This window comes from Elephas maximus, chromosome 5 (assembly GCF_024166365.1).
Source record: "Elephas maximus indicus isolate mEleMax1 chromosome 5, mEleMax1 primary haplotype, whole genome shotgun sequence".
Classification (NCBI taxonomy): Eukaryota; Metazoa; Chordata; class Mammalia; order Proboscidea; family Elephantidae; genus Elephas; species Elephas maximus.
In genome coordinates, this window is record NC_064823.1 from 88885743 (window position 1) to 88957831 (window position 72089).

The window sequence follows — 72089 nt, forward strand, 5'->3', positions numbered from 1 at the left end:
AAGTTGAATATAAAATTCATGCTAAAGTCAAAGCCTCTAGAATGAAAAAAGAGAACTTGGAAATGAAAAGAAAATCCGTATAGAAATTATATTACCTGATTTTAAGATTCACTAGAAAGTTATAGTAATTAAGATAGGGTGGTTTTTACATGAGGATAGATAATGCAACAAAACAGAATCCCTGGTTCAGGGAGAGATGCATAAACCAAGACATACATGGTCAATAGATTTTTGATAAATATACCAAAGTTTTTCAATGTGATAAGAGCTATCACTCCAATAATTGGTGCTAGAAAGCTAGATAACTACATGGGGAAAATCTTACCTCATACTATACACAAAAATTAACTCAAAATGATTTCTATACTAAATATAAAAATTGTGAATGTTAAAAAAGAAAATATAGGGAAAATCTTTGTGAGTTTTGAAAGGTATTTTACCATGAATTATACCCATAAAAAAGGTGAAAATGCCAAATTTTACTTTAAATGCATTTTACCACCAAAAATAAAAATAACTATCATCCTGTGGTAAGTCATTCTAGTGTTTTAATATCCTTATCAGGAAGTCTTCCTACTATCTGTCATTAAATCTCTTCTGCTATATTATGTTAATGTTTCTTTTGTCTCTGGATGAAATTTTAGTTTCTTATTTAGCTAATCCCATCATGGTGGTTAAATGTGAAGAAAAAGTATCTTTACACTTATATTGTAACCCAGCAATTTCCATGAAAAACATTTTGATAATAGCAAAAAGTAAGAGGTGATCCATACATCCACCAATAGTTGAATAGATAAACAAATTGTAGTATATTCATAAAAATGGACTATCATTCAGAAATAAAGATAAATGGACTATTGATACAAGCAACAACATGGAGGAATATCAAAGTCCTATGTTTAGTGACAGAGGCCTAACACAAAAGAAAGCAAACTATTTAATTCCACTTATAGGCATCTCAGAAAAAAGTATAAATCTGACTTATAGTGACAGAAAGTAAATCAGCCATTGTTTGAGTCTAGGAGGACAGAATAGATTTACTGGGAAAAGAAAGAACTTTTCAGGTAATAGAAATGTTTCATATCTTGACTGTGGTGGTATTTAGAAAGGACCAGGAAAGGGAGGCCTAACAGAACAAAAAATATATTTGACAAGACCCACCTTACTCCAGCTAAACATATTGAAAAACTGACCTGTCCCCTGTGATGTCATTTGGGCTGAGCATGTATAGAATGCATATGCTGAAAACTACAACATGCTGATGAAATAAATTTAAAAAAATCCAAATAAATGGATATCATTACTGAAGTCTGATGGATCTTGGCTGAAAGTAGAAAATACCAGAAAGATATTTACTTGTGTTTCATAAACTAAACAAAGCCATTCAACTGCATGGGTTGTAAGAAACTACAGATAACATTGTGAAGAATGGGAATTCCAGAGCACTTAGTTGTGCTCATGTGGAACCTGTACATAGACTAAGAGCAGACATTCAAACAGGGCAAGGGGATAATGTGTGGTTTAATATCAGGAATGGTGTGCAGCAAGGTTGTAGCCATTCACCATACTTATTCAATCTGTATGCTGAGAAACTCTGCAATTTAAAATTGATCAAGCATGCAATCAAGATGCACTGATTTTTACTGGAGATTGAAATGCGAAAGTTGGAAACAAAGAATCAGCAGTTGGAAAATATGGCATCAGTAATAGAAATGACACCAGAGATCACATGATAGAATTTTGCAAGACCAGTAACTTCTTAATTGCAAATACCTTTTTTCAACAGCATAGGTGGCAACTACATATGTGAACCTCACCAGACAGAATACACAAGAATAAAAATTGACTATATCTGTGGAAAGAGGCAATAGAGAAGCTCGATATCATCAGTCAGAAAAAAGCCAGAGGCCAACCGTAGAACAGCCCATCAATTGCTCCTATGCAAGTTTAAGTTGAAGCTGAAGATAATTAGAGCAAGTCCATGAAAGCCAAAATACAACCTTGAGTATACTCCACCTGCATTTGGAGACCATCTCAAGAATACATTTGAGGCATTGAACACTAATGACTGAAGACCACATGAGTTGTGGGACAACATTAAGGACATCATACATGAAGAAAGCAAAAGATCATTAAAAAGATAGGAAAGAAAGAAAAGACCAAAATGAATGTCAGAAAAGACTCTGAAACTTGTTCTTGAACACAGAGTAGCTAAAACAGATGGAAGTAAGTGATGAAGTAAAAGAGCTGAACAGAAGATTTCAAAGGGTGGTTGGAGAAGATAAAATAAAGTATTATAATGAAATGTACAAAGGCCTGGAGTTAGAAAACCAAAAGCAAAAAAAATACACTCAGCATTTTTCAAGCTGAAAGAACTAAAGAAAAATTTCAAGCCTCAAGTTGCAATATTGGAGGATTCTATGCGTAAAATATTGAACAACACAGGAAGCATCAAAAGAAGATGTAAAGAATACACAGTCACTGTGCCAAAAGGAATTGGTCTGTGTTTGACCATTTCAGGAGGTAGCATAGGATCAGGAGCTAATGGTATTAAAGGATGAAGTCCAAGCTATGTTGAAGCAACTGGTAAAAAACAAGCCTCTGGGATCTGAAGGAATATGAATTGAGATGTTTCAACAAACCGATGCAACACTGGAAACGCTCAATTGTTACAAGAAATATGAAAGACAGCTACCTGGTCAAGTGACTGAGAGAGATTCACGCTTGTGTGCATTCCAAAGAAAGGTGATGCAACAGAATTCATAAATTGTTGAACAATGTCATTAATATAACATTCAAGTAAAGTTTTGCTGAAGATAATTTAAAAACAGTTGCAGCAGTGCATCAGCAGGGAACTGCCAGAAATTCGAGAGACAATCAGAAGAGAAGGGGAACACAGGATATTGCTGATGTCAAATGGATCTTGGCTGAAAGGAAAGAATACCAGGAAGTTGTTTACCTGCATTTTATTGACCATGTAAAGACACCTGACCGTGTGAATGATAACAAGTTATGGATAGAATTGCAGAGAGTGGGAATTCCAGAACACTTAATTGTGCTCATGAGGAGCCTGTATATAGACCAAAAGGCAGTTGTTCAAACAGAACAAGGGCATAGTGAGTGGTTTAAAGTTGGGAAAGATGTGTGTCAGGGTCATATCCTTCCAACATGATTATTCAGTCTGAATGATGAAAAAATAATCTGAGAAGCTGGACTATAGAAGAAGAACCAGCACCAGGTTTGGAGGAAGACTCATTAACAACCTGCAATATGCACATGACACAACCTTGCTTGCTGAATGTGAAGAGGATTTGAGACACTGATGAAGATCAAAGACTCAGCCTTCAGTCTGGATTAGTCAAAACAAAAATCTTCACAACTGGATCCAAGAACAACATCGCGATAAACTGAGAAAAGATTGAAGTTGTCAAGGATTTAATTTTACTTGGACACACAGTCCATGCCCATGGAAACAGCAGTCAAGAAATCGAACAACGTATTGAATTGGGCAAATCTGCTGCAAAAAAACTGTTTAAGGGGTTAAGAGCCAGCATTTCACTTAAGGGCTAGGGTGCACCTGACCCAGGCCCTGGTATTTTCAATCGCTTCTTATGGATATGAAAGCTGGACAATGAATAAGGAAGGCTGAATTGATGTCTTTGAATTATGATGTTAGCAAAGAATATTGAGTATACAATGGACTGCCCAAAGAACAAACAAATCTGTCTTGGAAGTAGTACAGTCAGAATGCTTCTTGGAAGTGAAGATGATGAGACCTTATCTCATGTGCCTTGAACATGTTATCAGGACGGACCAGTCCTTGGAGAAGAATATCATGCTTGGTATGATAATGGGTCCACAAAAAAGAGGAAGAAGCTCAATGAAATAGATTTACACAGTGATTTCAACAATGGGCTCAAACGTAGCAACAATTGTGAGGGCTATGCAGGACCAAGCAGTGTTTTGTTCTATTGTACACAGGGTTGCTATGAGTAGGAATCAACTCTATGGCACCTAACAACAACAAACAAATAAATGGATAGACATACCAGGTTCATGGATTGAAAGTCACAACATAGTAAAGATGTAAATCCTCCACAAATTTATGTATAAGCTTAATGTAACACTTTTTTTTTTTTAATAATTTATTTTATTTTTTTTTGGTGTTCAAATTATATACAGCAAAACGTACATCAATTCAACAATTTCTACATGTACAATTCAGTGACATTGATTGTATTCAATTTGTGCAACCGTTCTCACCTTCTTTTTGCAAATTATTTCTCTACCATTGACATAAACTCACTGCCCTCTCAGCTTTCTATTTAACATTTTGAGTTGCTGCTGTCAACCTGATCCCATAGATAGTACCAAAAACAAAACAAAAGAAAAACAACAGCCTGTCAACCCTACAGGGCAGAGTAGAATTGCCCCTTAATGTTTCTAAGGAGCGACTGGTGGATTCAAACTGCTGACTGTTTGGTTAGTAGCCAAGCTCTTAATCACTGCACTACCAGGGCTCCATATAGATAGTAAAAAAAAGACACTAATTCTTTAAGTTAGGATCTCTAATGTTAGGATCAAAGAAATTTTAGAAGTTGAAGAGACTTATGAGATTACCTGTATAGACACCCTCAAACTTGAAGAAACTGAGACTCCGCTAAAACCACTCTGGTAAAAGTCTCCAGCAACCTCCTCATTATCTAATCTGGGACCCTATCTTTAATGTTTCCCTCACTGCTGTCCTTGCAGGACTGTCCACTCCCTTTTTCTCTAAATTCTCTTTCCTTGTCTTCGGCAATACTGTTCAACCTTCTCTCTTATCTTCTCAATCTGGCCCTCTCAATATTCTTTATGGTTCTTCTTTTCTGCTGATGTTCTCTAGTATCCTGTCCTTGGCTTCTTTTTTTCCTGCTTTAAATACTTCCCATGGTAGAGATTGTTCTTGAAAATGGAGTTTTCTTCCATTCATGTGGTGATGGTTTCCAAATCTTTATCTCCAGCCCAGGCCTCTCCTATGCTCCAAACTTATTGAATTCTCCTTTGGGCTATAATATAGACACCTTCACCTCAACATGTTCAGAACAGAACCCCTTTTCAATCTAATTTTGGTTGAAGTGAATACTTGTTCTAGAATGGTATTTACAGGATACGGTCATTGCTTTTAAAAGTTTATTAAAGAATCTGAATTCAACATTTTTTCAAATCTCTTAATGGAAACTATTTTTCTGAGCAAGAGAATTCCTAATGTGCATTACTCATTTATTCTTTTTTTCTAAATTTTATTAAAATACCAGTAGAAATTTTTGTAGATACAGTGAACTTAAAAAAAAAAATCATAATCAGAGAAAAAATCCTGAAAAAGCACCATTTTCATTTATTAGTAATGGAGAAGGTAACATCACTACAGATTCTATAAATATAATAAAGGAAATCAAGAATAACTTTATGCCAATATATTTCACAACTTAGGTAAAATGAAAAGAACCCTTGAAAGATACAAACTAGATCATTAAATATATATATATCCGGAAACCCTGGTGGTGTAGTGGTTAAGTGCTATGGCTGCTAACAAAAGGGTTGGCAATTCGAATCCACCAGGTGCTCCTTGGAAACTCTATGGGCAGTTCTACTCTGTTCTATAGGGTCGCTATGAGTTGGAATCGACTCGACGGCACTGGGTTTGGGTTATATATATAAACTTATGGATCAATATCTTTTGAAGAAATTTATAGTTTAAAATATTTCCATAAAGACATTGAACTTGTAGTTTAAAAGTTCTTTGTGAGGAAAACTCCAGTCCCCAGGTAGCTTCATTTGGAAATTCTACCAAACTTTGAAATACAAAATAATATTAATTCTACATAAACTCTTTCTAAAAAAGCAAAATAAAAAAATTTCCCAGCTATTAAGCCTGTATACAAAGATATATATGACAAAAAAGAAAACTAAAGATCAATATCCCATGTAAATATCGATGTAATATTTTTTAATCTAGCAAATATAATGCAAAACTATGCAACAAAGGAAACACTCACTCATTTACATCAAAAAATTTGGAAAAGAGCTACCAGGCCAACTGACAAAGAGATCCATATTTGTATCCATTCCGAAAAAGGATAATCAAATGGAATGCAGAAATTATAGAACAATATTATTAATATATTCAAGTAAAATTTTGCTGGAGATTATTCAAAAATAGCTGCAACCACACATCAACAGGGAAATGCCAGAAATTCAAGCTGAATTCAGAAGAGAACATAGAACAAGGGATATCATTGCTTATAGCAGATGGGTCTTGGCTTAAAGCAAAGAATACAAGAAGGATGTTTACCTGTGTTTATTGTGATGAGAAGGCATTCGATTATGTGGATCATAAAAAATCATTTATAATATTATGAAGAATGGAAATTTCAGAACACTTAATTGTGCTCCATGAAAAACCTGTACATAGGCCAAAAGGCAGTTATTGAAAAAGAACAAGGGACTACTGCATGGTTTAAAATTGGAAAAGGTGTGAGGCAGGGTTGTATCCTTTCACCATACTTATTCAATCTGTATACTGAGAAAATGATCTGAAAAACTGGACTATATGAAGAAGAATACAGCATCAGACTAGAAGAAGATGAATTTACAACTTGTGATATCCAGATTACACAGCCTTGCTTGAAGAAAGCAAAGAGGACTGGAAGCACTTACTGATGAAGAACAAAGACTACAACTTTCACTATAGATATCACCTGAATGTAAAGAAAACAAAAATCCTTACAACAAAACCAATAAGCAACATAGTGATAAATGGAGAGAAAACTGAAGATGTTAAGGACTCCATTCTACTTGGATCAACAATCAATGCCATGGAAGCGAGAGCCAATCAGCAAATCTATTACAAAATACCTTTTTAAAAATCTTAAAAAGCAAAGGAAGAAAGGGCCAAAATCAAAGAATTATCCCCACAATTTGAACAAACAGAAAGAGCAACAAAAGAAATCCTCAGGCACCAGAAGAACACAAATAATAAAAATTAGAGCAGAACTAAATGAAATAGAAAACAGAAAAGCCACTGAAAGAATTAACAAGACCAAAAGCTAGTTCTCCGAAAAAATTACAAAATTGATAAACCATTGGCCAAACTGACAAATGAAAAACAGAAGAGGAAGCAAATAAGCTGAATAAGAAATGAAATGGGTGATATCACAACAGACCCAATTGAAATTAAAAGAGTCATGTCCGATTACCAAGAAAATTTGTACTCTAACAAATTTGAAAACCTAGAAGAAATGGATGAATTCTTAGAAAAACACTACCTACCTAAACTAACACAAACAGAAGTAGAACAACTAAATAGACCCATAATAAGAGAAGAGATTGAAAAGGTAATCAAAAAACTCCCAACAAAGAAAAGCCCTGGCCCAGACAGCTTCACTGCAGAGTTCTACCAAACTTTCAGAGAAGAGTTAACACCACTACTACTAAAGGTATTTCAGAGCATAGAAAAGGACAGAACACTCCCAAACTCATTCTATGAAGCCACCATATCCCTGATACAAAAACCAGGCAAAAACACCACAAAAAAAGAAAATTACAGACCTATATCCCTCAAGAACACAGATGCAAAAATCCTCAACAAAATTCTAGCCAATGGAATTCCAAAACATCAAAAAAAAAAAATCATCATGACCAAGTGGGATTCATACCAGGTAAGCAGGGATGGTCCAGCATTAGAAAAACAATTAATGTAATACATCACATAAATAAAACAAAAGACAAGAATCACATGATTTTATCAATTGATGCAGAAAAGGCATTTAGCAAAGTCTAACACCAATTCATGATAAAAACTCTCAACAAAATAGGAATAGAAGGAAAATTCCTCAACATAATAAAGGGCATTCATACAAAGCCAATAGCCAACATCATCACAAATGGAGAAAGCCTGAAAGCATTACCCTTTAGATCGGGAACCAGACAGGTATGTCCTCCATCACCACTCTTTTTCAACATTGTGCTGGAGGTCCTAGCCAGAGCAATTAGGTTAGATAAAGAAATAAAGGGCATCCGGATTGGCAAGAAAGAAGTAAAAGTATCTCTATTTGCAGACGACATGATCTTATACACAGAAAGCCATAAGGAATCCTCAAGAAAACTACTGAAACCAAAAGAAGAGTTCAGCAGAGTATCGGGATGCAAGATAAACGTAAAAAATCAGTTGGATTCTTCTACACCTATAAAAAGAATATAGAAGATGAAATCACCAAATTAATATCATTTACAGTAGCCGCCAAGAAGATAAAATACTTAGGAATAAATCTTACTAGAGATATAAAAGACTTATACAAAGAAAACTACAAAACACTTTTGCAAGAAACCAAGAGACCTACCTACATAAGTGGAAAAACATACCCTGCTCATGGATAGGAAGACTTAATATTATAAAAATGTCTATTCTTCCAAAAGCGATCTATACATTTAATGCAATTTCGATCTAAATTACAATGACATTCTTTAATGATATGGAGAAACAAATCAACAACTTCAAATGGAAGGGAAAGAGGCCCCAGATAAGTAAAGCATAACTGAAAAAGAAGAACAAAGTGGGAGCCCTTACTCTACCTGATTTTAGAACCTATTATACCACCACAGTAGTCAAAACAGCTTGGTGCTGGTACAACTACAGATACATAGACCAATGGAACAGAATTGAGAACCCAGACATAAATCCATCCACGCATGAGCAGGTGATATTTGACAAAGTCCCCAAAACTGTTAAATGGGGAAAAGACAGTCTTTTTAGCAAATGGTGCTGACATACCTGGATATCCAGCTACAAAAAAATGAGACAGGAACCATATGTCACTCCATGCACAAAAAGGAACTCAAAATGGATCAAAGACTTAAATATAAAATCTAAAATTTTAAAGATCGTGGAAGAAAAAATAGGGACAACGTTAGGAGCCCTAATACATGGCATAAACAAAACACAAAATGTTACTAAAAATGCAGAAAAGAAACTAGATAACTGGGAGTTCCTAAAAATAAAACACCTATGCTCATCCAAAGACTTCACCAAAAGAGTAAAAAGATTACCTACAAACTGGGAAAAAGTTTTTAGCTATGACATTTCCAGTCAGCACCTGATCTCTAAAATCTACATGATACTACAAAAAGACAAATAATGCAATTTAAAAAATGGGCCAAAGATATGAACAGACCCTTCACCAAAGAAGACAATCAGGTAGCTAACAGATACAGTAAAAGTTGGAGAGGCTGTGGAGAGACTGGAACACTTATACACTGCTGGTGGGAAGGTAAAATGGTACAACCATATTGGAAATCGATTTGGCGCTTCATTCAAAAGCTAGAAATAGAACTACCATACAATCCAGCAATCCCACTCCTTGAAACATATCCTAGAGAAATAAGATTCTTTACACCCATGTTCATTGCAGCAGTGTTTACAATAGCAAAAAGATGGAAGCAACCAAGGTGCCTATCAACAGATGAATGGATAAATAAACTATGGTATATTCACACAGTGGAATACTTTGCATCCATAAAGAACAGTAATGAATCTGTAAAACATTTTATGACATGGAGGAACCTGGAAGGCATTATGCTGAGTGAAATTAGTTGCAAAAGGACAAATATTGTATAAGATCACTATTATAAGAACTTGAGAAATAGTTTAAACAGAGAAGAAAATATTCTTTGACGGTTATGAGAGGGGAGATGGAGGGTGGACATGGGAATTCACTAATTAGATAGTAGATAAGAACTACTTTAGGTGACGGGAAAGACAGCACACAATACAGGGGAGGTCAGCACAATTGGACTAAACCAAAAGCAAAGAAGTTTCCTGAATAAACTGAATGCTAAAATCTATTAAGAAAACATTCTGCATCCCACTTTGGAAAGTGGTGTCTGGGGTCTTAAATGCTAGCAAGTGGCCATCTAAGATGCATCAATTGATCTCAACCCACCTGAATCAAAGGAGAATGAAGAACACCAAGGACCCAAGGTAATTACGAGCCCAAGAGACAGAAAGGGCCACATAAACCTCAGACTAACTCAGCCTGAGATCAGAAGAGCTAGATGTTGCCCGTCTAAAACCGATGACTGCCCTGACAAGGAACACAACAGGGAATCCCTGAGGGAGCAGGAGAGTAGTGGGATGCAGACCCTAAATTCTTGTAAAAACACTAGAGTTAATGGTCTGACTGAGACTAGAAGGACCCCAGCGGTCATGGCCCCCAGACCTTCTGTTGGTCCAGGACAGGAACCATTCTCAAAGCCAAAGCCAACTCTTCAGACAGGATTTGGACTGGACAATGGGTTGGAGAGGGATGCTGGTGAGGAGTGAGCTTCTTGAATCAGTGGACACTTGAGACTATGATGGCATCTCCTCCCTGGAGGGGAGATGAGAGGGTCCAGAGGGTTAGAAGCTGGTGAAATGGACACAAAAAGAGAGAGTGGAGGGAGGGAGGGGAGTGGGTTGTCTCATTACAGGGAGAGCAATTGTGAGTATGTAGCAAGGTGTATATAAGTTTTTGTGTGAGAGACTGACTTGATTTATAAACTTTCACTTAAAGCACAATAAAAATTAAAAAAAAAAATCTTAAAAAGCAAAACTGTCACCTTGAGGGCTAAGGTGCACCTGACTTAAACCATGATCTTGTCAGTTGCCTCATATGCAGGAAAAAAGAAGAATGAAGAAGAAATGAAGCATTTAAATTATGGCATTGGCAAAGTATTTTGTATATACCATGGACTGACACAAGAATAAACAAAACTGTTTTGAAGGAATTACAGCCAGAATTCTCCTTAGGAGTGAGGATGGTGAGACTTAATCTCACATACTTTGGACATGTTTTCAGGAGGGACCAGTCCCTGGAGAACGACAACTTGCTTGATAAAGTAGAGGGTCATCAAAAAAAAGGAAGACACTCTATGAAATAAATTGACACAGTGCCTGCAACAATAGACTCAAATATGCCTACTATTGTGAGGATGATACAGGACTGGGCAACATTTTGCTCTGTTACACATGAAGTTGCTGTGTGTCAGACCCATCTTTTTTTTTTTTAATTTTTATTGTGCTTTAAGTGAAAGTTTACAAATCAAGTCAGTCTCTCACACAAAAACCCATATACACCTTGCTACATATTCCCAATTACTCTCCCCCTAATGAGACAGGCCGCTCCCTCCCTCCTCTCTCTCTTTTCTTGTCCTTTTCACCAGCTTCTTACCCCCTCTACCCTCTCATATCCCCTCCAGGGATGAGATGCCAATGTAGTCTCAAGCATCCGCCTGATCCAAGAGCTCATTTCTCACCAGCATCCCTCTCCAGCCCATTGTCCAGTACAATCTATGTCTGAAGAGTTGGCTTCGGGAATGGTTCCTGTCTTGGGCCAACAGAAAGTCTGGGGGCCATGACCACTGGGGTCCTTCTAGTTTCAGTCCGACCATTAAATCCAGTGTTTTTGTGAGAATTTGGGGTCTGCATCCCACTGCTCTCCTGCACCCTCAGGAGTTCTCTGTTGTGTTCCCTGTCAGAGCAGTCATCAGTTGTAGCCAGGCACCATCTAGTTCTTATGGTCCCAGGATGATGTAGTCTCTAGTTCATGTGGCCCTTTCTGTCTCTTGGGCTCGTAATTACCTTGTGCCCTTGATGTTCTTCATTCTCCTTTGCTCCAGGTGGGTTGAGACTCATCGATGCATCTTAGGTGGCTGCTTGCTAGCATTTAAGACCCCAAACGCCACTCTTCAAAGTGTGATGCAGAATGTTTTCTTAATAGATTTTATTATGCCAATTGACTTAGAAGTCCCCTGAAGCCATGGTCCCGAGACCCCTGCCCCTGCTACGCTGGCCTTCGAAGTGTTCAGTTTATTCCGGAAACTTCTTTGCTTTTGGTTTAGTCCAGTTGTGCTGACCTCCCTTGTATTGTGTGCTGTCTTTCCCTTCACCTATTGTAGTTCTTATCTATTATCTAATTAATGAATACCCCAACCCATCCTCCCTCCCACCCACCTCTTGTAACCACAAAAGAATGTTTTCTTCTCTGTTTAAACTATTTCTCAAGTTCTTATCATAGTGGTCTTATATAATATTTGTCTTTTTGCAACTGACTAATTTCACTCAGCATAATGTCTTCCAGGTGCCTCCACGTTATGAAATGTTTCACAGATTCCTTACTGTTCTTTATCAATGTGTAGTATTCCATTGCGTGAATATACCATAATTTATTTATCCATTCATCTGTTGATGGACACATTGGTTGCTTCTATCTTTTTGCTTTTGTAAACAGTGCTGCAATTGTCAGAGCCATCTTGATGACAACTAGAAACATCAACAAAATGAAAATTCAGAGAACCTAGAATAAATAACGAAAACAGCTTTGAAGGAGAACAAAGTTAAAGAAATTATACTACATAAATTCAGGCCTTATTATACATTTGAAGTAATCAAATCAGTATGATATTGGTGTCAAGGTAAAAGACCAGTGAAATAGAAGACAGTCAAGAAATAGGCTCAAGCATTTATGATCTACTAACTTTAAGAAAGTTCAAAGGCAATTCAATTGAGAAAGAATAGTATATTCAACAAATGTTACTGAAACAATTGGATATTCACATGCATAATATGGATTTTGAATCATACCTTGCAAAATGTATATAAGTTAACTCATAATGGACCATAAACATAAATGTAAAACTATAAAACTACTGGAAAAAAAGAAGAAAAAATGCTTTATGATCTTAGGTTTGGCAAAAATTTCTTGGGTTAGGCAACAGTAAGGAGATTAAAAACATTTTCTAAATTAAGCTTTTCATAGCTGACTTGAAAAAAATGATGTGACTGTGGTTCAATAGGTGGTGGGTAGAATTTGGCTCACAGTTTGCTGACTCCTGCTGTAACGGAAAATAATTTCATAACTGACTTTTACAACGCTAACCCTTAAGACTGGCTACATAATTTGTAGGGTCCAATGTGAAATTAAAATGTAGATTCTTTTGTTCAAAAATTATTAAAAATTTCAAGATAGCAACAGCAGAGCATTAAACCAAATATGAGTCCTTCGAAAGTCCAGGGCTCTTTGTGAGTGCATAGGTCACATATCCATGAAGACACCCCTTCTGAGCATTTCACGTATAAAAAGACCTTTTTAGATGCATGAAGACTTTTTCATACGTGAACAAACACTGTTTCTTTAACAATGAGGAAATTGTGAGTTTTGCCTTGATTTTACATGTGTTCTGGTTGTTCGATGACCCAGTTATTTGGAAGGTTCACTCCTTTACAAGCCAGCAAGGGAAAACAAAAACTTCACTAAAGTTGCTAAAGTTTTTGTTCTTTTTTAAAAAATAGTTTTAACGGTAAGAGAGTGCTACAAGATCTGAAGGTAAATCTTTGTCCAAGAATGCCAACCCCTCTACCTTAGTAGACTTTCTGAGAAGCTTTTCAAATAAAATAGAGTGACTGAGGTAGAATTTGAATATTAGCCATGTTTGAATGGAAAATTAATTGAGACAAAATTTGATTATTGTGTATGAACAGAAAGTAAAAGAGAAAGGAGTCTCTACAGCCAGACAATAGATGAAGGCAGGGAAAATGCAATAGGGTTAATGGAATCTATAGGGTTGGAAATGCAGAAGGCCAGCTTAGGAAATTTCAAATAAATAACAAACAAGAATAAGTAGTTTTGTAGGGTTGCTATGAGTCAAAATTGACCCCACGGCAATGGGTTTGGTTTTAGTTTGGTTATCATTTAATTTGGCACCTCTGTAGACATAAGATTTTCTTCTATAGATGGAGTCATTCTGCATATAAGGTCATCTCCCCTGAGTCTAGTGATAGCTCTTGGGAGGTTTGTGGAGATTCATTAAACACACTACACAAACTCAAGTTCATCTATTTGCTTTCCACATGTACTGATTCATCGTAATTGAATTTTATTCATTTAGAAATAAAATAGTTATATTTTAACTTGTTTTCATTGTGCTTTAGGTGAAAGGTTACAGTACAAATTAGTTTCTCATTCAAAAATGTATAAACAATTTGTTTTGTGACATTGGTTGCAATCTGCACACCATGTCAGCACTCTCCCACATTCCCTTTCCATTTGTCCAGTTTTCCTGTCCCTTCCTGCCTTCTCCTCTTTGCTTTTGGGCAGGTGTTGCCCATTTGGTCTCCTATACTTGTTTGAACTAAGAAGTATGTTCTTCATCTGAGTTATTGTTTGTTTTATAGGACTGTCTAATCTTTGACTGAAAAGTGGACTTCAGGAGTGGCTTTAGTTCTGACTCAGCAGGGTGTACAAGGGCCATTGTTTCAGGGCATATTTTAACTTCCTGATAGCCTTCTTCTTGGCTAAGTAAGAGTTCAATTTCTTTGACTTTGATCTAGAGGAGTTACATTTTAACTTCATAACTTGATTCTTCTTTGATATAAACAAGGGATATAACAGGAGGTAAGAGAAGTTTTAAGGGAGATTGCCTTTAACCATACCATCTCAGGATTGGGCTTTAGTACTCATGCTGTTACAGCTCTGTTGCTTTTTTAATACTTTATTTTATTTGTTATTGTATTATTGTTGAAAATGGACACAGCAAAATCTACCACAATTCAGAAACCAAAAGAGACTTACTTAAGTGGAAAAACATACCTTGCTCGCAAATAGGAAGAATTAACATTATAAAAATGTCTATTCTACCAAAAGCAATCTATACATTTAATGCAATTCTGATCCAAATCCCAAAGACATTCTTTAATGAGATGGGGAAACAAATCACCAACTTCATATGGAAGGGAAAGAGGCTCCAGATAAATAAGACATTACTGAAAAAGAAGAACAAAGTGGGAGACCTTACTTTACCTGATTTTAGAACTTATTATACTGCCACAATAGTCAAAACAGCCTGGTACTGGTACAACAACAGGCACATAGACCAATGGAACAGAATTGAGAATCCAGACATAATGCCATCCACACATGAGCAGTTGATATTTGACAAGGCCTCAAAATAGTTAAATGGGAAAAAGACAGACTTTTTAACAAATGGTGCTGGCATAACTGGATATCCATCTGCAAAACAATGAAACAAGACCCATACCTCACTCCATGCACAAAAACTAACTCAAAATGAATCAAAGACCTAAATATAAAATCTAAAACGATAAAGGGAATGGAAGAAAAAAATAAGGACAACATTAGGAGCCCTAATACATGGCATAAACAGTATATAAAACATTATAAAGAATGTAAGAGAAAAACTCATCCAAAGACTTCACCAAAAGAGTAAAAAGACTACCTACAGACTGGGAAAAAGTTTTTAGCTATAACATTTCTGATCAGTGCCTGATCTCTAAAATCTACATGATACTGTAAAAACTCAAGTGCAAAAAGACAAATAACCCAATTCAAAAATGGGCAAAAGATATGAATAGACACTTCACTAAACAAGACATTCAGGTAGCTAACAGATATATGAGGAAATATTCACGATCATTAGCCATTAGAGAAACGCAGATCAAAACTACAATGAGATTCCATCTCACTCCAACAAGGCTGGCATTAATCCAAAAAACGCAAAATAATAAATGTTGGAGAGGCTGAGGAGAGATTGGAACTCTTATACACGGCTGGTGGGAATGTAAAATGGTACAACCACTTTGGAAATCAATTTCGTGCTTCCTTAAAAAGCTAGAAATAGAACTACCATACGATCCAGCAATCCCACTCCTTGGAATATATCCTAGAGAAATAAGAGCCTTTACACAAACAGATATATGCACACCCATGTTTATTGCAGCACTGTTTACAATAGCAAAAAATGGAAGCAACCAAGGTGCCCATCAACGGATGAATGGATAAATAAATTATGGTATATTCACACAATGGAATACTACGCATAGATAAACAACAGTGATAAATCTGTGAAACATTTCATAACATGGAGAAACCTGGAAGGCATTATGCTGAGTGAAATTAGTCAGTTGCAAAAGGACAAATATTGTATAAGACCACTATTACAAGAACTTGCGAAATAGTATAAACTGAGAAGAAAACATTCTTTTGTGGTTACGAGAGGGTGGAGGGAGGGAGGGTGGGAGAGGGGCATCCACTAATTAGATAGTAGATAAAAACTACTTTAGGTGACGGGAAAGACAGCACACAATACAGGGGAGGTCAGCACAATTGGACTAAACCAAAAGCAAGGAACTTTCCTGAATAAACTGAATGCTTTGAAGGCCAGCATAGCAGGGGCAGGGATCTGGGAACCATGGTTTCAGGGGACATCTAAGTCAATTGGCATAATCAAATCTATTAAGAAAACATTCTGCATCCCACTTTGAAGAGTGGCGTGTGGGGTCTTAAACACTAGCAAGCAGCCATCTAAGATGCATCAGTTGGTCTCAACCCACCTGGATCAATGGAGAATGAAGAACATCAAGGACACAAGGTGATTATGAGCCCAAGAGACAGAAAGGGCCACTTGAGCCAGAGACTACATCATCCTGAGACCAGAAGAACTAGATGGTGCCCTGCTACAACCGATGACTGCCCTGACAGGGAACACAACAGAGAACCCCTAAGGGAGCAGGAGAGCAGTGGGATGCAGATCTCAAATTCTCATAAGAGCAGACTTAATGGTCTGACTGAGACTAGACAGACCCTGGTGATCATGGCCCCCAGAGCTTCTGTTGGCCCAGGACAGGAACCATTCCTGAAGCCAACTCTTCAGACATGGATTGGACTGGACAATGGATTGGAGAGGGATGCTGGTGAGGAGTGAGCTTCTTGGATCAGGTGGACAGTTGAGACTATGTTGGCATCTCCTGCCTGGAGGGGAGATGAGAGGGTGGAGGGGGTTAGAAGCTAGCCAAATGGACATGAAAAGAGAGAGTGGAGGGAGAGAGCTGGCTGTCTCATTAGGAGGAGTGTAATTGAGAGTGTGTAGCAAGGTGTATATGGGTTTTTGTGTGAGAGACTGACTTGATTTGTAAATTTTCACTTGAAGCACAGTAAAAATTATATATGTAAAAAAATCTACCACAATTCAACAATTCTTACATGTACAATTTCGATTACATTCTTCAAGTTGTGGAACCGTTCTTACCCTCTTTTTCTGAGTTTTTCCTCACCATTAACATGAACTTACTGCCCCCTATATTTCTTCTCTAACCTTTTGTTTGAGTTGGTGTTGTCAGTTTGATCCCATATAGATAGTTTTTTAAAAGAACACAATGTTCAAGGCAGACGTTCTTTGTAATTAAGCTAAACTGTTTGTTTTAAAGAAGACTTCAGGGTGAGGGAGGAACAACTCGGAAGTGGAGGATGAGAGTGGTTGCACAACTCAAAGACAGTGACAAATATTACTGAATTGTACATGTAGAAACTGTTGAAGGTTTTGCTGTGTATATTCTCAATGACAAAAACAAAATAAATATTCAAAAAAATGGGAAAAAGCAAAAGAATTAGTGAAATTAAACAATTTTATTTGTAAGAAACTAAGCACTAATGAGTAAATACTGGATTTCAAGTTTTTCCAACAGTGAAGGAGCAGAGATGGATGAAATAAAGAGGAAAATGAAATATGCTAAAGTTTTTGTTAATTTCATAAGATTTTATGAAATGCTTAATCTTAGTTGCAAAAAGAAATCCATAATTTTAAATTACATATGTTCATATTGATTGATAAAGACTAGAAGAATAAAAATACAATGTTAAATTGTATAACAGAGGAAAAAAAATACTTATCAAGTTAAAAACTCTATGAAAGAAACAAAAAGTCTCAAAGGTAAATCTCTACTTAAAAAACTTAGCAAGACAAAAATGGTTAAAATTCTCCACCTAAATAATACATACTGATAGAATTAAAAAATATATGCTTTTATACTAGCAAAAAAAAAGTAATGCAGGAAAATTGACAAGACTGGAATTCAAAGTGATATATTAGGTAAATACTAAGAAAACTAATATGAAAATATTAATATTATATAAAACAGAATTGAAGGGAAAGTATGTAAATAAATGATACAACTAAATAATGAGGTGAAATCCTCATGAACTGCCTAACAAATAAGACGACTAAACATATTCAAAACAGAAAGCGATAGAATTTTTCGTAAATCTTAAACAATCCTGCACTTGAACATAATTATATCAGATATGTGCAAAGGACACAATAAAAAAAAGTATTCAGAATGAAGATTTGTATAACCTATTGAATACACTCGGTAAACATATATACAATGTTCTACAATGAATGAACTTAGAGCATCTATTATTCTCCAAGCATCCATAGAATTTTTTTTCCAAACATCAGAAATGCATTTAGATAAAACCAAAATTTTATCAGTTCCAAAAGGAATGAAAATTTAATAAAATATCACACAGATCAAATCTGTCAACATGAGTGTTTTAGGGAAAAGATACGAGTGGTATTCTTTGTAATTTTGGAATAGGGAAGGGCTTCTGCAAGAAAACCAAAATCTAAGGTCAATAAAAAAATATTAAATTTGAATACATAACAATTAAATATTTTGGAATGGCACAAAAAAACCCTCTCTGTCACACATACACACACACGTGTACAAACAAGTCACACAAATTCAATGTATAAATTCCAGATTGACAAAAAAAATTATTTGCTTCACAAATGAAAAAGGGCAACTTTCTTTTATTTACATATGTTAATATAAGCTATACAAAAACAAACAATCCAATAAAAATAAAGTCAATAATATGAGCAGGAAACTTCCAAAAAGAAAAATACAAATGGACATGTCACACAAACACACAGTTTTAAAAATTTAAATCTAAAGAGGAAATGTATACAATTTTTTTTAATCTCAGAGGTTATTATATAAAGCTTATACATTAATCTGACCTGAGAAAATGTGAGACGGGAGAACTCTCCCAACCAATAAAAGATAAGGAAAATCACTACACCAGTCTTTGAACAACTTGGCATTAACTATGTTAAGTACACAACTTTGATTCAGAAATCAAATATAGTGCTAGTAAAATTTTTCTACAGACGTACTTAATAATATATGCAACATTTCACTTTGCTTGAACTCACAATGAATGCCCATGGAAGCAGCAGTCAAGAAATCAAACGACATATTCAGTTGGGCAAATCTGCTGCAAGATTTCTTGAAAGTGTTTAAGAGTGAGCACATCGTTTTGAGAACTAAAGAGCACCTGATCCAAGCAATGGTGTTTGCAATTGCCTCATATGCATGTGAAAGCTGGACAATGAATAAGGAAGACAGAAAAAGAACTGATGCATTTGAATTATGGTGTTGGTGAAGAGTATTGGATAGATATACATACCATGGACTGCCAAAAGAATGAACAAATCTGTCTTGTAAGTACAGCCAGAATGCTCATTTGAAGTGAGGATGGTGAGACTTTGTTTCACATACTTTGGACATGTTATTAAGAGTGACTAGTTCCTGGAGAAGGGCATCTGGCTTGGTAAGGAGAAGTGAAAAAGAGGACGATCCTCAACAAGATGGAGTGACACAGTGGCTGAAACAAGGGGTTCAAGCATAACATCGATTGTGAGAATGACCCAGGACCAGGCAGCATTTCATTCTGTTTTACATAGGGTTGCTGTGAGTCAGAACTGACTCCATGGCACCTAATAATAATAATAACAATGGCTAGTGATAACAAGCATTTCCTCATGTGTCTGTTAGCCACCTGAATGTCCTCTTTGGTAAATTATCTGTTCATATTCTTTGCTCATTTTTAATTGGATTATTTGTCCTTTTGCTGTAAAAGTGTTGGATTTGCCTGTAGATTTTAGAGATTAGAACTTTGTGAGCTATATCATAGCCAAAAAATTTTCCCCAGTCTATAGGTTCTCTTTTTATTCTTTTGATGAAGTCCTTTTATGATGCTAAGTGTTTAATTTTTAGAAGAACTAATTTATCTAGCTTATCTCTTGGTGTTCGTGTATTAATTATGGTTTGTATCCTGTTTATTCCATACATGAGGGCCTCTAGTGCTGACCCTATTTTTTTCTCCATGATCTTTATAATTCGTAGTTTTATATTTAGGTCTTTAACTCATTTTGAAGTAGTTTTTGTGTTTGGTGTGAGGTAGGGGCTCTGTTTCATGGACATCCAGTTTTGACAGCACTGTTTGTTAAAAAGACTATTTTTCCCCCATGGATTTTGGGCCCTTTGATCAGGTCACCATAGGTAGATGGACTTACATGTGGGCTCTCAGTTCTGTTCCATTGGCCAATGCATCTGTTGTTGTACTAGTAAAAGGCTGTTATGACTACCATAGCTGTATAATAGGTTCCGAAGGCAAATAATGCAAATCCTTCTACTTTGTTCTTTTTCAATACAGCCCTTTACTTATGTGGGGTCTCTTTCCTTTCCATATAAAGTTGATAATTAGTTTTTCCATCCCTTTAAAGAATGCTGTTGGTATTTGGATCTGGATTGCTTTGTATTTATAGATTGCTTTGGGTAGAATTGACATTTTCACAATGTCAAGTCCACCTATTCATGGGCATGGTATGTTTTTCCATTTATGTAGATCTGTTTTGGTTTCTTGCAGTAGTGTTTTGTCGTTTTCTTTAAACAGGTTCTTCAGGCCCCTGGTTAGATTTATTCCTAAGTATTTTATTTTTTTAAAGGCTAAGAGGAAATAGTCTCTTATAAAAAAATGTAAATGAAGTGGAACTTGAAGGATTCCTATGTTTAGACAGAGGGGAAAAAGATGAAATAATATCTGTGATCAGAAGAACAAAGAAAGGGAAATGAGATGGAGCTCATATAAATGTATAAAATATGGAGGAGGAAATAAAAAGGTCTATTTGACATAATGCTGCCCACTTATACTGTAAAGTTTCTATGAAAAAGAATTTTCTCTAAGCCTAGAGGCAGCATTTACAAAGATACTGGTATTTATTATACATACATACAAATATAAAATCATCTATCCTTTTTTTTATTCTTTTGTTTTCTAAAACCTCTCCCGTCGGCATGCAAACCACTTGAACTTTGACCTGTGGCAGTTACATTTTAACTTAATTGATTCTTTCTTGTGTATACATAAGAGCCAGATCACAAGGTAAGAGAATTTTTTAAGGAAGAATTGGATTTTACCAGGATGCTTAAAAACTGGGCTTCAGTTCTTGTGCTTATACAGCTATGTTATTATTTTAGCTGTGGGTCCTGTGGAAAGGTGCTAGTGTGGCCAATGGGATACAGTCACTGGATGAATGTAAAGGCTATACTGGACGAACTTGTTCAGAGGGGCCATGAAGTGACTGTGCTGACATCTTCAGCTGCCACCCTTGTGGATCCTAACAAATCATCTGCTATTAATTTTGAGGTTTATCTATCATCTTTTACTAAAGATGAATTAGATTCTTATTTTATGGAATGGATCACAAAATGGGCATTTGAATTACCAAGGAGTACATTGTGGGCATATGGTCCAAAGATGCAAAAAACGTATTACGAATATTCTGATACTATTCAAAAGCTCTGTGAAGATGCAATTTCAAACAAGAAACTTATAAAGAAACTGAAAGAATTAAAATTTGACGTCATTCTTGGAGATGCCATTTCTCCTTGTTGTGAGCTGCTGGCTGAGCTACTTAACCTACCTTTCATCTACACTCTTCGATTTACTACAGGCAATACATATGAAAAACTCTGCGGAGGACTTCCATACCCTCCTTCCTATGTACCTGTTGTCGTATCAGAACTTAGTGACAAAATGACATTCATGGAGAGAGTGACAAATATGTTGTATCTCCTACATTTTGACTTTTTCTTTGAGACTTTTAACAAGAAGAAGTGGGATCAGTTTTACAGCGAAGCTTTAGGTAAGTTAGTGGTTCATTTATTATATTTTCTTACCTCCAGTAGGTGGAAAGAAATTTTGCTTTTTTGTATGTTTTAGAGTAAATATGTAGGAGTATAGGCTCAAAAGAAATGCATATTTTATTTGAGGCAGTGGTGAAATGGAAATATAAAAGTTTCTTCGTCAAAATATATCAGTGATTATACAGAGCTTTTACAGGCAAAGTAAACTAGAACTCATTGACACTGGATGCTTTACTGTGGCATTGAAACACTGTATTAATATTCTTAGGGCTTTTTTACGTAAAGAGTTATATATGCACTGTGTTTATCACAAATCATAAGTGTACCAGTTATTTATTGCTGCAGTGATAGCCATCCTAAAACTCAGGGTTTACAAAAACAATCTTATTATTTGCCCACGATTCTCTGGGTCAGCAATTTGGGCTAGGATCAGTGAAATGTTTCTCCTTTGGGGCATGTCTGGGCTCACTCATTCAACTACAGCTAGCTCTCAGCTTGGTGGGACAAGAGGGCAATAGAAAACCTCATTCACATGTCTCAGGACCGGCAGATTATCAAGGCACTTTGATTCTCTCCTCCATGTTGTCTCTTCAGTGGGCAAAGATTGGGCTTTTTCATAGAGTAGCAGAATCCAAAAGAGCATGCATGAAGATCTAGGCCTAGATTCAGAGGTCATACAATCTCACATTTGCTACCTGATACTGGTAAAAGCAGGTGACAAGACTAGCCCAAATTCAAGGAGTAGAAAAATCGACTCCACCTACTAAAGAAGGAGGAGCGTCTGGGTGGTGTAAACAGGTCAGCACTCTACTACTACTTAAAAAGTTAGTAGTTTCAACTCACTGGGAGACACCATGAAAAGACAGGCTCGGTGATATGCTTCCTATAAGTCACAGACTTGAAAGCCCTGTGGAGCAGCTATCCTCTGTATGTATAGGAAAACAATGAGTTAGAATCCACATGACAGCAACTACCATGACAACTAATGAAGGAGTTGCAAAGAATGTGTGGATATTTTTAGTATACCACAATGAGATATTTCATTAACCATCCTGATAACGTTAAGTAAAAATCAGTCATGAGGAAACATACTTTCTGAAACCGGCTGTAATAAAAAATCACACGGCCATTTTATGTAACTCTGTTTACTTATCTTTAAAATTAAACATTTCTATGAGATTGTATTTAAGGTTCCTTTCAGCTTTCAAAATCAAAGTCTCTGATATTTGTCTTGCAAACTCAATTTCCTATTATTATATCTGTAGTATTTCTTTTATGTTACCATCTAATATCTCTTTTAAGAAGGGAATTACATAGTTCTGGATGACTATTCTCTGTGCATTATCTAAACAATCTGTTAAATAAACTTAAAACATTGAGGATTAATATTAGAATGACCAGTCTCTGGTGTCTGATTCTATATGCCTGCTTACCATCTGTTAGAAAAATGAAGCAAAATGTCCTGGTCTAGTGCATTTTCATATATGAATGATTTCTAATTAAGATTCTGTAAACAATTTATTCAATAACATGTATTTATTGAGCTCCTCCTATGTTCCTTGTTTTGAGTGGGGCACAAGAAAATTAGTAAACATTAAGAGCTTACTGTCTTCCAGACACTCTTCTAAGTCTTTTATATGTGTTAACTCAGGGAAGACACACAAAAACTCTTTTTATAGGCATTATTATTCCCCAAATTTTACAGATGTGGAAACTGAAGTAAAGAAAGTATATGTAAGTCACTCGAGGTCTCGTGGGAAGGAAGTGATGGAGATGGAGATTGAGGCACAGCAGTCTAGTAGCTGCACATAACACTTTGCATATTGCTTTAACTGAAAGAAAAGAGAGATAGTCTTTAAAACTCTACTTTCCCTTTAGAGAGACATTGTGTTAAGCACTGAGTATGCTCATAAAAGAAGTTCAGTTTAGTTTTTCTTAAGCTGGGTGTCCTTTTAACAGCTGCATGTCACATCACAGCTGACATGTGTAACTAAATTGCCCAAATTTACCTTCTCCAAGAGAAATCTTTCCTCACCACCATTTGCTAATATATGTAAAACATCCTTTTCTTTGGCTACTACTGGAAAAAAAAAATGGAACTTTAAGACAAATAGCTCTTTTAAGTGGAACTTGACCATTCTTAGCACAAATGTAATATTAACAGTGGTTAAGAAGGTATGTAACATTAACTTAATATTATTAAGAGAATAAGGATCCTAGTTATAAAAACATTAACCAATGACTATATGTGTTGTATGAAGTTATAATTGTCAGTGATAGAAAGCATGAAGCCGGAATCAAAGTCTCTAAGATAAAGCTGTTAAAAATTAATCATGAATTGTAGGTCATAGAAAATAAGCTCTTAGAACTGGATGGGATCCATAGTAAGGACATGGATGGTAAAGTGAAGGAAAACAGGGCATCATACGGCAAGTAATCAAAGGAGAAAGCAAAATGATGGATGTAGTGAGGGGGTAGGTGGGTGGTTCTGTAGAAAATAAATGACTAAACAAATAAACTAAATCCACAAAAAATTTAGGAGACCTTTAAGTAAATAAAAGAACAGATGTACAAGAGACTGATGCAAATAGACTTTTACAACCAAGTCAGCTTTCCAATCAGAACCATAAGTTTTATTTCATTCCTTGGGAAAACTCCCATAACAGCTTTGCTAATTTCAGTCTAGGGATAGAAATTGAGAAAGGAGATTCCATGGCCAAGTTATAAACTCATAAAAGGAGAAATTTACAGCTTTTTGCAGATGAATCTCCTTTTGCTTAGTAAGGCTTATCTTCATTTTTTTTGTAACATTTTTTAATTTTTCTGGAGATGGAAGGTGCAAACTTGGGCAAGAAAATATATTTGATGGATTGAAAGATAGGGTTTTTTTTTTAAAGTTCAGTTATTTTCAGATAGTTATCAGAAACCAAGCTCTTTAAATTATGTCGGAATAATCAATATATGTCAGATTATTTCAAGTTTCCTGGAAGGGAAGAAATCAATGACATGGAGGTAAAAGTGAAAGACATCATCTTCATTTAGAGTTTAATATTCATCATGTACTTTAGTGATCACGAATGTCCCAGAAGTTTGCTTCAACGATAAACTTTCTTCAGTAAAATAAACAAGAGAGAGTAAGTTTCTCAGCTATGGAAGAAAATGTTTGTTGATTCCTAATGAACTCTCCATCATTAGTGCCTAGAAGTCTCTTTACTCATGTCATCAATTAAGGAGAATACCCGGTCCACTGGGGTTCCTCTGCCTGCCTTTCCTTGTACCCTTAAAGGAAATTCATCCTTCCACTGGTAATCTGTTTGTTCTCTGGAGGTTGTACACCAGATGCAGGCTGGTGTGGACAATGCAAATTCCTCACACTGATAATCCATATTTCATGTGGAGGATTACTAAGAATTACCTCTTCTAGAAAACAATTTCATATTCAACCACTATCATGGACCTTGGGATGTTTCTTCAGTTTCATGGAGCAGAGAAGTGGCTCCTGAAATGAGGCCATGTTCCATATTAAGCTATTGGTATTACATGGGTCAGCCCTGGAGGTTGCGAATGATCAGTTAGTAAAGAAAATAAAATATGTTGAATGTGCAAGGGACTAAAGTAAAATTGTCACAAATATCATAAAAGAGTCATGCTAGTACTATGTAGACAGAAAATAAAAATGAATTGTTAGAATGTAATGGTCGTCACGTACTCAGACAACTATAGAGAAATACTGGCCTAGAAATAAAAATCTATCAGTTAGGGGGAACTCGTAATACAAGAGAATAAAAAAAAAAAAAAAGAACCTTTAATGAACGTTTGAACCTATATCGTATAACACAGAGGTGGAGTTTCAGATTAGATATATAAGTCTCTCGCTTGCATGGATTTTCTTCCTTCCTTCCTTCCTTTTTTTTTTTTTTTGGTTCGTATGTCTGTTTTAATTTTTAACACCAACATATTTTGAACATCTTGATATACAGAGACCTGAGATTTTATTCCCAGGTCTTGTAAGAAAAGTGAATATGAGTGGCAATATTTATGAATTTATAAATTTCCCTGTCCCTATTTTATTTTTCAGGAAAACCCACTACATTGTGTGAATTGATGGGGAAAGCTGATAAGTGGCTGATACGAACATATTGGGATTTTGAATTTCCTCGCCCATTCTTACCTAATTTTGAATTTGTGGGAGGACTCCACTGTAAACCTGCCAAACCTTTGCCTAAGGTAAAACTTTGGTCTCAAAAAGTGTTTTCCACTCTCAGTTCAGAAGTCTTGTGGAAAAGACACTTGAAAACGTATAAAATTTCATCACACCATTCCCTCATACATCATGTTTTTCATGTATTATTATCACCACAAGTCTGTGGGTTACATTATAATTGTGGAGAAGGTCGAGAGAAAGCTCAGATCACGTGCATATAGCCATTTTAAAAGAATTTTGCACTGCCCAACATATAAGGATAATTTGCTCAACATAGAGTATTCTGTGTCAAAGTTTAGATGCTGAATTCTCTACTCACGACTGGAGAGGGAGCAATGAAGAAGAGAGACAGAGTCCCAGCTCTCAGGAAGCTCACAGACTAGATGACAAGATAAGCCATAAATATTAAACAAGTATATGGGTTTTTACGCATTCTTATACAATAAAGCACAAATAATATTATGATAGGAAAGACTGAGGTAGTTCTCTCCTATTTTAATTGAGAAAATTGCAAAGTATTCAAAGAAACAAAGTCTAATAATATTATATCAAAAATGAAAATATGTGTCTATATTCAAAGTCCATGCTAGAGATAAAATGGGATTTGGGGCTGTAATTCATGATACTATGAGCGGCAGCACATGCAGAAAGACTCCAATTCTACCTGCCTTAGCCATCTTGTGCTGTTACAACAGAAATACCACAAGTGGATGGCTTTAACAAAGAGAAGTTTATTCTCTCACAGCCAGATGTCCAAATTCAGGGCACCAGCCCTGAGGAAGCCTTTCTCTCTCTGCCGGCTCTGGAGGAAGGTCTTTGTCATCAGTCTTCCCTGGGAGCATCTCAGCTCAGGGACCCTGGGTCTAAAGGACACACTTTGCTCCCAGCCCTGCTTTCTTGGCAGTATGAGATTTCCACTCTCTGCTAGCCTCCCTTTCATCTCTTGAGAGATAAAAGGTAGTGCAGGCTACACTTTGGGGAAACTCCCTTTACATTGGATCAGGGGTGTGATCTGGTATGGGTGTTACAATCCCACCCTAATCCTCTCTAACATAAAATTACAACCACAAAATAGAGGACAACCACACAATAGGGGGAATCACGGCCCAGCCAAACTGACACATACGTTTTTCAGGGGACATAATTCAGTCCGTGACATTACCCAAACCTGTAATACCATCTGTATAAAAATCAGTGTGCACGGGGAAAAAGACAGGCAAAATTAAAGGCAAAAAAGGTTTTATTTCATTTTATCTAAATTTGTGCCTATAGTCCAAAGTGTAGCATTTTCTACTAAAATGTAGTTTCATGTGTATCTTTGGCTCAGGCATAAGGCAGCTTTTGTTCCCCTACATGTGAACCTTACAAGAGCTTGTCATCAGAGAGCCAGGTTCTAAGATGAATGCATGTGTGCAGAGAGGAGAGCAGGATGAGGGTAAGCACTTGACACCACATAACGGCAAGGCAGGGCAAAGTGCTAGATCCTTGTGAATGGCATTTGCGGACACACTTTCTGATAAAGAGAAAGGTGCACGAATTTGGAGAAAGTAGAAAGAGAATTTCTGATCCCTCATGGTATAATCGATTAGGTAATTTGCAACATAAATACAAATATACAACTGGTTCTGTGCCACTTTCCAGCTATGTGACTGTGGACAAGTTACTTAACTTCCTATGCCTCAGCATCCTTATCTCTAAAATAAGGATGATAATAGCTCCTATCTCATTGGACTGGTGTGAGAATGAAATGGCCTACTTTGTGTAAAGCCCTTACGGAAGAACATAGTTATGCTAAACAAATATTAACTATTGTGATTACAATTTGTATTACTGCTCCCATCAACAAAAGGATTTAAAAGGATTTGTAAAGACAGTAGACTCGGAAAGATTAAAAAAGGGAAAAGAGTTAGCAAGAAATAAAGTAAGGCAAAAATAAAGGCCAGATCTGGTCATAGGTTTTACATTAAGCAAGAGATAATAAAATTTCTAGAAACAACTGACTTCTGAGGATAATCAGAGAGTTTACAAGTACTAGCAAAAAACCAAAGAATTTAAATTCTCGTAGAAGCTTTAATATCTGATCATTAATCTAGACTGGAGGGATTCCGTCTGTCATGGATTGAATTATGTCCCCCCCAAAATGTGTATATTTACTTGGTTAGGCCATGATTCCCAGTATTTTATGGTTGTCCTCCATTTTGTGATTGTAATTTTACATTAAAGAGGATTAGGCTGGGATTGCAAATACCCTTGCCAGATCACACCCCTGATCCAATATAAAGGGAGTTTCCCTGGGGTGTGACCTGCACCACCTTTTATTTCTCAAGAGATAAAAGGAAAGGGAAGTAAGCAGAAAGTAGGGAACCTCATACCACCAAGAAAGCAGTCCCAGGAGCAGAGCACGTCCTTTGGACTTGAGGTTTTCCTACACTGAGATGCTCCCAGACCAAGGGAAAACTGATGACGAAGACCTTCCTGCCGAACCAACAGAGAGAGAAGGCCTTCCCCTGGAGCTGCCACCTTGGATTCAGACTTGTAGCCTACTGGACTGTGAGAGAATAAACTCTTTGTTAAAGCCATCCACTTGTGGTATTGCTGTTACAGCATCACCAGTCATCATTAGTCAGCATTTTAGTCATCATTTGATGACTAAAATACCTTCCGATATTTTTATAAATTTGTATTAGAATATATACTGGCAAACTCATAATTTTCTTCCCCCAAGACATATCTGGGTGCACTCCAGCATTTGATCCAGTCTAATTTGACACCACAGAGTTTTACAGCATAAAACAAAGCAGAGATCATTGTAACCTGATAATACAATCTATGGGAAAAAAAGCTTCTGTTAGGAATTACTTGGAACCAGACTTAATGCTCTGACAGAGACTGGAGGAACCTCTGAAACTATGGCCCCTGGATGCTCTGTAAATCCAGAACTAAAGCCACTCCAGAAGCTCACTCCAGACAAAGATTAGACAGGACTATAAAACAAAAATAATACACGTGAGGAGTGTGCTTCTTAGTTCAATCAGATGCACGAGACCAAATAGGTGGCTCCTGTCTGAAGGTAGGATAAGAAGGCAGGAAGGGACAGGAACTGGTTGAATGGATACAAGGAACCTGGGATGGAAAGAGGGAATGTGCTGTCATATTGTGGGGATTGCAACTAATATCACAAAATAATATGCGTATAAATTTTTGTATAAGAAATTAACTTGAGCTGTAAACTTTCACCCAAAGCGCAATAAAAAAGAAAAAAAAAAAAAGAAGTTACTTGGAGTGATGCATTACAAATCACTCAGTAACACATAAATTAGAAAACATAATGTTATCTCAACCATTTAGATAACACATAAATTAGAAAACATAATGTTATCTCAAACATTTAGATAACCTAAATCACTAGCTAGGCTTGTCAGGTCAGGCAGGAAAGGACTGGTTACGTATTAACTTGTAACATAGTTGCTGAGTTAGAATATAGACAAAGATTTTTCATGACTTTGTGTTATGGGCCTCTATGAATCCATAGATAAGTTGACCAGATGTTTTACCCATTAATTCACATTCCCAAGGAGTATTATCTGCCTAATATAAATGGTTTGTAGGTAAAATTTATAACATTCATTATCAACCATTGGTTCAGATTCCTTAGAAATACCTGAGCCAGTATCAAATATACAATCAAATTTATACCCAATATTTAAGAAGGCTATATAAAAATAATATTAATATATTTCATTGAAATTTTATTAGGAATTTTAATGAAATTGGGTCAGAACAAACAGCAGCAAAGTTTGAATTGCTATTTTCTTAGTATGAGGCAAGATTAGTATAACATAGTCAACATTCTCAGTTTGTGCCAGAAAGAAAAAAGATAAAATACCTTGAAGAAAAATTATTTTCACAAATATTTGCATGTTTCAGAAAATTACTGTAATGTCCACAGAAGAAAGGTTAATAAGTCAGAGTCTTATCAGAGGCTATACTTCAGGGATCTTACTGGTATGGGAATTTGAAACACCAGGAAAGGTTGGGGTTAATAATAGAGGTTCTTACTGATGTACATACAGGTAACTTAAGAAGGGCACTTCTTTTCTCATACCAAAATGTTTATATGTACCCTCTCTTTAGCCATTGTAACCAGGAAGCCCACACACCAAAATAAAACTTCCCAGAAAGGGATCAATTTGACAGACAATAATATACAAAGTAATTCAAGGATCCTAGTTACAGACTCTCTTTTCCCTTTATTCAAGGAATCCTGTAAGGAGTTCAGAGCCTCTTGAATACTTAAGTCAACTTTCAACTCCTCAAAGACCTTAAAAAAAAAAAAAAAAAAAGCTCAATTTGTTTGACATTGCAGGAAGAGAAAAAGCTCCTTGACAGAATTTTATTACTGTTTCAGAAGGGAATTCAGAGGGAAGTATTTTCAAGCTGTTCAGGCCTGGGCTAGGTCATATTAAGAAGATCTTTGCAAAGCAGAGAACTTGGACATAGTTTAGGCCATAACAGTTTTGGATTAGTGGACACAATGAAGTGAGGTCTTAAAACTGGTCTTGATGCACAAGCTGCTAGCCTTGATAAGTAAGATATTTTAGTGGGCCACAGTCTTATCTTCCTGGAACAAATCATTAAATTATTTTTGCTAGATCTCAGTATTGTTTAGCACAGCATTATACATTTTTTAGCACTCAAAGTTATAACTGCATTGCACCATATGCCAGGTTGTTCAAAGATTTCCTTTACTGCCATCTCTTCTTGAGTACTGTTGAATAAATTATTCACTGGGTAGAAAAATGGATTTAATGTCACCAGTCTCCTTCTCAAAGTATTTAATGGTTTGTCATGTTAGAATACAAGACTACTTTAACAATTCTTGTCTACCTGGAAGTGAGTGTATGTATTTTCTTAAAACTAAAAAAAGAAAATGAACAAAATGAAACAAAGATCTCCCCGTACTATTGCTTTTTCATGTAAAAAAAAAAATTATGTATTTTCAGGAAATGGAAGAGTTTGTCCAGAGCTCTGGAGAAGATGGTGTCGTGGTTTTTAGTTTGGGGTCAATGGTCAAAAACCTTCCAGAAGAAAAGGCTAACCTGATTGCAGCAGCCCTTGCCAAGATTCCACAGAAGGTACACTAAGTTGTCTTTGTGCTGAACAATTACTTGAATGAGCCTCTTTAAAGTCTGTAAACAGGGCCCATTAAAATGGTTTCCACAAAGGGAAGAGAATGTCATAATACAATTGGATAAAGATGATCTCATATTCCCATTTTTCTTTTTTGGTTAAATCCTGAAATAGTTCGAGGGGGGCTCATTTGCTTACATCGTCCACATTGAGTTTCACATTGCTCTCAGCAACATTTATATATTAGAGGATGCGTGTGAGATTTTGAAGCTATTATGATAATATGTATGGCCAGGAAAGTAAAAATGCCCAAATCTTACCCTACAAATTAAAGCGTTTACCCAAGAGGGACTCTGGAAGTTACAAGCAGCAGCAGAGAGGCATCAAGTTACAATTAAATCAGTCACTGCACAAGAACTCAACATCAAAAATAGAATTTAATAAAAGATGAGTTGGACGTTAGAATTCAGACCCAGGTGAAATTAGAAATCTTCCTGCTCTGGACCCTACTTCTCACAAGGTAAAAATAATGTATATCTTAAAACCAGCCCTCTATGTAGAGACCCAGAAATAATCCTGGGCTCATTTCTGTGGAATCCTGGAGAGGAATAGAGAGGCAGCTGCCCGAGGGGGCCGGGCTTTGCCTCCTATGAAAGCAGGAAAGGGCTATGCTAAGGAAGGGGCACGGGCTTTTGATGTAAAGGTCTCCTTATCCCTGCCGAGTAAAATTTTGCTAAAGATAATTCAAAAGTGGTTGTAGCAATACATCAATAGGGAACTGTCAGAAATTCAAACTGGATTCAGAAGAGGATGTGGAACAAGTGATATTGTTTCTGATATCAGATGGATCATGATTGAAAGAGAATACAGGACAGATATTTACCTGTGTTTTACTGACTACGCAGAGACATTTGATGGTGTGGATCATATCAAATTATGGATAACATTGCAAACGATGGCTGTTCCAGAACACTTAATTGTGTTCATGAGAAAACTGTACATGGATCAAGAGGCTTTCTGATAGGATCAATCAAAGCTGTCTCACTGGGGGCAAACTACTTCGCACCTTCGTGCCTGATTGAAACTATTTCCAAGTAACCCACACACAATTTTTATCTCAAAGGAACTGGAATTAGGCTGAAACCAGATTGACAGATTTCATTTCATTGAGAAGAGGCAGTTGTGGCATTAGGTACTACTTTGAGCTAGGTGTATCTTCTTTGATACAGGAGACATTCCAAATTAGATTGCTCTAGGACATAAAGTAGAAACTCTGGTGGCATAGTGGTTAAGGGTTTGGCTGCTGACCAGAAGGTAGGCAGTTTGAATCCACCAGGTGCTCCTTGGAAACCCTATGAGGCAGTTCTACTCTGTCCTGTGGGGGTACTATGAGTTGGAATCAACTCAGTAGCAACGGGTTTGGTTTTTTCTTTCATTTTTCAGTCCATAAAGTACAACTAAGTAACTTAATAGCAGAAAATGTTAATTTTCTTAACTGAGGTTATTATAATGCCTTTGAATTATGGCTTTGGTGGAAAATATTGAATGTACTATGGACTGCCAAAGAACGAACAAGTCTGTCTCCGAAGAAATACAGCCAGAGTGCTCTCAGAAGCAAGGATGGCAAGATTTTGTCTCATATACTTTGCGCATGTTATCAGGAGGGACTAGTCCCTGGAGAAGGACTTTATGCTTGGTAAAATAGAAAGCAAAAAAGAGGAAAACCCTCTGTCATGGACTGAACTGTGCCCTCCCAAAATATGTGTCAACTTGATTAGGCCATGATTAGCAGTATTGTGTGGTTGCGCTCCATTTTGTGATTGCTATTTTATGTTAAAGAGCATTAGGGTCGGATTGTAACACTTTTACTAAGATCACATCCCTGATCCAGTGTAAAGGGAGTTTCCCTGGGGTGTGGCCTGCACCAAATTTTATCTCTCAAAAAGTAGGACGGAGCAAACAGACAGTGGGGGAGATCATATCACCAAGAAAGCAGTGCCAAGAGCAAAGCGGGTTCCTTGGACCCAGGGTCCCTGTGTGGAAAAACTCCTAGTCCAGCGGAAGATTGATGAGAAGGCTGACAGAGAGAGAAAAACTTCCCCTGGAGCTGACATCCTGAATTTGGAATTTTAGCCTACTTTACTGTGAAGAAATAAATTTCGCTTTGTTAAAGCCATTCTCTTGTGGTATTTCTGTTATAGCAGCACTAGATAACTAAGACACCCTCTATAAGATGGATTGACACAGTGGCTGCAACAATGGTCTCAAACAGCAACGATTGTGAGGATTGCGCAGGACCCAGAAGTGTTTCCTTCCATTGTACAATGGGTCAGTATGAGTCAGAACCAAATCAAAGTCATCTAACAATAACAATATGGTCAATAACCACCATAGATGACACAACTTTGCTTGGCAAAGATGAAAAAGCCTTGCATCACTTAGTGTTGAAGGTAAAAGACTAGAGCCTTCCCTGTGGCTTACACCTGAACACGAAGAAAACTAGACCAATAAACAACACCACAGTAAATGAAGAATAAATTGAAGTAATTAATCATTTCATTCCACTTGGATCAACAGTCAAGACCCACGGAAGCAGCAGTCAAAAAATCAAATGGCATATTGAATTGGGAGAAACCAAACAAAAACTGTTGCAGCTGAGCTGATTCCGACCAAAACCAATCCTTTAGGACAGAGCAGAACTGCCCCATAAAGTTTCCAAGGACAGGGTGATGGATTCAAACTGTTGACCTTTTGATTAGCAGCCATAGCTCTTAAGCACTGTGCCAGCAGGGCTCCTAAACTGGGAAAGCTGCTGCAAAAGAACTCTTTCAAGTTTTAAAAAGCAAAGGTGCCACTTTTATGACTAAGGTGTTCCTGACCCAAGCCATGATCTCTTCAATTGTCTCATATGTGTGTGAAAGCTAGACAATGAATAAAGAAGACTGAAGAAGAATTGATGCCTTTGAATTGCGGTGTTGGCAAAGAATACTGAATATACTGTACTGCCAAAAAAAATAAATAAATAAATTGGTCTTAGAAGAAATACAATGAGAATGCTTCTCAGAAGTGAGGATGGCAATATTTCAGCTCACTTATTTTGTACACTTCATCAGAGAAGGCTAATCACTGGCAAAGAACATTATGTTTGGTGAAGTAGAGAGTCATCAAAACCCTCAAGGAGATAGCTTGAAACAATAGCCACAACAATGAATTAAAAAAAAATAACAATGACCATGAAGATAGCGAGGTATCAGTTAATGATCCATTCTGTATTACATAAGATCACCATGAGCCAGAGCCCACTCGACAGCAACTAACAACAGAAACAATAGTCAATGACAATAATATGGCATTGTTAACTAGTTTTTATTTTAATACCCACCATATTATTGTTTCTGGAATTCCTAGCTTGTTTCATGATATGTTACCATACAATGTCAATTCCACAACTACTAATGCCTTAGGAAAAGAAAAACGGGGATTGTGCATTCAACACATTTCTGTTTAAAAGAATGAAGGTAGCAGGTTTCTTCCAGTAATTAATAAAAAATAATTAATATTCTATGCATAAGGAAAAGAAACTTTATTTGTCCCATGTAAAATAAAGTATATCATTGACAATTATTATAATATAGTATACTTTATTATGCTTTCTTCTTTGTTATAAATATATAACTCTTCATCAAAATGCTTTATGAAAAAGTAAACATAAGCAAATTCTTACCTATTTTCCTCAGAAATGCTACACCAAGCAAACTTTTTCTTATAGTAAAACCAGTGTTTGTTATATGAGATGGCCCCAGAAGATAAATCTGTGGGAATTTCAGCTAACTTTGTGTTTTAAACACTATGGCTCTGACTGATTCTTGATTGCATCTTAAGTACTATAGTTCTTCATTTACAATCTACTTAATTTCCTTCAGCTCTTTACAACAAATAATAGCATTTTATAGTAAGCCGTACAAAAAATACATGATAAATGAGTCCTTAGGTGTGTGACACTTTAATTGTTTAAACTATTGAACAGTATGGAAACCCTGGTTACCTAGTGGTTAAGGATTACGTCTGCTGACCAAAAGTTTGGCAGTTCGACTCTACCAGGCACTCCTTGGAAACTCTATGGGGCAGTTCTACTCTGTTCTATAGGGTTGCTATGAGTTGAAATCGACTCAGTGGCAGCAGGTACTGAACAGTACTCATTATTTAACATCTCTGGACAGAAGATACCCTGTCTGTTCATTAGATGAAGCAAAGAAAGACGACTTCTTAATATCCTTTAATTTGTGAAAAATAACTTCTCAATCTATTATCTTACTCATGAATAATGCATTTACTTCATCTTTAATAGGTTGTGTGGAGATTTGAAGGCAAGACACCAGATACATTGGGACCTAATACTCGGCTGTATGAGTGGATCCCCCAGAATGATCTTCTTGGTAAGACTGTGACAAGCAAGTACTAAAATTCTGAATAAGAGAATATCTGAGGAATAATAGTTCACAGCTACCAAATCCAACTTCTGCTTTGAAAACACTGGCAATCAGGCACTATCTCTGACCTCTAAATTTTCTATAACTCATGGGTCATCTTTCTTGCCTCCAGGTTTTCCTGCCTCAAATCTATCTTCCCCACTACTGTTATAGTTCTTTATCTAAGGTGTTATATGGAAATAACACCACTTTCCTTTGGACTTTCAGCAGCTTCCACTGCCTACAAACTAAAGTACAAACCTAACAGGTTACAAAATACTTTGTGATCAGCATAAATCCATCATTTCTCCTCTATTTCCAAACATACACTGAGATACTGCATATACCAGAGTCATTCTCTATGCTCTTAAGAGAAACGGTTCCTTCATGCTTCTGTGATTTTGAGCGTGGAGTTGTTTTAATCTAGGTTTCTCCCACACTTTTCTAACTGACAAATAAACTGGGTACCAAAGCTTTCTCTCATTTCCGCCTACAGTGTCCTCTGGTAATAATCTGTAGATATATATATATATGTGTGAGGAAACCCTGGTGGCGTAGTGGTTAAGTGCTACAGCTGCTAACCAAGAGGTTGGCGGTTCGAATCTGCCAGGCACTCCATGGAAACTCTGTGGTGCAGTTCTGCTCTATCCTATAGGGTCTCTATGAGTTGGAATCGACTTGAAGGCAATGGGTTATATACGTGATTCCTTGAGTGTATTAATCCTCTGCAGAAAATATTGCCTTCTGTATTGGCTTATACTATCCATTTCCATTTTTTAATTATGGGACTAAGAGCTTTTTTTTTTTTTTTAATTTCTTTCTTAGGTCACCCAAAAACCAAAGCTTTTATCACACATGGTGGAACCAATGGTGTCTATGAAGCCATTTACCATGGAGTTCCCATGGTGGGACTCCCCCTGTTTGTTGATCAACCTGATAACATGGCTCACATGAAAGCCAAGGGAGCAGCTGTCCACTTGAATTTGAACACAATGTCAAGTACAGATTTTCTCAATGCATTGAACACAGTCATTAATGACACTTCGTGAGTATAACATATGTTTTTTACTAGGCAGTTTTTATAGATAGCTTCTAGTGTCAACAAAGAGTATGAATATCAGCTCAGTTTAAAAAGGCTAATTTTTAACTAATTTGAAATTCACTTTTATTTTCAACCAGTAATTTCAAAGTTGTATTTTAATTCCACAAATTTAATTGGAAAACAATTAGTGCAACACCTCAATTTTTTTAAATTCAAATATATGCAAATTTTAAGTAGGTAATATCAAAAAGCTTAGAGAAACTCTAAAAATTAGTGTGACAGAATATATTTATTGTGAGTAGACATGATTCAAATCAGGGAGAGTCAACCCCAAGGTGTTGGAAAGGCGGCTCAAAGAGGTCACAGGGAAAGCAGGTTATATAGGTCATTGTTATGTTAATTTCCCAAGAGATAGCATCAAAATAAATGCAGGGTTCCAGGCAGCTGAAGACAGAGACTCACTAAGGGTACACCACGTGTTTTGCAGTCAGACCCTGGGGTTCCTAATTCTCCAAAAGAGCCCAATGCCTAAGGCAAAATGATCTCTGCTAAGGTGCTTACAAGGCTATTGTATGACTTCAAGGTGACTTTAGGAAAACAGTTCCTTAAAGGTCAAGGTTTAACAGGACGCTAAATGGCTTGGGTGGATCACCCCAATTCTGTGAACCCAGGAATCTGGATTCCAGGAGAATCAAAACAATTTTGTCTGTAATTGTAAGAAGTATTTTTTTTTTTTAATATGATAGAATTCACACAAGGGAAGATTTTAAACTTGAAAGACACATAATACAAAATATTTCAATAAAATCAATGCAATTTAATTATCAACATAAAAGAGAAAAATATGAACATTAAATGACTGAAGATAAAGCATTTTATAAAATTCAACATTCATTTGTGAGCCTCAGGACGTTGAAAGAAAAAGGGTTCCAGGAAAGAGACAGAGGTAAGAGAAAGCCGAAAGGTGTTGTGGTGGGAACAAGTTTGGTGTGTTCAAGAAACAACAAGAAAGCCAATGTGCCTATTGAAGTCTGTGCATGGGACAAAGTGATGGATGTTGTTGCCAAGAACCTGATCATGTAGAGTTCTGTAGTCCAGAGAACAGATTTGTGCTTTATTTTAAATGTGATGAGAAGCCAGTTGAAAGCTTTGAGTAGGTGAGTGTCATGTTCTGATGTATATTTCAAAAGATTCACACTGGCTACTAGGAGGAAAACAGACAGTTGAGGGTACAAAAGAAAGATGGAAGCAGAGAGACCATTAGGAGGCATTTTATCGAACATGACACAATTCCTAGTTAAAAACTTCAAAAGGATCATTGTCAAAACACATTTGCGCTATGTTGCTTACAGCACTTAGAATAACTCATATTATTTCAACTACTAGAAAATATTTACATTTCCCGTATTAACTTCCATTTTCACCTTTTAAAATATGTGTAAATTAGAAAACTCCAATTTATAAGCCAAACTTACTATGATGATCCAAGCAAAAACGTATTTCTCCTGCTGCAAGTCTATGGATATATTTTGAAACATTTATATTTTCAAATATCTTGTCAGAACTATTTTCAAAATGGACTTGATATCCTTAAGGAAATTAACTCCTTTCAAATCTGTTGCCTTTGTGTTTTTCGTTTAGCTATAAAGAGAATGCTATGAAATTATCAAGAATTCATCATGATCAGCCAGTGAAGCCTCTAGATCGAGCTGTCTTCTGGATTGAGTTTGTCATGCGTCACAAAGGAGCCAAACACCTTCGGGTTGCAGCCTATGACCTCACCTGGTTCCAGTACCACTCTTTGGATGTGATTGCATTCCTACTGGCCTGTGTGGCAATGGCTATATTCATCATCACAAAATGTTGTCTGCTTTGTTGTCTGAGGTTTTCTAAGACAGGAAAGAAGAAAAAAAGAGAGTAGCTGCATCTGAGGTCTGAATATTGCGTACTGATATATGGAACTCCAACAGTTTATTCCAGCAGGAATAGGCTGCAATGTCAGATTTTCCTCTTCCTGTAACAAAACAATTTTCACACTTTACCTGGTTAAGTCAAAAATTTCTTTCAGGAGATTTATTACCTGTCTAAGACTTTGAAATATTTGAAGCAAAAAAAAAAACTGGAGAAATATGAAAATAAATATACATATAAGTATATATTTTTATATATTGCTCTAATTCATGAGTTACTCCCCTCAAAATTTTGAAGCTTAACTATCACACATTGTGCTAAGATAAACGAATATTAAAAATTATATTTACAGCATCAATACTATTTTATAAAAACTCAGAATATTTTAACTTTGTGTTGGTGCAGAAATTGGTATACTTTTGTCTGTTGCTGCAGAAACTATTGAAGAATTAAAACTGTGTAAAAAGATTCATCCATCCATTTGGTTTTGGGGAGACCAGTAGTGCTGCTTAAATTTTACTATGTATCCAGCCTCAGAAGCACTTCTTACCTAAAAGACATGGTAAGTTGTTTTCCCTCTTCAAGCTTAAGTCATTTTCAAGTGGAATTTATGTAGACTTAGAAATATAATGATCCCTACATACTTCCTATTATAAAATTGAGCTATGTGGGAAAGCCTTTGGACTCACTAGTTAATCTTCTTTTCTTCATTAATCTGCCTGCTTTCACTCTCGTTTTTAGTCTTTGGTAATGGGTGTACTGTCTCAATTGTAGTTTGTAATAATACAGAGTCTGAACTCTAAAGGAACTTATTGAATTTTCATTCTATCCAAAGGCACATATGTCCACTTATGTCAAAACATGACACACTATATCACTTAGCTATTTTATAAAAATGTTGCAAAATTTAATGTGTTCTGAACACAGTTTGAAATGATGATTATTATTCTAAATAACTAAACTTTAGGTAAGCATGTTTGATTCTTTCTTGCGTTCCTCAAAAATGCATTGCCCCATTCAAAGAACTTGAACAGACATTTCACTGAAATGGATATTCAAATGAACAACACACACTTGAAAAGATGTTCAAATTCATTTGCCATTCCAAAGCAGAAGACACAAACCCATTGCCATCAAGTCGAATCTGACTTATAGCGACCCTAGGATAGAGTAGAACTGTCCCACAAGGTTGCCGAGGAGCAACTGGTAGACTCAAACTGCCAATCTTTTGGCTAGCAGCCAAGCTCTTAACCACTGTGCCACCAGGGCCTCAATTATCCATTAGGAAGATGTAAATCAAAACCACAATGAGATACCATCTCAACCCTAATAGAATGATATTGATCAAAAAGTGGGAAACATTAGGTGTTAGCAAGATCGTATAGAAACAGGAAACCTCATCCGTTGCCAGTTGGATTGTACAATGGCACAGCCACTGTGGAAAACAGCTTGGTGGTTTCTTAGAGTTGAATACAGAACTACCGTATGGCTCAGCAATTACACCTGAAAGAAGCTACACAAAGAGACACATGTATACCAATGTTCATTGTAGTACTATTCACAATAGACAAAAGGGGAAACAACTAAAATGTCCACCAAATGAAGAATGGAAAAACAAAATGCTGTATATACATTCAATGGAATATTACTGAGCCATAAAGAGGAATGAAGTTCTCATGAATGCCATGACATGGATGAACGTAGAAAACATTATGATGAGTAAAATAAGTCAGTCACAAAAGGACAAATACTGTATAATTTCACTTATATTAAATAAGCAAATAGAAAGCAAAAATTTTTAGTGGTTACCAGTGATGAAAGGGCAGGGAATAGAGGAAGTTTTTGCTTAGGGTGCGTGGAATGTATGTTAATGGAGTTAAAATAATTTGGAAAATGGTAGTGTAAAAATGGCATGGTGGCAGTGCCTGACCTCCTCTAACTTTACCAGGGGTTAGGAGAATCAAATCAACAGCACAAGGCTGATTCCTATGAGGCAAGGATAAGACATGCCTCCTCAGTCAGCCATCTTTACCAATTCTAACACCAGCCTTCCCTTCCACAGCATTCTTACTTCTCTGCTGGGTTCAATTATTCATTGCAATGACCATACAGAACTTATAGACCATACGCATGATTATGAGGCTTGTTAGGGAAGTAACAGGTTACAATTCAGGCTCAGGAATGTTCAAGGATACAATTCTTCCATCAGAACAGCCTCTTCCCAGCCATGCTTGCAGGTACACCTCTCCCTGGCCCTAAGCCTCTGCCCAAAGGCACTCAGCTTTCTCTGCCCTTTGACCAGAAAGCTCACCACACCATCTCCTGCTGCCAGGTCTCTGCTACTGGGTCTCACTGCCTTCGGTGTTACATCTCTCCCTCTCTCTGTCTCCTGATTCCGGGAACTTCTCAGCACAGGGAACCTGAATCCAAAGGATGTGCTGGCTCCTGGCTGTTCTTCCTTGGTGGTATCTTCTCTTTCTCACCTTTAGAGTGGCTCATTTCAAGCCCAGAAGAATGCCAAACCTGGCTGATACCTTTCGTGGGCTACAATTACCCAATCACGCAGTCTCAGCCACTCACTTGGGTGTGAGTTACAAGACCATGGCTAGAAAGGTGATCCAGCACGCTGCAGGTAGTGAGAATAGTTGCACAACTTGAAGAATGTAAACAATGTCACTGAATTATATGTGTAGCAATTTTGGAATTGTGTTATGTTTTGTTGTGTATATTTTCACCATAACGTAAAAAAAAAAATCTGTAGTCCCATCTCTCTTAAACCCCTAGTAAGGAAACATTGAACATTTTGGCATAGGTAAAAATAATATAATTATCATTTTCTTTTCAATGTAGGCACTGTATGAATAATCTCAATCATCTACAACACAAGGAATAACAAATTAAGTCAATTTATGGAAAATCAAACTACAAGTATTTTCAAGGCCTTCCCAAAACCTAAACTTCAGGGACACTCTTTAAGATCAAAGTGGTCCAAGTTGAGAAAAATCTAGTTGTCTTTATTGGTAAAGAAGATCATCATCCAAATATAACACCAAAAAATCTTAAATCTTTATTAAATACAAATAAAATTTTGATGTTAGAGGAATTCCAGGAAAAATTTACAACAAAACTTCCCATACAACTGATCTAGATAATTGAGGCATTTTTAAAGAAAAACAGAATATAGTGCCGTAATAGATATTGTTAAATCATGCATATAATTATAAATTTTCATCAAACTATCTTACAACACATTTTAAAAACAGAGGATTGGTATGCATTGTCTAGCAAGACCTCCCCAAATGTCAAATAAAAAGGACAAACAGTCCAATATGTAAATAGATGTGGATATGAACAGACAATTCACAAAAGTAAAAATGGCCATAATATATAAGAGATGACAAACATCACTGACATTTAGGGACATGTAAATTAAGCCAGTAAATTATTTTCCCCAGAAAATTTACAAAACGTAAGAATCTGAGAAAACTATTTTCAAGGGTGCAATGTAGAATAAACTTTTGAATCAAATTTAAACGTACAGACTGAAACCTGCAATTCTGCATCTAGGAACCTGTCATGTATCAATAATTGCACATGTGCACATAGATGTATGTAAAGGATGTTCCCTCCACCACCCAACTAGCTGTCAGAGAACACACTTCTCACCTCTAATGAAAGGGATAAAGTATGTAATCATTACAGAGAACAGGCAGATCACAGGCAGTAACGTTAAATGCTCTCATTTTACGTTGCTAAACAAAAAACAAGTTCCAGAAAAATAAAGTATGATACTCTATTCTTTGGAAATAAAGCATATGTAAACTTGTATAAACTTAGAGGAAATGTCCTAGAAGAATACACAGAATTTCCAAGCCTGGGAATTTAAAATGTTACTCTATATACTTCTGTGTTATTTGATCTTCCACAATAAGGTTTTCATGTATGGATTATGTGGCCTAAAAATTAATTACTCAGATAAACATATTGATTCAAGAGTTTGATATTGTATTATCAATTCATTAGTACCATTCAGAATGCTTGAATTAACTAGAAATAATTTTTTTTTATGGCATACCAAATATTTTATCAACTTGTGACCTTTTTTTAGGACACCTATTTGATGTTGAAAACATCTCTGGATAAATTTATTATGTTTATGAAGATCCCAGTAATTGTTGCTATTGTTAGGTGCCATCGAGTCAGTTCCAACTCATAGAAACCCTCTGTAGCACAGAATGAAACACTGCCTGGTCCTGTGTCATCCTTAATAATGGTTGCTATGTTTGAGCCCATTGTTGCAGCCACAGTGTCAATCCATCCTGTTGAGAATCTTCCTCTTTTCCACTGACACTGTACTTTACCAAGCATGATGTCCTTCTCCAGGGAGAGATCCCTCCTGACAACATGTCCAAAGTATGTAAGATGCAGTCTCGCCATCTTTGCTTCTAAGGAGCATTCGGGGTTTATTTCTTCCAAACAGATTTCTTCTTTCTTTTGGCAGTCCATGGTATATTCAATAATCTTCACAAATACCACAGTTCAAAGTCATCAATTCTTCAGTCTTCCTTATTCACTGTCCACCTTTCACACACATATGATACAATTGAAAATACCATGGCTAGGGTCAGGCACACACACCTTAGTCTTCAAGGTGACATCTTTGCTTTTCAACATTTTAAAGAGGTCCTTTACAGAAGATTTACTCAATGCAATGCATCTTTTGATTTCTCGACTGCAGCTTCCATGGGTGTTGACTGCGGATCCAGGTAAAACGAAATCCTTGACTACTTCAATCCTTTCTCTGTTTATCATGACGTTGTTTATTGGTCCAGCTGTGAAGATTTTTATGTTGAGGTATAATCCATACTGTGGTTTTTGATCTTCATCAGTAAGTGCTTCAAGTCCTCTTCACATCCAGCAAGCTAGGTTGTGTCATCTCCATAACGGAGGTTGTTAATGAGTCTTACTCCAATCTTGGGGCCCCTTTCTTCTTCATGTAGTCCAACTTCCTGCATTATTTGCTCAGCATACAGATTGAATAGGTATGGTGAAAGGATACAACCCTGAGGCACACCTTTCCCGACTTTAAACCACTCAGTATCTCCTTGTTCTGTCCGAACAGATGCCTCTTGATTTGTGTACAGGTTCCTCATGAGCACAATTAAGTGTTCTGGAATTCCCATTCTTTGCAATGTTATCCATAATGTGTTATCACCCACAGAGTTGAATGCCTTTACATAATCAATAAAACTCAGGTAAACATCCTTCTGGTATTTCCTGCCTTCAGCCAGGATCCATCTGACACCAGCAATGATATCCCTGGTTCTATGACCTCTTCTGAATGATGCCTGAATTTCTGGCAGTCCCCTGTCTATATGCTGCTGCAGTGGCTTTTGAATGATCTTCAGCAAAATTTTGCTGGTGTGTGATATTAATTATATTGTTTGATAATTTTCACATTCGTTGGATACCCTTTCTTGGGAATAGGCATAAATATGGATCTCTTCCAGTTGGTTGACCAGGTAGCTATCTTCCAAATTTCTCAGCATAGAAGAGTGAGCACTTCCAGGGCTGCATCCATTTTTTGAAATACTTCAATTGATATTCCTTCAATTCCTGGGGCCTTGTTTTTCGCCAATGCCTTCAGTGCAGCTCGGACTTCTCCCTTCAGTACCATTGGTTCCTGATCATCTACCTCTTGAAATGGTGAACATGAACTAATTCTTTTTAGTATAATGACTCTGTGTATTCCTTCCATCTTCTTTTGATGCTTTCTGCATCGTTTAGTATTTTCCTCATAGAATCCTTCTCTATTGCAACTTGAGGCTTGAATGTTTTCTTCAGTTCTTTCAGCTTGAGAAATGCCTACCGTGTTCTTCCCTTTTGGTTTTCATCTCCAGCTCTTTGCACGTGTCATTCTAATACTTTGTCTTCTCTAGCCACCCTTTGAAATCTTCTGTTCAGTTCTTTTACTTCATCGTTTCTTCCTTTTGCTTTAGCTGCTCGATGTTCCAGAGCAAGTTTGAGAGTTTTCTCTGACATCCATGTGGGTCTTTTCTTTCTTTCCTGTCTTTTCAATGACTTCTTGCTTTCTTCATGTATGATGCCCTTGATATCATTCCACAACTTTTCCGGTCTCTGGTCATTAGTGTTCAACGCATCAAATCTATTCTTGACATGGTCTCTAAATTCAGGTGGAATATACTCAAGGTTATATTTTGGCTCTCGTGGACTTGCTCTGATTTTCTTCAGTTTCAGCTTGAACTTGCATATGAGCAATTAATGGTCTGTTCCACAGCCGGCTCTTGGCCTTGTTCTGACTGATGATATTGAGCTTTTCCATTATCTCTTTCCACAGATGTAAGTTGATTTGATTCCTTTATTCCCTCTGGCAAAGTCCATGTGTGTAGTCACCATTTACGTTGATGAAAAAAAGTATTTGCGATGAAGAAGTCATTGGTCTTGCAAAATTCTATCATTCGATCTCCGGCATTGTTTCTATCACCAAGGCCATAGTTTCCAACTACCTATCCTTCTTCATTTCCAACGTTCACATTCCAATCACCAGTAATTATAAATGCAGCCTGACTGCAAGTTCGATCAATTTCAGAATGCAGAAGCTAATTAAAACCTTCAATTTCTTATCTTTGGCCTTAGTGGTTGGTGCCTAAATTTGAGTAATAGTCATATTAACTGGTCTTCCTTGTAGGCGTATGGATACTGTCCTCTCACTGACAGCGTTGTACTTCAGGATAGACCTTGAAATGTTCTTTTTGATGATGAATGCAACACCATTCCTCTTCAAGTTGTCATTCCTGGTGTGGTAGACTATATGATTGTCCGATTCAAAACGGCCAGTAACAGTCCATTTCAGCTCACTAATGCCTAGGATATCAATGTTTATGCATTCAATTTCATTTTTGACGATTTTTAATTTTCCTAGATTCATACTTTGTGAGTTCCACGTTCTGATTATTCACAGATGCTTGCAGCTGTTTCTTCTCATTTTGAGGCATCCCACATCAGAAAATAATGGTCCCAAAAGCTTTACTCCATCTATGCCATTTAGGTCAGCTGTTCTTTGAGGAGGCAGCTCTTCCCCAGTCATCTTTTGAGTGCCTTCCAACCTGAGGGGCTTATCTTCTGGCACTATACTAGACAATGATACACTGCTATTCATGTGTCTGTCAGTTTGTCATACTGTGGGGGCTTGTGCGTTGCTATAATTCTGGAAGCTATGCCACCGGTAGTCAGCTATCAGCAAGGTTATCCATGGAGGAAGGTTTCAGCTGAGCTTCCAGACTAAGACAGACTAGGAAGAAGGACCTGGGAGTCTATTTCTCAAGAGAATTAGCCTAAGAAAACCTTATGAATAGCAGCAGAACATCGTTCCAGCAATTATAATACTGTAAACTCTCTAAAGAAGACTAAGGTATGCCTGTCCCAAGCCATGGTATTTTCAATTGCACCATATGCATGTGAAAGCTGGACAATGAATAAGGAAGACCAAAGAAGAACTGATGCCTTTGAATTGTGGTGTTAGCGAAGAATATTGAACATACCATGGACTAGAATGAACAAATCTGTCTCGGAAGAAGTGTGACCAGAATGCTCCTTAGAGGTAAGGATGGCGAGACTGCGTCTTACATACTTTGGACATGTTGTCAGGAAGTATCAGTCCCTGGAGAAGGGCATCAGTGGATTGTCACAGTGGCTGCAACAATGAACTCAAGCTTAACAACCATTGTAAGGGTGGCTCAGGACCGGGCAGTGTTTCGTTCTGTTGTGCATAGCGTCGCTATGAGTTGGAACCGACTCGACGGCACCTAACAACAACAACAACAAACTCTCTAATGTTAAAAACAATGAAAATTACAGTACCTTGGCGGCCTCTGCTGGCTTACTTAAAAGGTTTATATTTGTGATAGTTTTGAGACATGACCACAAATACATTAAAACTTCTCCCATCAAGTAATGTCCTCTCCCCTTGAACATGGGCAGGCCTTTGCAGAGGCAAGGGGCTTTGGTGGCACAATGGCTGCTTACCAAAAGGTCAGCCGTTGGAACACACCAGCCACTCCACAGGAGGAAGATATGAAGATTACAGCCTTGGAAACCCTGTGAGGCAGTTCTGTTCTGTCCTATAGGGTCACTATGAGTCAGAATTGACTCAATGGCAGCAAGTTTTGTGACTGTCTCAACAAACACAGCAGAAGTGATGAAGCTTAACTTCCAAGGATCATTTAGAAAAGGGCAAGAGCTTTCACTCCAGACTTAGATTGCCTGAATTCAAGTCCCTACAAAACCACTTCAGGTTTATATTATATAGTTGAGCAAGTTTCTTAAACTTTCTGTGCCTCAACTTCGTAACCAATGAAATGAAGATGATGGTAATGATATTATCTACCTCATGGAGATATTATAATAATGAATGGATTAGTATACTGTCATGGATTGAATTGTGTCCCCAAAAAATATGTATATCAGTTTGGCTGGGTCATGATTCCCAGTACTGTGTGACTGTCCACCATTTTGTCATCTGATGTGATTTTCCTAAGTGTTTTAAATCCTAACTCTATGATGTTAATGAGATGGGATTACTGGCAGTTCTGTTAATGAGGCAAGACTAATCTACAGGATTGGATTTTGTCTTGAGCCAATCTTTTCTGACGTAAAAGAGAGAAGCAAGCAAAGAGACGGGGGACCTCATACCACCAAGAAAGCAGTGCTGGGAGCAGAGTTTGTCCTTTGGACCCAGGGTTCCTGCATGGAGAAGCTCCTAGTCCAGGGGAAGATTAATGACAAGGACCTTCCTCCAGAGCTGACAGAGGAGAAAATCTTTCCCTGGAGCTGATGCCCTGAATTTGGATTTCTAGCCTACTAGCCAGAGAAACTTCTGTTTTTTGAAGCCATCCACTTGTGGTATTTCTGTTATTGCAGCACTAGATAACTAAGACACATGGTAAAACCTTAAAAATAGTTTCTGTATATAGTTATTGTAAGTAGTAAAGCACCATTTCCATGGACTATTATCGTTATTAAGGAGCCCTGGTGGTGCAGGCTTAAAGCTTTGGGCTGCTACCTGAAAGGTTGGTGGTTCAAAACCACCAGCCACTCAGCAGGAGAAAGATGTGGTAGTCAGCTTCTGTAAATATTACAGTCTTGGAAAGCATATGGGCAGTTTTACTTTGTCCTATCGGGTCACTATGAGTTGGAATAGAACCTACAGTAAGGTAATGGGTTTTATCACTGTTAAAATGCATAGAAAGTTTCCACAATGAGTTCAGCTTTGGCCATAAATTATCTAATATAATTTTTAAATGTAACATGTTTCAGGTCTCTGGGTGGTGCAAATAGTTAGCGCTCAAACTACTAACTGAATCTTTGGCAGCCTGAATCCATCCAGTGGCACCACAGAAGAAAAGCTTAGTGTTCTATTTCTGTAAGACTACGGTCATTGAAAACCCTATAAAGTGTACTTCTACACTGATACACAAGTCAGAATCAGCTGGATGGCAATAGAAAGAAAGGAAAAAACAAGAAAGAAATACAGCATTTCCAAAAGTAAAAGATAAAAATTACAGAATTTCCCATTTCAGATAAATAGGAATTAAGTTCGTGGGATAAATAGGGTTGGGTTAACAAAATAAGATCTGTAGGCCAAATCTGGCCAGACACCTGGTTCTTATAATTGAGGTAGAATTCACAGAACAAAAAAGTCTCTGTTTTACAATTTAGTGGCATTTAATACATTCACAATGAAGCATTACTACCACCTCTGTCTAGAGCATTTTCGTCACATCAAAGGAAAACCTTGTACCATTAATTAGTCGCTTCCCATTCTCCCTACCTCAGACCCTGGCAACTACTAATCTGCTTTCTGTCTGTCTGTATGGATTTGCCTGTTCTGCACATTTCATACAAACGGAGTCATACACTAAGTGGCCTTTGTGTCTGGCTTCTTTTGTTTAGCATGTTTTCAAGTTTCTTCCATGTTTAGCATGTATCAGTTCTTTCCTTTTTATCACTGAATAGTATTCCATTGTATGATTATACCACATTTATTTATCCACTCATCAGTTGATGGACATTTGGGTTGTTTCAACTTTGGCTATTATTAATTAATAGTGCAAGTTTTTTTTGAACACTTATTTTCATATCTTTTGAGTACATACCTAGGCTGGAATTGCTGAATCATATGGTAATTCTACTTTTAACCATTTGAAAAATTGCCTCACTCTTTCCACAGTGGCTGCTCCATTCTCTATTCCCACCAGCAACATAAGAGGGTTCCAATTTCTCTACATTCTTGCCAGCATTTATTTCTTATTATTTTCAGTGCCCTTGAAAATGACAGGTGTTAATTATTCTTTAAATGTCGATGGTATTCACCGGTAAAGTTATCTGGTCATGGCCTTCCTTTTCCCTGGAAGTTTGTGATTAGTGATTCAATCTATTGTAGTAAGTATGTTCAGATTTTCTTTTTGTTCTTGAGTCAGTTTGAGTATTTGTATGTCCAGCAATTTGTACATTTAATCTCAATTACCTAATTTGTTGATGTACAATTGTTCATAGGATTCTCTTATAATCCTTTTTCTCTAAGAATGACAGTAATGTCCCCATTTTCATTTCTGATTTTTAATATTTTCCTTTCTTTTTTTAATCTACCTTGTGTTTTGTCAATTTCGTTGATGTTTTCAAAGAACCAACATTGGGTTTCATTAATTTGTTTTATTATTTTTCTCTTTATTTTGTTTATCACAGGTCTAATTGTAATCTTTAATATTTTCATTCCTCTGCTAGCTTTGGGTTTAGTTTGATCTTTTTTTCCGTTCTTTAAGGTGTAAAGTTAGATTATTGACTTAAGATCATCTTTTGAAACGTAGATATTTACAACTGTAAATTTTCTTCTAAGAACTCTTGTTGCTGCATCCATTGCCTTTGGTAGATTTTCCTTTTGTTGTTGTTGTTGTTTTAAAATGTTTTCTAATTTTTCCTTGTGATTTACTTTTTGACCCAGCTGTTATTTAAGAATGTGTCATTTAATTTCCACTTTTGTGAAATTTTCAGTTTTCCTTCTGTTATTGATTTGTAGTTTCATTCCTTGGTAATCGGAGAAGATTCTTTGTATGATTTCAATCTTTGTAAATGTATTGAGACAGTTCAACCTAATTTATGGTCTGCTCTTGGGAAAGTTAAATGTATACTTGAGTAAAATTTGTATTGCGCTTATTCTGTTGTGGTTGGGTGAAGTGTTCTATATGTGTTTATTGTTTTGTTCAAGTCCTCTAATTCATTATTGATCTTCTTTCAAGTTAGTCTATTCATTATTAAAAGTGGCATTTTGAAGTCTCCAGCCATTATTGACTTGTCTGTTTCTCCTCTTAGTTTTGTTTTATATATAGTGTAGCTCTGTTCTTAGGTATGCATATGTCTATAATTGTTTTATCTTTTTGTAGGATTGTTCTTGTTATTGGTCGATACTATTCATCAACATATAATGCCTTTCTTAGTCTCATGTGACAATTTGGACTTAAAATACATTTTTTCTAATAGTAGTATAGTCAACCTAGCTCTCTTTTAATTGCTATTGGCTTGGAATTTCTTTTCCACTCCTTAACTTTAGATCTACTTGTGCCTTCAGATCTAAAGTGTATCTCTTGTAGACAGCATATAGTTTAATATTTTTTTAAATCTATTCTGCTAATTTCTGCTACTTCATAGGAGAGATTAATCCACTAACATTTAAAGTAATTACTGAAGGGAATTATGGGAAGATATTGACATGAGCAGGCTTAGTTTCCAACTCTCCCCACACACATATATATCAAGAAATACAGAAAGATATCTGAGTTTGACCCTGGGGGATTCTCAGTCAGTGGGCAGAGGACAGCAGCAAAAATATGTACATGGACATGCATCAACAATGACTCTAATACAGTAGGAACGCTGTGTCTCTCACTGGCAGTACACTTCTACCTCTCAGGGCCATAAACTATCTGTTGCCACAGACTGCAGAAGTGACACCTGCAGAGAAGCCCACTGCCCTAGCAAGTGCACTGCCTGTCTGTGCACAGGAGAAGTCCCCAGCTCTCTCTCTGAAATCAGCAAGACCTTCCCAAAAGCCCATTTGGGGTATGGGCACCTTTCCCCATCCTAGCATGGCAGAAAGTCTGTTGCTGTCCCAGGCAATTCACCCATGGCTCATCTAAACTCTTTTAATCTTTGGTTGAGAGATAAGTGGGACCTCAGCAAGCTGAGGAGGAATCCATGAATGGGGGGATACACTCAGCACCACTGGTGGTTTATTGGATGTTACCTCTCTAACTGAAAACGTGGACACGAAAACACAGCCCACACCGGGCAGGGGAAAAAGAAAGCAAACCTTTTGCTGTCGATTTGATTTTGACTCATAGAGACCCTATAGTAAAGAGTGGAACTGCCCCGTAGAGTTTCCAAGGAGCATCTGGTGGATTCAAACTGCTGACCTTTTGGTTAGCAGTCATACCTCTTAACCACAACCTCACCAGAGCAGGTGAGGGAACAATAAAAAATTAAGAAGATTGTGCCCTCTGTTGGACAGATTGATTAGTGTGTGTTCTGTTTAGTTTGGCTATACCCCTTGATGGACTGATTAATTGGTGCATGTTCACCGTTCTATTTGGGAGACACTTAAAGGCAGAAATCTTGGTCTGTGCTTTTCAAATCCTAGTAAAAATACAGAGGTAGGGGAGGCTAACAAAGAGAGGAAGAGGGGGTGGTAAGGTGGTAAGCAAGATCTGAAGGCTTTGCTCACCTGAGTTTCTTCCAGACCAGAATGTAATCCTGTTAAAAATATCAAATACTGGGGAGAATTGAAAAGGCCCGAGTGGAACAGTGGCTAAGCACTTGGCTGCTAACCAAAAGGCCAGCCATTGGAACCCAGCAGCTGCTCCATGGGAGAAAGCTTCTGTAAAGATTAAAGCCTAGGAAACTGTATGGGGCATTTCTACCTTGTCCTATAGGATTGCTATGAGTCAGAACCAACTTGAGAGCAAGTGGTTATTAAGCAGGAGAGAATTGAGGAATCTAACAGCCTGTAAAATTCTAATTTCCCAGCTTCAACAAAAAAATCATAGGACACACAAAGAAAATGAAAATAATGGCCTATTCAAGCAAACAAGAAGGAGGGAGGGTACTGTATCTATGGAAGCCTGGATAAAAAACAGAATCTAAGAATATAATAAAAATATATATATATATAATACAACAACATTAAATAAACTCAAAGAACATAAGGAAAACACAGACAAAGAGCCAAAAGAAATCAGGAAAATCATGCATGGAGAAAACGAATTTTCTTAAAAAAGAGATAGTATGAAAAGAAACAAAAACAAAATACTAGAAATGAAAGAGGATACTTGAAATGAGAAACAAATTGGAAGGTCTTAACAACAGACTTAATGAGGTAAAAGAATCAATGAACTAGAAGAGAAAGTAGTTGAAATTATGGAGCTAAAAGCAAGAAAGAAACCCTGGTGGCATAGTGCTTAAGAGCTTGCAGCTCTTAACCAAAAGGTCAGCAGTTCAAATCCACCAGGTGTTCTTTGGGAACTCTATGGGATAGTTCTACTCTGTCCTATAGGGTCACTATCAGTCAAAATCGACTAGACAACAACAGATTTTTGGTTTTAATAGCAATAATAAAGGAGGCTTAAGGCTATTGAATACAGTTTAATGTCTTTGTGGAACAACACCAAGAAAACCAAGTTATGCGTCAGGGACAGAAGAATTCTTGAAGAAATATAATGGCAGAAAATTTCCCGAATCTGATGAAGGCGATAAGCCTACAAATCCAAGAAGCTAAAAGAATGCAAAGTAGGGTAAAATCAAAGAAGTCTACACTGAGATATAATCAGGCTTTCAAAAATTAAAGATAAAGAATCCTGAAAGCAGTGAGAGAAAAGATAACAGTCACATATATAGGATTACCAATAAATTTTTCCTCAGGAACCTTAGCGGCCTGAAGGAAATGGAATGGTATGTTAAATATGTTGACAGAAAGGAGCTGTGAACCAAAAATACTATACCCAGAAAAACTGCCTTTGAAGAATGAGGCTGAAATTAAAACATTAGGAGATAAACAAAAGCAAAGAGAGTTTCTATTCCCAAAGCTGGCACTACAAAAAATGCTGAAGAGAGTTATTCAGCTGGAAAAGAAAGTATGTTAGAAAGTAACTCGAACTTAGATATAGAAGGATCTTGATTAAAGATAATTGCATGGGCAAGACTGAGGGTAAGTTTTAAGATATGTTTGCTTGATAATCTTAATTGTTATGTCCCTCATGCTTTACAATAACAAATGTATAGAAACAAAAAAAATTATGTTACAGGGCAAAAGATGTATAGAGATAATTGGTGATAACGACATAAAAAGTGGATAGGAATGGTATAGGTATAGAGTTGTATGTTACTGAAGTTAAGTTGGTATCAATTTAATCCAGGTTGTTATAAATGTACGATGTTAAATGTAAAATACTTATAAAAGAGAAGAAGGGAAACAAAATAACTTAACACACAAAAAAGCAATGTGACACAACGTAAGAGTTGGCAGTGTTAAAGAAAATAAGGGACAAAGAAGGTATAAAACACACACCAAAAAATAGTAAGTCTTCTTATAGGTAATTTTAGTAAATATAAATGGACTAAATGCTCCAATTAAAAGACAGAGAGTGGCAGAATGGATAAGAAAACATGATCCACCTATGTACTATGTATGAGAGACTTATCTTAGGCCCAAGGACACAAATATGTTGAAAGTGAAAGGATTAAAAAAAAAAATATGACATGCAAACAAAAATCAAAAGAGAGTTGTGGTAGTGATTTTAATATCAGACAAAAAGACTTGAAGTCAAAATTTGTAAAAGGGATAACAAAACACATTATATAATCATAAAAGGGTCAATTCATCAAGAAGATATGACAATTACAAATATACATGCATTAGATACCCTAAATGTATAAGGCAAAACTGACAGAACTGAAGGGAGAAATAGCTCCACAATTATAGTTGGAGAATTCAATACAACACTTTCAGTAATGGACAAAACGTCTAGGCAGATCAATAAGGAAATACGGGACCTGAATGACACTATAAATCATCCAGAACCAATATACGTACATAGAACACTCTATCAACAATAAAGCAATATACATTCTTCTCAAATGTATGTGGATCATTCTTCAGGATTAAACACATGTTAGGTCATAAAGCCAGAATCGACAAATTTTAAAATACTGAAATTATGCAAAGTATTTTCTCTGACTACAGTGGAGTGAAATTAGAAATTAATAACAGAAAGGAAACTGAAAAATACACAAATACATAGAAAATAGATAACACACTTTTAAACAATTAATATGCTTACCTATTCTAGATATTTCATATAAGTGGAATCATATAATATTTCTCCAACATCACCACATCCCCTCCAACAACTGTTGTTTTCCATTGTTTTAATCATACACACTTTAATGAGTGTGAAATCGTATCTCATTGTGATTTTGATTTGCATTTTCCTAATGACAAATGATATCAAGCATCTTTTTATGTACTTATCAGACATTTGCATTTCATCTTTGGTGAAATATCTACCCATGTCACTTACCCATTTTTTGCTTGAGTCATTTGTATTTTTGTTGTTAAGTCATAGGAGTTCTTCATATAATCTGGATATCAAACCCTTAACTGATAGTTTCCAAAATTTTTCTCTGAATCTGTAGGTTGTCTCTTCATTTTCTTAACAAAGTACTCTGATGAACAAAAAAGTTTGTAATTTTTATGAGGTATAATTCACCCATTTTGTTTTTTGTTGCTTGTGCATTTGGTGTCATAGCTAAGAATCCACTTAAAAACAAGGTGCCAAAGCATTACTTCTGTTTTCACCTAAAAGTTTTATGGTTTCTGTTCTCACAATTAAATCTTCCATCTATTTTGAATAAATTTTTGTATATGGTATAAGGTATGGGTCCAGGCTCATTCTTTTCTTTGTAGAAATTCAGATGTCTCAGCACAGTTTATTAGACTATTCCTCCCCCCTCACTGGGTGGACTTTGCACCTTTGTCAAAAATCAATTGACAACAGATGTATAGTTTTATTTATGGACTCTCAATTCTATTCCATTGTTCCATATACTATTACAGCAGTGGTAGACTGTTTTAATTGCTAAAACTGTGTTTTGAGATCAGAAAGTGTGCATCCTCATACTTTGTTCTTCTTTATGAAGATTGCTTTGGCTATTCAGTGCCCCTTGCAGTTCCATATAAATCTAGAATTGGATATTCCATTTTGCAAGGAAGAGCATTTTTTAAGAGTATTTCACTGGATCTATAGATTGCTTTAGATAGTACTGACATCTTAACAATATTAAATTTTCCAATCCATGAGCATGAAACATCCTTCCATTTATTTAGATCTTCTTTAATTTCTTTCAGTAATATCTTATTGCTTTCAGTATACAAGTCTTTGACTTTTTTGGTTAAATTTATTCTCATGTTTTTTATTCTTTTACATGCAATTGTAAATAGAATTGCTTCCTTAATTTCCTTTTCAGATTGTTCATTGCTCATGTACTGAAAACCAAATTGATTTTTGTGTGTTGACCTGCCACTTTGTTGAATTCATTTATTACATCTGGTGGTTTATTTGGATCCTTAAGAGTCTTCTGTATATAGAATAATGTCATCTGTGAAAAGGGATAGTTTTACTTCTTCCTTCCCAAATTGGATACTTCTTATTTCTTTTTTCTTGACTAATTGCTCTATCTAAAATTTCCAGGACAAGACTGAATAGCAGTGTTGAGAGCTGGCATCCTTGTCTTGTTCTTGATCTTAAGAGGAAAGCTCTAGACTTTCTCTATTGAATATGATGTTAGTTGCAAGCCTTTCATAAATACACTTTAGCCTATTGAGGAATATCCCTTTTACTTCTAGCTTGTTGAGTGTTTTTATCATGAAAGAGTGTTGGATTTTGTCAAATGTCTTCTCTACATCAATTGAAATGATCATATAGTTCTTTGACTTTATTCTACTAATGTGGTGTATTTCTTTGATTAATTTTCTAATATTTAACTATTCTACATTCCTGGGATGAATCCCACTTGAACATGATGTATAATCCTTTTATTAAGCTTTTGGGATAAAATTGCTAATATTTTCTTCAGTATTTTTGCATCTATATTCATAAGGGAGTCTTTCAATTTGTTGTATTGCAGTTGCTTGCATGTTGCTGTGGTGCTGAAAGCTATGTACCACTATTTCAAATATCAGTGGGGTCATTCATGGTGGACAGGTTTCAGTGGAGCTTTAAAACTAAGACGGACTAGGAAAAAGGACCTGGCAGTCTACTTCTGAAAAAATATGACAGTGAAAACCTTATGAAAAGCAATGGCACAGTATCTGATAGTGGAAAATGAGCACCTCAGGTTGGAAGGCACTCAAAATATGACTGGGAAAGAGGTCTTCTCAAAGTAGAGTCAGCCTTAATGACATACATGGAGTAAAGATTTTGAGACCATCATTTGCTGATATGGCATGACTCAACAAGAAAAGAAACAGCTGAAAACATCCATTAATAATCGGAACACAGAATGTACGAAGTATGGCTCTAGGAAAATTGGGAGCCGTCAAAAATGAAATGAAGGAGGTGGGGCCAAGATGGCAGAACAGCCAGATGCTTCCTGTAGTCCCTCTTACAATAAAGACCTGAAAAAACAAGTGAATTGATTATATATGACAATCTAGGAATCCTGATCATTAAAGACAAAGTTAAGGAGTCAGACTGAGCAGCAGGAGGATGGACAGACAATTCAGAAGCAGTGAATGAATTCCAGTCTTGAGGTAACCGGCACCCTGTGGGCTAGGTTGGTCTGCACAAGCAGGCTGAGTGGAGCAGTAGTGCTCAGGATGCATTTTACCACATTGGAAAAGACTGGGTTGCAGAGAGTCTACACAAGCCTCCGGAGCCAGGGGGAAACAACACTGGATCTGTGAAAGTTAAGTGCAAGCATCTAAACTACCACCGGAGATCAAAATAACCCCTTCCCCTCCAGGACTTCTACAACAGAGAAGTGCCACTTTCCCCTCACCCACCCCCTCCCTGCTTCACTCTGACACCAGTTGGCAGTATTCAACAATTACCATGCCCTTTAAGCCTGGACTAGGGTTATGGCCCCAAAATGAGCCTCGCAGCTTTTGGAGGGGGGGGACCTGCCAAGTCCCGAACACAGAAACTCAGGGAAGAACTGCCCCTTTGCCTAGGCACTGGCCAAAGCTGTCTACAGACTTGTAAAGACCTTTATCCCTACCTAGACCTGTATGGGCTGATTCAACACCACAGACACTCATTAATGACAAGCCCCCTAAGCCAGAAACTCAGGACTATCTGCAACCAAATTAGACTCACGGTTTTAAAAAAATCACCATGTGCCCTAAGCTGAAAACTCAGGGCAGGCACTGCTCCTTTGCCTAGGCACTGGCATAAGTGGTCCACAGACTTCTAATGCCCATCACCTATGCCTAGGCCTGTGTGGGCCAATTCAACAGAGAAGACCCTCAATAACATAGAATAACAGGTTATGTACCAAAAGCCTATTTTTCAACTGCAGCAGCCAAGGGGGAGTGGGGTGGCAGATTCCTGACATTTGACACTGCCCTGCCTGTTAAGAAGGATCCTCAACCACCCACATCCGGGACCTGAGGTCTGATGGTTTCATCCACTCCACCTAGCTACCCACAAGAGGGGTCCAAGAACAAGTGGTGATTCCAGTCCTTACAGCCAACAGCACTGGATGTCCAAAGTCTGGCTGCAAATCTCACCCACCTAAGTGATTTAGGGGACAGATATGCTTTCCACCCAGGCACTCAGAGACAGCCATCAGCCCCCTGCCTTACTCAGCACATACTACCCTACAGCAGCCAGATACCTGTACCTGCTCCAATCACCTCTACACAGCTCTACCAGTATAGCACTGTAGGTGAGAGACTGTACCACAACCTCGGTGACTGATGACCTAGACACCTGAACTAAATCCACACAAGAAAAGTGGACACCTGGGCTCAAACACTTAGTAGCAGCTCTAACCACCTGAAGACAGGACTTGAGAGCTTCAAAGATACTAATAACCAAAGTAGCTTACATGTCTAGTCTACTTGGGCATATCAAGATGAAACAAACAATAATAATTAAAAAAGCTAATACACAGTAAGCAAACACACAATAAATAAATATAATAAATTATTGATCTTTCAGAGACATCAATACCTAATCACATAAAGAAACAGGTCAAAATGGCTTCGGTGAACAACCAAAACAAAGAACCAGGAAACACTCCAGAAGAAGATAAATTCTTAGAATAACCAGAGTTAAAATTCAAAAAGATTAATGTACAGAGCTCTTCAAGAGATCAGGCAAAACGCAGACCAAGTAAGGGAACATGCAGACAAAGCAATAGAGGAATTCAGGAAACCAATACAAGAACAGAATAAGAAATTTATCAGGCTGCAAGACACCATAGGGAGACAGCAAATGGAAATCCGAAAGATTAACAACAAAGTTTCAGAATTAGACAACTCAATAGAGGCTCATAGGAGCAGAACTGAGGTGATGGAAGTCAGAATTAGTGAGATTGAAGATAAATCCCTTGACAGCAATATTTTTGAGAAAAATCAGATAAAAGAATTTAAAAACACACACTCCCCAAAAAACTCTAAGAATTATGTGGGGCAATATCAAGAGGAAAAAATCTATAAGTGATTGGAGTACTAGAACAGTGAGGGGAATAACAGAAACTACTAAGAGAATTACTGATTTGCTGGCAGAAAACTTCCCTGATATCATGAAAGACAAGAAGATATCTGTCCAAGAAGCTCAATGAACCCCACACAGGGTAGATCCCAAAAGAAAGTCACATTACAATCAAACTTGCCAAAACCAAAGATAAAGATAGAATTTTAAGAGCATTGAAGGATAAATTAAAAGCCACCTACAACAGAGAGTCAATAAGATTAAATTCTGACTCCTCAGCAGAAACTATGCAGACAAAAAGGCAATGGGATGACATATATAAAGCCTTGAAGAAGAAAAAAAAATGCCAGCCAAGAATTATATATCCAGCAAAACTGCCTCTCAAATATGATGGCAAAATTAGGGCATTTCCAGATAAATGGAAGTTAAAAACCAAGCCCTAATTATAAGAAATACTAAAGGAAGCCCTTCAGCTAGAGAACCAACAATATCAGACAACAACTCAAGACTAGAACACAGGGCAAAACAACCAGATATCAACTCAGATAGGGAAGTCACAAAAATAAGTCAAAGCTAAAAGCCTGAATAAAAGACTGAAAATAGGGAAACAGAGACATCAATATGTAAACCATGACAACATAAAAACAAAAAAGAGGGACTAAATAGTATAGTCATAGAACTTTCATATGGAGAAGAAGTTAAGTTGATATCGAGCAATAAAAGATTGGTTTAAACTTAGAAAAATAGAGGTAAATTTTAAGGTAAACACAAAGGAAACTAAGAAATCTACCCATTAAAAATAAAAAAGAAGAAAAGCATAAAGATTCAGCAAACACAAAATCAATAATGCAAAAGATGAAAACAAAATATATGATGAAAAATGACTCAGCACAGAAAATTAAGTGAAACAAAGAAACTGGCAATACCACCACAACAACAAAAAAATAAAAATGACAGCAGTAAACTCTTACCTGTCAATAATTACACTGAATGTAAATGGATTAACGCACCAATAAAGAGATAGAGAGTGGCAGAATGGGCTAAGTAAAAGAAAAAAAAAATATGCTTCCTACAAGAGACACACCTTGGGCTCAAAGACACAAACAAACTAAAACTCAAAGGATGGAAAAAATATATATGAAGCAAACAACAACCAAAATAGAGCAGGAGTGACAATATTAATATCTGACAAAATAGACTTTAAATCAAAATCCACCACAAAGGATACAGAAGGACACTATATAGTGATTAAAGGGAAAATACAGCAGGAAGACATAACCATAATAAATATGCAAGCACTCAACGAAAGAAGTCAAAAATACGTAAACTCTAACAGCATTGAAAAGAGAAAAAGAGAAGCCCATGACAATAACAAGAGACTTAAACACACCGCTTTCAGTGAAAGACAGAACATCTAGAAAGAAACTCGATAAAGTCACAAAAGATTTAAATGCCACAGTCAATCAACTTGACCTCATAGACATAGAGAACACTCCATCAAACAGCAGCCAAATATACCTTCTGTTCCAACACACATGCAACATTCTCCAGAATAGACCATATGTTACGCCACAAAGCAAGGCTGAACAGAATCCAAAACATCAAAATATTACTAAACATCTTTTCTAGCTATAAAGCCAGAAAAGTAGAAATCAATAACAGAAACAGCAAGATAAAAAAGTCAAATACATGGAAATTGAACAGCACCTTGCACAAAAACTACTGGATTACAGAAGAAATCAAGGACAAAATAAATTCATGGAATCAAATAAGAATGAAAATTCATCTGTCATGGATTGGAATTATGACCCCTCTCCCCCCAAAAAATGTGTGTATCAGTTTGGCTGGGCCATGATTCCTGGTATTGTGTGATTTTCCTATATATTGTAAATCCTGCCTCTATGATGTCAGTGAGGGAGGACAGAAGGCAGTTGTGTTAGTGAGGCAGGACTAACCTACAAGATTGGGTTGTGTCTTGAGGCAATCACTTGAGACACAACAGAGACAAGCAAGAGGAATCTCATACCATAAGAAAGCAGTGCTAGGAACAGAGCTCGTCCCTTGGAACCAGGGTCCCCAGCAGGGAAGCTACTAGTGCAGAGAACATTGATGAGCAGGCTGACAGAGAAAGAAAGCCTTCCCCTGGCGCAGACACCCTGAATTTGGACTTTTAGCCTACTCTTCTGGGAAGAAATAAATTTATCTTTGTTAAAGCCATCCACTTGTGGTATTTCTGTTACAGCACACTAGATAACTAAGACAGAATTTGGTACTGAGAGAGTGGGGTGTTGCTCTAACAGATACCTAAAATGTGAAGGTGGTTTTGAAACTGTGAATGGATAGAGGAGTGACAGCGGCAGAGGACCAGCGCAGCAAAGAACCTGAAGCACCGAGAAGTGGTAGCAGCAGAGAACTGGCAGCAGCAGAACCAGGATACCAGTGCCAGACAGCACTGGAGCTGACCTACCAAGCAAGAGAGCTGAGTGCCTGTGTGCAGGAGGCTTCCTGGAGAAGTGGGGTGCCCCTGGGCACTTATCAGTGGAGCTACTGAGCTTTGGAACACTTGCCCCAGCAGGGCAAATGTGAACGTGAGGCCCAGAGCTGAGAGGCCAAGAAACCGGGAAACAGAGCTAAAGAGACAAGGAACACAAGAAGCAGAGCTGTCTCAGTCTCAAAATGTATGTCCATGACCTCAGGGGTTTCAAAGGGTGGAGCCATGACTTCTGGTGTTTCTAAGGGTGGAGTTGCCACTGAAATGGACAAGGAGAATGGTGTGAGTGCCTAAAGCTGAGGGAGCAGGTTTGCTTTCCCAGTGGGCCTGGAATGTGGAGCTGAAGCCCAGAGCTGAAGGTCCCCCACTCAGAATCTGGACAGTGTGGCCAACACCTAGAGTCTGGAGGGCAGGGTCATTATGTAAATCGTCTCAGAGAAAAGAGGATTATTTTCAAAGCTTTGAGGGCTAAAGTAATGTGTTCTGCTGACTTGGTGCCTGTTATGCCTTCTTTTCTTCCCATTTCTCCCATTTGTAATGAAAACGCCTAGCTTGTGCCTGTTCTGCCATTGTACTCTTGGAAGCAGGTAACTTGTATGCTAGATTTCACAGATGAAGAGGAATTTTTGGATTTTGGACTTGGAGTTAAGAGTTTTGCTATGCCACGATGGGGTGAATGTGTTTTAAATGTTGCAAGAATATGATTTTGGGGTGCCAAAGGTTTGAATTATGTCCACCCAAAAATGTGTATATCAATTGGGCTGGGCCATGATTTCCATTATTGTGTGATTTTCTTATATGTTGTAAATCCTGCCTCTATTATGTTAATAAGGGAGGTTGGGAAGTAGTTGTGTTAGCGAGGCAGAGAAACAGACAGACCTCATATTACCAAAAAAGCAGTGCCAGGAGCAGAGCATGTCCTTTGATCCCTGCACAAAGGAACTCTTAGTCCAGGGAACATTGATGAAAAAGCTGACAGAGAGGGAAAGCCTTCCCCTGGAGGTGACACCCTGAATTTGGACTTTTAGCCTACTTTACTGTAAAGAAATAAATTTCTCTCTGTTAAGGCCAGAGAGTGGTATTTCTGTTATAGCAGCACTAGATAACTAAGACAACATCTTATCAGAACTTTTTGGACACAGCAAAAACAGTGTTCACTGGTCAATTTATAGCAATAAACGCACACAACCAAAGAGAAGAAAGGGCCAAAATGAAAATATTAACCCTAGAACTGGAACAAATAGCAGCAAAAGGAGCTCATGGGACATGGGAAAAAGGAAATAAAGATTAGAGCATAAATAAATGCAATAGAGACTAGAAAAACAATTGAAAGAGTCAACAAGACCAAAAGTCGGTTCTTTGAAAAGATTGACAAAATCAATAAACCATTTGCCAAAATGACAAAAGAAAAACAGGAGAGGAAGCAAATAATCCTAATAAGAAAAGAGATAGGCAATATCACAACAAACCCAACTAAAATAAAAGGGATCATAACAAAGTACTATGACAAACTATACTCCAACAAATTTGAAAACCTAGAGGAGGTGAACAAATTTCTGGAAACATACTACCTAGCCATATTAACACAAACCAAGGTAGAAAAGCCAAGACCTGTAACAAAAGAAGAGATTGAAGAAGTAATAAAAAGAACTGCAAACAAACAAAAAATAAATGACCTGGCCCTGATGACTTTACTGAAAAATTCTACCAACTTTCAGAGAAGAGTTAACTCCAGGACTATTAAAGTTATTTCAGAGTGTAGAAAAGGAAGAAATACTCCAGAACTCAGCCTATGAAGCGAGCCTAACCCTGATGCCAAAAACAAAAAAAGCCAGGTAAAATACCACAAAAAAAGAAAATTACAGCCCAAATATCTCATGAACACAGGCGCAAAAATCCTTAAAAAAATTCTAGCCTATAGAATTCAACAACATATCAAAAATAATTCATCATGACCAAGTGGGATTCATACTAGGTACACAGGGTTGATTGAACATTAGAAAAACTATCAATGTAATCCATCACATAAAAAAACAAAAGAACCACATGATCTTACCAATTGATGCAGAAAAGGCATTTAACAAAGTCCAACAACCATTCCTGATTAAAAACTCTCAGCAAAATAGGAATAGGAGGGAAATTCCTCAACATAATAAAGGGTATTTACACAAAGCCAGCAGCTAACATTATCTTAAAGAGAGCCCGAAAGCATTCCCCTAGAGAACAGGACCCAGACAAGGATGTCATTTATCACCACTCTTATTTGACATTGTGTTGGAGGTACTAGCCAGAAAAATAAGGCAAGAAAAAGAAATAAAAGGCATCCAAATTGGTAAGGAAGAAGTAAAAGCATCCCTAATCTCAGATGATATGGTCTTACACACAGAAAACCCCAAAGAATCCATAAGAAAACTACTAGAACTAATAGAAGAGTTCATCAAAGCATCAGGATGTAAGATAAGTAATCAGCTGGATTCCTCTAAATCAACAAAGGGAACCTCAGAAAGGAAATCATCAAATAAATACCATTTACAATAGCCCCCAAGAAGATAAAATACTTAGAAATTAACCTGGATAATGTCTTAGTTATCTAGTGCTGCTATAACAGAAATACCACAAGTGGATGGCTTTAACAAAGAGAAGTTTATTTTTTCACACTTTAGTGGGCTAAAAGTCCAAATTCAGGGTATCAGCTCCAGAGGGAGTCTTTCTTTTTCTGTCAGCCTTCTCAACAATCTTCCCCCAGAGTAGGAGCTTCTCTGTGCAGAGACTCTAAGTCCAAAGCACACGCTCTGCTCCTGGCACTGCTTTCAGGTCCCCCTGTCTCTCTGCTTGCTTCTCTCTTTTATATGTCAAGAGATTGCCTCAAGACACAATTCAATCTTGTAGTTTGAGCCCTGCCTTACTAACACAACTGCCTTCCATCCTCCCTCATTAACATCATAGAGGCAGGATTTACAATACATAGGAAAATCACACACTACCAGGAACCATGAACCAGCCAAATTGATACACACATTTTGGGGGGACATAATTTGATCCATGACAGGTAGGAAGTCCCAAAATTTTGAAAATTACACTTCTACTCAAAGTGATCTACAGATACAAAGCAATCCTGATACAAATTCCAACAGTATTTTTTAACGAGATGGAGAAAAAAATCATCAACTTCATATGGAAAGGGAAGAGGCCCCAGATAAGTAAAGCATTACTGAAGAAGAAAAACAAAGCGGGAGGTCTCACACTACCTGATTTTAGAAACTATTATACCACCATGGTAGTCAAAACGGCCTGGTACTGATACCTTAAGAGGTACATAGACCAATGGGACACCATTGAGAACCCACACGTAAATTCATCCACCTATGTGCAGCTGATATTTAACAAAAGCCCAAAATCCATTAAATGGGGAAAAGACAGTCTCTTTAACAAACAGTGCTGGCATAACTGGATATCCATTTGCAAAAAAATGAAAGAAGACCCATGCCTCTCACCATGTACAAACACAAACTCAAAATGGATCTAAGACCTAAATATAAAATCTAAAACTATAAAGATCACAGAAAAAAATAGGGATAACACTAGTAGCCCTAATATATGGCATAAATAGTATAGAAACTATTAGTAACAATGCACAAACACCAGAAGAGAAACTAGACAACTGGGAGCTCCTAAAAATCAAACACGTAAGTTCATTAAAAGACTTCAAAAGAGTAAGAGAACCTACAGACTGGGAGAAAAAAATGTTGGCTGCGACATATCTGCTAAGGGTCTAATCTCTAAAATCTACAAGATACGGCAACACCGAAACAACAAAAAGACAACTAACCCAATTAGAAAATGGGCAAAGGATAAGAACAGACACTTCACAAAAAGACGTTCAGGCAGCTAAGACATACATGAGGAAATTCTCACATTCATTAGCCATTAGAGAAATGCAAATTAAAACTACAACAAGGCTGGCACTAATCCAAAAACACAAAATAATAAATGTTGGATAGGTTGTGGAGAGACTGGAACATTTATGCACTGTTGGTGGAAATTCTGGTGGTGCAGTGTATAAGTGCTATGGCTGGTAACCAAAAGGTCAGCAGTTCGAATCCACCAGGTGCTCCTCGGAAACTCTGTGGGGCAGTTCTCTGTCCTATAGGGTTACTATGAGTCAGAAACGACTTTATGGCAGTGGGTTTGTTTTTTTGGGGGAGTGCGAGGGGGTTGAAATGTAAAATGGTAAAACCACTTTGGAAAATGATTTGGTGCTTCCTTAAAAATCTGTATATAGAAGTACCTTACGATCCAGCAATACCATTCCTTGGACTATATCCTAGAGAAATAAGAGCCCTGAATAGATATATACACACCCATGTTCATTGCAGCTCTGCTCACAATACCAAAAAGATGGAAGCAACCTAGATGTCCCATCAACAGATGAATGGATAAACAAATTATGGTACATACACACAATGGAATACTATGTATGCAACGCTAAAGAACAATGATAAACCTGCAAAACACCTCACAACATGGATGAACCTGGAGGGCATTTTGCTCAGTCGCAAAAGAACAAATATTGTAAGAGACTACGATTATAAGAACTCAAGAAAAGGTTTAAATATAGAAGAAAGTATTCTTTGATAGCTAAGAGGCTGGGGAGGGAAGGGGAGAGAATTTCACTAACCAGAGTGTAGACAAGAATCTTCTTAGGTTTAGAGATGGACAAGAAATTACACAGGGGAAGTCAGCACAACTGGACCAAAGCAAAAACTAAGAAGTTTCCTGACCACAACCAAAAATTTTGAGGGACTGAGTAGCTGAGGCTGGGGCCTGAGGACCATAGTTTCAGGTGACATCTAGGTCAATTGGCATAACAAAGTTTATTGAGAAAATGTCCTGCATCTAACTTTGGTGAGTGGCATCTGGGGTCTTAAAAGCCTGCGAACGACCATCTAAGATGCATCAACTGGTCCCAACCCACTTGGAGCAAAGGAGAATGAAAAACACCAAAGACAAGGAAATTATTAGCCCAAGAGACAAAAGGTCCACATTAACTCGAGACTCCATTAGCCTGAGACCAGAAGAACCAGATGGTGCCTGGCTACCACCAATGACCACCCTGTCAGGGAACACGACAGAGAGTCCAGGATGGAGAGAGAGAAAAGTACTGAGCAGAAGTCAAATTCACTTAAAAAGACCAGACTGCATGGTTGGCCTGAAGCCATGGCCCCCAGTGTCTATGTTAACCGAGAACTAAAACTGTTCCAGAAGCCCACTATTCGGAAAAAGATTAGACTGGATTATAAAACAAAAAATAATACACGTGATGAGTGTTCCTCCTAGTTCAATCAGATATATGAGACCAAATGGGCAGCTCCTGTCTGGAGGCAAAATGAGGGCAGGAAGGGACAGCAACTGGTTGAATGGACACAAGAAACCTGAGGTGGAAAGGGGAAATGCTGTCACATTGCAAGGGGTGCAACTGATGTCACATAACAATATGTGTATAAGTTTTTGTATGAGAAATTAACTAGAACTGTAAATTTTCACCTAAAGTACAATAAAAAAAAATGAAATGGAACATATGAAGATTGATATCCTAAGCATTAGCGAGCTGAAATGGACTGGTATTGGACATTTTGAATCAAATAATCATATGGTCTACTATGCCAGGAATGATGAATGGAAAAGGGATGTCATCACATTTATCATCAAAAAGAATATTTCAAGATCCATCCTGAAGCACAACGCTGTTGGTGATGGGATAATATCCTTATGCTTATAAGGAAGACCAGTTAATACGACTATTATTCAAATTTACACACCAACCACTAAAGCCAAAGGTAAAGAAATTGATGATTTTTACCAACTTCTGCAGTCTGAAAATGTTGCAATCAAGATGTATTTGTAATTACTGGTGATTGGAGTGTGAAAGTTGGAAACAAAGAAGAATGATCAGTATGTGGAAAATATGCCCTTAGTGATAGAAATGACGCTGGAGATCGCATGACCGGGTTTTGCAAGAACAACTTCTTTATTGCAAATACATCTTTTCAACAACCTAAATGGTGACTATACACATGGCCTTCACCAGATGGAATACACAGTAATCAAACTTACTACATCTAAGGAAAGAGATGATGGAGAAGCTAAATATCATCAGTCAGAACAAGACCAGGGGCCAACTGCAGAACAGACTATCAATTCCTCATGTGCAAATTCAAGTTGACTGAAGAAAATTAGAACAACTATACAAGAGCCAAAATATGACCTTGAGTATCTCCCACCCAAATTTAGAGACCATCTCAAGAATAGATTTGACACAGTAAACACTAATGACTGAAGACCAGACAAGTTGTGGGATGACAACAAGGACATCAAACAATAAGAAAGCAAAAAGTCATTAGAGAAAGGAAAGGAAGAAAAGGCCAAAATGGATATCAGAAGGGACTGTGAAACATGCTCTCGAAAGTAGAGTAGCTAAAGCAAACTGAGGAATTGATGACATAAAAGAGCTGAAGAGGAGATTCCAAAAGGCAGCTCGAAAAGACAAAGCATTATAATGATATGTGCAAACATCTGGAGTTAGAAAACCAAAAAGGAAAAACATGCTCTGTGCTTCTCAAGCTGAAAGAACTGAGGAAAAAATTCAAGACTTGAGTTCCAATTTTGAAGGATTTTGTGGGCAAGGGTTTTGGGTTATGGGCAAATTACTAAATGACGCCGGAAGTACCAAAATAAGATGGAAGGAACACACAGAGTCACTGTATCAAAAATAATTGTTTGATGCTCAATCATTTCAGGAGGTAACATATCATGAAGAACTGATAGTACTGGAGGAAGAAGTCCAAGCAGCACTGAAGGCATTGGCAAAAAATAAGGGTCTAGGAGCTGACAAAGTACCAATTGAGATGTTGCAGCAAATGGATGCAGCACTGGAGGTGCTCATTTGTCTATGTCAAGAAATTTGGAAGACAGCTACCTGGTCATCTGACTGGAAGGGATCCAATTTGTGCCCATTCCAGAGAAAGGCGATCCAGCAGAATGTGGAAATTATCAAACAATACTATCAGTATTACACACAAATAAAATGATGCTGAAAGTCATTCAAAAGTGGTTGCAGCAGTACATTGATAGGGAACTGCCAGAAATTCAAGCTGGAATCAGAAAAGGAATACGGAATATCATTGCTGTTGTCAGGTGGATCTTGGCTGAAAGCAGAGAATACCAGAAAGATGCTTACCTGTGTTTTATTGACTATGCAAAGGTGTTCGACTGTGTGGATCATAACAAATTATGGATAACATTGTCAAGAATGAGCAGTCCAGAACCCTTAGTTGTGCTCATGAGGAAACCGCGCATAGACTGAGAGGCCATCGTTTGAACAGAACAAGAGAATACTGTATGATTAAAGTTAGGATGGTGTACATCATGGCAGTATCCTTTCACAATACTTTTCAATCTGTATGTTGAGCAAATAATCCAAGAACCTGGACTATATGAAGAAGAATGCGGCATCAGTAATGGAGAAAAACTCATTAACAACCTTCTATATGCAGACACAATCTTGCTTGCTGAAAGTGAAGAGGACTTGAAGTACTTACTGATGTAAATCAAAAACCGTAGCCTTCAGTATGGATTGCACCTCAACACTAAAAAAAAAAAAGGAGCTGAGATTCTCACATCTGGACCAATAAGCAACATCATGATAAACAGAGAAAATACTGAAGTTGTCAAGGATTTCGTTTTACTTGAGTCCACAGTCAACACATGTGGAAGCAGAAATCAAGAAGTCAAATAGCATATTGCTTTGGGCAAATCTGCTGCAAAAAAAAAATCTCTTAAAAGTGTTAAAAAGCAAAGATGTCACTTTGAGGACTTAGGTGCTCCTGATCTGCTGCAAAAAAAATCTCTTTAAGGTGTTAAAAAGCAAAGATGTCACTTTGAGGACTTAGGTGCTTCTGATCCAAACAATGGTATTTTCAATTACCTCATATACATGCGAAAGTTGGAGAGTGAATAAGCAAGACGAAAGAAGAATCGATGCGTTTCAATTACGGTGTTGTTGAAGAAGACTATTGAATATACCATGGACTGCCAGAAGAACAAGTAGATCTATCTTGGAAGAAGTACTGCCAGAATGCTCCTTAGAAGCAAGGATGATGAGACCTCATCTCATGTACCTTGGACAAGTTATCAGGTGGGACCAGTCCTTGGAGAAGGACATCATGCTTGGTTAAATAGAGGGTCTATAAAAAAGAGGAAGACACTCAATGAGGCAGATTTACACAGTGGCTTCAACAATGGGCTTGAGCATAACAATGATTGTGAGAATGGTGTAGAACCAGGCAGTGTCTTGTTCTGTTGTACACAGGGTTGTTACGAGTCAGAGCCAACTCAGTGGAACCTAACAGCAACAACAATTCATAAGGGATATCGTTCTGTAATTTTCTCGTACTGTCTTTATCCGGCTTTAGGACGTTTTCTTTCTTCTGTTTTTTGGAAAAGTTTAATAAGAATTGAGGTTAGTTTTATAAATGTTTGGTAGAATTTTTGAGTGAGGCCATCTAGCCCAAGGTTACCTGTGCTAGTTTTTAACTTGAGTGTTTTTGATTAGTCATTCACTTTAACTTGTTATGGACCCGTTCTGATCTTTTGTTTCTTCTTGAGTTATGTAAGAAGTGTGTATATTGGTCCATTTCATCTAGATTACCTAATTTGTTAGCATATAATTGTTCATAGTCTTCATTTATGATCATTTTTTATTTCTGTAGGGTGGGTTGTAATGTTGCCACTTTCTGATTTTAGATAATTATAAATTGTCTTTTTTTTTGTTATTCTAGCTAAAGATTTTTCAATTTTATAGATCTTTTCATTTTCATTGATCCTATTGTTTTTATACTGTCTATTTCATTTATCTTGCCCTTAACATTGTTATCTCTTTCCTTTGGATGGCTTTGTGTTTTGTTTCCTCTTCATTTTCTAGTTCCTTAAGTTGTTACACTAGGTAGGTAATTCCTTATCTTTCTTCTTTTTTAATGTAGGCATTTACCACTATAAGTTTTCATCTGAGCAATGATTTCACTGTGTTCCATAACTTTTGATATGTTCTGTTTTCATTTTCATTTGGCTTTAAGGATTTTCTAATTTATCTTTGATTTCTTCCTTGACCCGTTAGTTATTTAATAGTGTATATATTTGTGTATTGTTCAGTTTTCTTTCTGTTATTAATTTCTGATTTTACTCCACTGTGGTCAGGGAAAATACTTTGTGTAATTTCAATATTTTTAAATTTGTTGGGACTTGCTTTAAACCTAACATGGTCTATCCTGAAGAATGTTCCGTATGCCCTGGAGAAGAATGTATATTGTGCTGTTTTGGGTGGAGTGTTCTATATAGGTCAGGTTGGTATAGTTGGTTTTTAGTGTCATTCATATCCTCTGTTTTCTTATTGATCTTTTTTCTAGATGGGCTGTCCATTATTGAAAGTTGTACATTGAAGTCGCCACCTATTTTTATAGAGCTGTTTCTTCCTTCATTTCTGTCAGTGTTTGCTTTATACATTTAGAGGGCTGATTTAAGTGCATATCTATTTAAAATTGGTATATTGTCATGATCAATTTACCCTTTTATTATTATTTAATATCCTTTATCTCTTTTAACAGATTTTCAATTGCAGTCTGTTTGATATTAAAATCAGCACCCAGTTCTATTTGCCTAAAAAAAAAAAAAAAAAAAAATTTCCATTCTTTTATTTTCAACTTATTTGTGTTCCTGAGCCTAAGATGTGTCTCCTATAGACAGAGTATATATTAGTCATTTTTTTGTTGTCGTTGTTTTGTTTTATCCATTCTGCCACTCTATGCCTTTTTATTGGTGCATTTTGTCTATTTACATTCACTGTAATTATTGACAACTAATGACTTTTTTTTTTAATGACTTATTTCTGCTATTTTGTGATTTTTTTTTATGCTACTGCCAACTTTTCTGTTTTGCTCTTTTTTAGTAGTAAGCCATTTTGCTTCATTTCTTCTTTCCTTCTGTGTATACTTTTTAGATATTTTCTTTATATTTTCCTTGAATAATACATTTAATATCCTACAGTTATAAAAACCCAGACGAAATTGATACCAACTTAACTTCAGTAAGATACAAATACTCCATACCTATCCCATGCCTCGCCTTCCCCTCATTATATTATCACCAATTATATCTTCATACATCATTCACTCTATAACATAAATTTATACTTAATTTTTATGCTTTTGTTACTATAAAGCATGAAAACAAACAAAACCCAAACACATTGTTGTTGATTCGATTCCAACTCCTAGCGACCCTATAGGACACTGTAGAGTCACCCCATAGGGTTCCCAAGGCTGTAATCTTTAAGAGAACAGTCCTCCAAATCTTTCTCCTGTGGAGTGGCTGGTGGGCTCTTTTGGTTAGCAAATAAGCAATTAACCACTGCACCACCAGGGCTCCTTATAAAGTATGAAGGACATAAAAATTAGACTTATCAAGCAAAAATACCTTAAAGCTTACTGTTATGTACTGAATTATGTCTTCTCAAAATGAGTTGGAAACATAACCCCTATATTTGTAAATACAATCCCATTTGAGAATAGTGTTTTCTTTGTTAATTAAGCCAAAAAGTATCCTTTTTTTTTTTTAAGGTGCCCAAATGAGACTAAGACAATTTTCAGTTTCCTTAAGACCTCTTCATAATAAACCCCAGTGATCATCCTGTGTCCTTCAAGAAAATCGATTGAGATTACCCCTTGTGAATCCCCAAAAAACAGTCACCATAACCTTCTGAGTGGTCTTCCCTCTCTTGGCTCATCTTTGAGGTCTTCCCGACCTTTCTTAAAATGTTTAATTCATCTAGAAACTGTTGTTTTTTTTTTTTTTTTTTCCTGAAGGCACTATACCTAATGAGCCTAAGACAAGTCTGCTTAATGCTAAGAGAATTTGGGTGTGTCCTAAACCTAAGCCCTTCTGTGTAATAAAAAGACCAGATTAGATACAGAAATAAATCAAATAGAGGGACAAATATAGGTGCCATGGGAAGATCACCAAGGAACTGAGGAACACTGGGGCTATAGAAATTGAAAGAGACAAGGACCTTCCTATAAAGCTGACAGAAGGAGAGCATTTCCCTATAGTCGGTGCACTGAATTCAGACTTCTGGCCTTCTGAATT

At 36.9% G+C, this 72089-nt stretch overlaps 1 protein-coding gene across 1 annotated transcript; it reads left to right on the plus strand.

Annotated features, from left to right (window-relative positions):
- Positions 1-21137: 21137 nt before the first annotated feature.
- Positions 21138-38628, plus strand: LOC126077119 (UDP-glucuronosyltransferase 2B17-like). Its single transcript, XM_049886140.1, has 6 exons — positions 21138-21861; positions 25941-26089; positions 31070-31201; positions 35545-35632; positions 36491-36710; positions 38349-38628. The coding sequence occupies exons 1-6, from the start codon at positions 21138-21140 to the stop codon at positions 38626-38628; spliced, it is 1593 nt and encodes a 530-aa protein (XP_049742097.1).
- Positions 38629-72089: the final 33461 nt, after the last annotated feature.

Bases quoted from the DNA above. Each gene is read 5' to 3' on its own strand.
- LOC126077119 (XM_049886140.1), top strand. From the start codon at position 21,138: ATGCTTAAAAACTGGGCTTCAGTTCTTGTGCTTATACAGCTATGTTAT. The intron at 31,202-35,544 runs GTACACTAAGTT...CATCTTTAATAG, and splicing joins TTGCCAAGATTCCACAGAAG to GTTGTGTGGAGATTTGAAGG. The intron at 35,633-36,490 runs GTAAGACTGTGA...TTTCTTTCTTAG, and splicing joins CCCCCAGAATGATCTTCTTG to GTCACCCAAAAACCAAAGCT.